This window comes from Cajanus cajan, chromosome 11 (genome assembly GCF_000230855.2).
Source record: "Cajanus cajan strain Asha chromosome 11, NIPB_CcT2T_4, whole genome shotgun sequence".
In the NCBI taxonomy this organism is placed as follows: Eukaryota; Viridiplantae; Streptophyta; class Magnoliopsida; order Fabales; family Fabaceae; genus Cajanus; species Cajanus cajan.
The window spans coordinates 24,329,247-24,401,335 of NC_138527.1; the positions used below are offsets into that span (position 1 = coordinate 24,329,247).

Here is a 72,089-nt window from a genome sequence, read left to right on the forward strand (position 1 = left end):
ATATCCTATTGTTGGTTAAGGTGAAATATCCTTTTGTTGGTTGGTATTGTGATGATGCTCATTTATCCTGACTAGTCACTATAAGTATAATTCAAATTTTATTGTATCATGAAAATTTAATATATGATCTGTATATATATATATATATATATATATATATATATATGTTTAATATTGATTATAAATAATTCTGTATATTCTTTTGAGTTATTATATTTATTGGATATTGTTCTTACTCCTTTCTTTTCTTTGTTTTTAAAATTAAATGTAGTATAAAATAGATGGATCTACTTGGAATTCCAGATCATTTTGCAATTGTTATAACTGTTGTCTTATTTGGAAGGAATTGGATGTGGAGGCTATTTGATGAATCTATTATAATTTTATTTGTTATTGTAAATTTATTCCCACTATCAATGTAAATATTGTAATAGAAGTGAAAGAAAGAAATGTTGTATAAAATAATACATTATTGTAAATATTTTAGAACGATATATCATGTATTAAATTCACAAAATATTCTTTTTCTTTATCTTTATCTTTATCTTCAAAAAAAAATATTGTTAATGATATAATTGCGAAATATTATATAAGAAAATATATAATTATTGTTATAGGGCATTACATTAATAATAATAATAATAATAGTAATAATAATAACAATAATAATAATAATAATAAAAATAACAATAATAATAATATTAATAATATTAATAATAATAATAATAATAATAATAATAATAATAATAGTAATAGTAACAATAATAATAACAATAATAATAACAATAATAATAATAATAATAATAATAATACACTAATGCCTCTAATTAAGTGTTAAATCACTTTTCAAGGCTTTAAGATTTTATGTATAAGGTATATGATGTTGGAAATTTGTATCATGGGATTTGAAATGTATTGTTCAATTAATAGACCGATATGTGCCTCACTTAAGCATGTCCCTCAACTTATAGCAACATAATTTCTTTACACAATGATGATGTGCAGTTGTTAAATTTATTTCTAATCTATATCAAGTGGTGATAGATCCAGAAAAATATTTTTGCAGAGATTCAAAATAATATATAATATTTTACAAATTATATAATCTCGTGACAAAAAAAAACAAATTACATAAACTTTTAGAATTACAAATGCCCTCGATGCATTTTCATTTTCTTTTCGAAGATAATATATGATTTTTTTTATTATCAATACAGTAATATATATATATATATATATATATATATATATATATATCATAATAATTATTCAACCCATTCATCTATCATAAAATTCATTATAGGAAAATATGTTTCAACATTGCACATTGCCACAGGCAAAATCAAATTAAACTTTTTATATAAATATATCATTGGATACACAATATACTTTATAGTTTCCACCACCGATATTTTAGAAAATTCAGTAATCCTATATCATTTTGAAAAATTGATCATAATTAAGACTGGACATTTATGATAAAAGTTTTAAGTTAACGCTCCATAAACTCTAGAAGAAGATTTTGATTAGTAAAACACAGGATAAACGAATCAACATTTCCTTGCCTTAGGAAGAACAACCACAATTTTTCATTTTTCTCTTTATTTGAGAGTTGAGATTAATTGTGTGAAGGTTTCTGTTTGTATGTTTAGTATTAAGGGGTACAAGTAGTAAAAATTTAGAAAGAATTTCTTTTTAACCTTTTATCTTTATTCAAAAAAATATTTATCTTAAGGGGAAACACCGTTTTTTATTGAGGGAAAAAGTTATTTAATATCTTTAAATAAAAGAAAATTATATTGTGAGGGCAATTATCCTACACTCTGCTAGTTGAATTTGCCCATGATAATAAGTGAGATTGACAGTTATATTTATTGTTTGGATTTGGTTGAATGAAAAGGAAAGAAAAAAAAAGAGATAGAAATATGGATAATAAATAGAGTAAAAAAATATAAATTGTTTGGAAAAATAGAAACATGAACCAAAGAAGTAGAATAGTTTTCTCCGTTTATTTGAACAGGTAAAAAAATAGAAAAATAAATAAATTATATGAAATTTTATTATACTAATTAAAAATACAATCTTTGCCATTTTCCCTTTAAACAATTTTTTTTATCATTTTAAATCTTTTCATATTAAAAATAAATTTTTAAAGATAAAAAGGAAATGAGAGAGGCAGCAACAATCATCTCTTTTATTGTTATGATAATTAACAACTTTTCTTTCTCATTTCCTTTTCAATTAAATAGGTGAAAATCACATAATTTCTATCATTTCAGTTGTCATAAATCACTCTCTTTTCGGCTGAATTCTCATAAATCACTCTATTCATATGTAACACCTGTTTTTATAAAGCATAATATAAGTATTTTATTAATAATTTTGATATTTTATTTTAAATAATAAGAGCTAATTAATATATTTTATTATTATTTATTATATTTATGATAATTAAATATTTTGAATTTAGTAATTAATAGTAATTATTTTATACAAATATATATATATATTTGTGAAAGAAATTTTATAATTAAAGATTATATTATTTAATTATTTATAATAAGGGAAGGGGACTTATTTTTTATAATCATGGTTCACATTTTTACTAAAGGGTTAAAGGGAAGTTAAATTTTAAAAAGAAAATAAGAGGAAACTGATCAATTTTACGTTTTACATTTTTTTTACGTACGCGTTTACGCTTCAAAGCTCAGAGAACCAGAAGGAGGATGAAACCATCCCAGAGTTAATCATTCGTCTTTTTCTGCTCAACAAGGTAAGGGAGGAGTGATAAACCTTGCTCTAAGTGTGGGAAAGTATGTTGAGTACTAGGATTAGCCCCTAATCCTTTGTTTATTGTATGCTCATGTGTGAGGGGTTTTCCCAATTGTGTTTGTTTCACCTGTTGTTCTTCTTGTATGTAATTAAATTGTATGAATTGCTTGAATGAATGATTAATTTCTCCTTAAAGTAATTCCTTGGACCAGAGTCGGTAGAGCACTTAAATCTCGCAAACTTACTCCACGATTCATTGGTCCCTACCAAATCCTTAAGAGGATTGGTGATGTAGCTTATCAAATTGTGTTACCTCCATCTTTTTCAAATCTTCATACTGTCTTTCATGTTTCCCAACTTAGAAAATACATTCATGACCCATCTCATATATTGAATCCAACAACATTTAGTTGAAGGATGTGAATAACTAATTTTATTTGATTGTTATTAAAAACAAAATAAGAGAAACTAAAATGCAGATATTATGGGGACTTGGTCTTCAAAAAGATAGAGCGGTTAAGGAACAACTGAAAAATAAGGCTATTGTATAAGAGATGGTTAACTAAAATGAAAGAAGTAGAAATAGTGGAGGGAGATGGCACTAGTGCAAAAGGGATATTTTACGTCTATTATTTTCAGGTTTTTATGTCAGAAAAATGTCCGACGTAAATACGGGAGACGTAAATATACGTCAGGTTTAAAAATCGACGTAATATTACGTTGATTGTTTTCGAGCCCCGACATAAAAAAAGTTGAAAAACCAAAACCAGAACGGCCCGTCCTGCTTGCACTCGTTGTGTGTTAATTGTGCATCTAGAACAGGCCGTTCTAGTTTGAGAGCGGCAGGTTCCAGATGCAAAATTAACACATGACATATGTAAGCAGAACGGGTTGTTCTAGTTGGAGAACAGGTCGTTCTAGATGCAAAATTAACACATGACATATGTATGTTTTCAATTAAAAAATATACCTACGGAATAACCATAAATCCTACAAAAAAACACACACAAACAATGTTTAAGTTCAAAAATATCCTTCAATCCAATCTATTTGCACAATCCCAACACCTTCGAGTACCCTTACGCTAACTTAAGCAAGACGCGTACCAAATTTCAATACAATCGGATAAAATGATCTGCAATGATGAATGGACGTTGTCACCACCGTCGCCGCCATTCAACGTCACCGAAAACACCCAAGATGCGTAGAAACTCATCGTCGAAGGTCGCCTGAATGTTATGCAAATAAAACCCTAGAGCGCGCACGAAGAAATGAATGAGGGCCAACGTAAATTTTAAATTTTACGTCGGACCTATTGGTGTCCGACGTAAAAAACTTGGTTTAAATTTCAAAAATGCTTCCGCATTTTTTTTACGTCAATTTTTTCATTTTTTGACGATAAAACAGTGACGTAAATAACATATTTTGTACTAGTGTGGTTACATAAAAAAAAATAAAAAAATAAAAAACTCTCATAAAATAGCATATGCGACAGATGGCCAAGGGGACGGAGAAAATGAGTGTTTTATCACAACTATTAGTTTTTGATTTTTTTTTTTTGAAGACTCCAACAAGACAAGACGTGCCTCATACTGCACCTTCATGAAGGAATTATATTCCATTGCTTCTCAAGGCACACATGCTTGTTTCAACACACTCTCGCAGACAGTTTGAGAATCTCCCTTGTCCTCTGCTAACTATCCACTTACAACCCCAGACATAGCTAGAATCTTTGTAGTTGCACAGCTTGAGACACCGAGGCTCCCTTTCGAGGCTCCCTTTCGCATTAGCTTTTATCAATTGTTGATTTGAGGTAAGATCAAGATTTCTTACTTTTGAGATTCATATTGAATTTGTAATGACCTGGCTGGTCACTACACACTACACCGTACACCTGAAACCGGACAGAAAGGAACAAGTGTATACATATAGTGTCTAGAATATACATATATACATGTCCAAGTCTGACTAGATTCAAAATGTACAAAAATACATCCAAAGCTACTACACCAAGTAGCTGAAACAACAAAACATCAACAAGGATCAGCTCCGCCTGCCAGCTGCAGACTCACCACTAGCCATCAACCTATCCCTGCTCTGCTCTCATACATAGTATGATCATCGCAGTCAAACCACATGAAAACAACAAAGGTAAGCTAGTGTAAAGAAATCGACATACATACATAAATATGAAAATAAAAGCATCTACAGCTATCAGCACACCCGTACAACTTATACTAAACCACAGCAAATTCAGCAATATCAGCACCGCTCAGCGGCTATAACAGCACCACAATAGTGGCTAACATCACCGACATAGCGGCTATAACAACACCACAATAGTGGCTAACAGCACCGACATAGCAGCTATAACAGCACCACACTAGTGGCTAACAGCACCGACATAACGGCTATAACAGCACCACAATAGTGGCTAACAGCACCGACATAACGGCTATAACAGCACCACAATAGTGGCTAACAGCACCGACATAGCGGCTATAACAGCACCACAATAGTGGCTAAACACAACATACAGCTCAACAATAAACAGCACAGCAAAACAGCTCACAGCACAGCACAACAAAATCAGCATACAACACAGCTAAGTAGTATTCAACACAGCTTACTACTCACAACTCAGCTCATCATTCTAGAGCACAGCCATATTATAAATCAGCATTTAAAATCATCAATAACAGTCCAGCTCAGCACAGCGATATACATCTATTACAACTTAACATCATTTTTCAGCATTTACATCTAGTCAGCACAACATATTTATCAATTACATCTCAGCTCAGCAATTACAGCATAATTCAACAACTATCAACATATGATTCAGCTCAACTCAAACAATAAAGTTCAGCATTAGCATCACACAGCACAACTCAGCGTTATATCATTAACAACATACAGCATAACACAACTTTTCATCACACGACATTGGCAACATTAATCAACATAAACAACATTCAGCATAGCTCAGCTTAATAGCACAGCCTATCGTCTTACAGCACATCTAAGCATCTTACAACAATATACACCTAACACAGCTCAACATCATCAAACAGCAATTTTAGCTAGACATCACATCATATTCATCAATTTCGGCTTAGTTCAGCATAAAACAATATTATCATCAAATTCAGCATATAACTTCACATCCTCATACGCGCCCGGCGCACTCATGGTTGCGCCCGGCGTGGCACAACCAGAGGGCTCCAGGGGCCAACGTGCCCGGCGTAAGCATGCCTGCGCCCGGCGAGACTTAGCCAAAGAGTTCAAAACTCTCTCGCGCCTGACGCAATACCCAATTGCACCCAGCACAGGCCAGGCAGAGACTCCAAGGAGTCTCACACGCCCAGCGTGCCCCAACCCACGCCCAGCGCAAGTAAGGCAGAGACCTCCCTTGGTCTCGCGCCCAGCGCAAACCAAATTGCGCCCAGCGCCCTCGAGGCAGAGACTCCCAAAGAGTCTCACGTCCAGCGCGACAAGGGCCGCGCTCAGCGCAGCACATCAATATCATCGCTCAACTCAACAACATTCATCATTAACAGCTTAAAACAGCATGATCAACACATAATACGACCCAACCATCTTGTTTACAACTCATCTATCTTGTCAATTTACCCACCCACACAAGACCAATCAGCCTAAGCATCTATAACAACTTTCAACTTAACCAAATCACTAAATGCGAAATGGAAACCTTCACAGAAAACAGCGCATCAGGAGTTATACTACTCCTACCATGCTCATCCTTATCTCATAAGAAAGATAAGAAGATTTCCTACAACTCTCATGAAGACACCAAGTCCAAGTTCTTTCATTTACCTTGTTAAAAATGATAAAAACCGCAACAGCTATAAACAAAGCTAGCAACTCGACCCCTCTTCACTAAAACAGCCATATCTAGAGTTCTAAAACTCCTTTTTGGGTGATTCCAGCGCCATTGGAAAACTAACATCCAAGGCTACAACTTTCATGAAGATTATAAAGTCAAATTCTGAAAATCAAATGCACGCCCGGCGCAATAAAATTGCACCCGGCTCAATTCTCAACCAGAGACCTACTGAGGTATATTGCGCCCGGCGTGGTTCTCCCCACGCCCGGCGTGATTCACCCAGGGATTGTCCATTTCAAATCACGCCCGGCGCAAATTCAAACAGGAATCCTTACCTACTTCGAAAATTTCATCAAACCTGCACAAATCAAGTCATCCAAACACATGCAATCGGTTCAAAACTCCATATTTTCATCCAACAGCTCAAAAATCCTAGCTTTGTACACATACAACATCAAACAAAGAAAATCCCCGAATTTTCATCAAAACCCCGAAACCCCGGAAAAATCCATTTTCATCAATCTCAGCCATCAATCCGCAACAATCAGCCATCATGTGAGTTTCTAGCTCACTCCCAACAATCAATCACAACCAAAACTAACTTTCCTTACCTCGATGCGAGAATCCGAGCTCCGGGAAGACTAAGAAGCTTGAACGAAGAGGAGAACGAAAGAGAAGATAAGGAGAAGGAATCCGTCTTCCGGCTAGCTTCACAAGGCTTGCTTTTGAGAAGTTCAACCTCTAGGTAACCACCTCTTCAGCTAGAGAGCATGAAATTTTGAGAGAATAAGGAAAAGAGAGAATGGAAACATAAAGAGTAGAAGTGAAAGTGAGGGAGAGAAAAAGGAAATAGGAGTCTCACAGAATTTATTATAGCAATATATTAAGAACATTTCCTTCACTGTAGAAACACCTATATAAATTTAGAATCACTATTTCTGCACTTTGATTATGCTCTTTGTATGATGTTTGTAATGTGTTTAATATGTTGCAAGCTTCTAGCAGTTGGCCGTGTATGTAACGTGTCTAACATGTCAATAATATATACTAGAAAAATTCCTGAACATAATTTAAGAAACAAACCTGCAAGTCTATTAATATAGCATTTGTGTGTGAATTTCTCTCATCAACTATTGAATTCTTACATTACAACCAGAAGTCATACACCATTCACAAGCCTTTAAAACATAAAGCTTTGATTTAATTTCTAGTTCTTTTAGAAAAAAATATCTTTCAGCAATGATAGGTAGTTCAAAGAGACTAATATTCTTTTTAATAATTAAAGTGTCAATTGTTTCTAGAGACTAATTTAATATAAGTATTATTTTTAAAGATTTTACTAATCGAATATTAAAGTTGGCATATCTAAATTTCTCTTAATTCCTAGTAAATCTCTGTGATAAAAAAAAATTAACATCAAATTATCGTGTTCTCTTAATATTTGAAGAAAATTAAACATGAAACGCTTCAAAGGATTTTTTTATCACTGGGAGCATATTTTGCATAAAATAAAATATTTTATCAATTACAATACAAATATGAGTTTTATGTAATTTTTCTTATTTTATAACTCCTCATTCCATTAAAAAAATTAATTTTAAATTATCTATAACATACTAAATATCTGAAAAATTAATTAGATAACAACATCTATGTGTCTTGAACATGAAATTACAAAAAGTTGAATGTTTACGAAATGGCTGCCGTTCTTATATTATCCATAATTCTCTTTCGCATATACGTTAATTTTAATGGTTAATTTAATTGAGTAGCACTTCTACATTTAATATAATGTAAATCATAAAAATTTATAAAATAGTTATTTGCTATCATAAACTTTTATACATAAGGTAAAATAAAAATTATCATTTTATGAAAATAAAAACATTTATTAATAACATTAATTGAATAGCAATTCTATCTTTAAATGTTATTTAAATGACAAGGTTTAATAATTAGTCATTTACTAGCTTAAACTCTTATGCACAATTTTTTTTATAAATAATTTTAAAAGTTGTCATCTTTGAATAAATTAAAATGTTAAAAAATTAAATATGTGTTGCAACCATTAACGTTAATTGCGTAACACTTCTATCTTTAACGTTATTGTGGAGATTTATTGATTAGTCATTTACTAACTTGAATCTTTATACAAAATCTATTTCTTTAGATAAAAATATAAAAACAATCCTCCTTCACATATAAGTTATTTTTAATGGTTAATGATATTAATTGAGTAGCACTTCTAACTTTAATATCATATAAATCATAAAATTTTATAAAATAGTCATTTGTTACCATAAACTTTTATGCATAAGATAAAATAAAAATTGCCATTTTATGAAAAGAAAAACATTTATTAATAACATTAATTGAATAGCAATTCTATTTTTAATGTTATTTAAATGACAGGATTAATACTATTCATTTATTAGTTTAAATTCTTGTACTAAAATATTTTTTTAAAAAAATAAAATAAAATAAATAAAAGTCGTTATCTCTTGATAAAATAAAATATTCAAAAACTAATAACGTTAATTCTATCTTTAGCGTTATTATGAGAGTTTAACGATTATTTATTTGTTAGCTTAAATCATTATGTAAGCTTTTTAAATAAAATATAGAAAAAAAAACTTTTTTTTTCATCTATAAATGTTATATATATATATATATATATATATATATATATATATAAAAGAATAACAAAATATATTTCTAGGGATAAATTAAATATTTATAAAGTTGTATTTTTGAGCAATTAATTAAAGACACTATTTTTTTTTTACAAGCGTCGTAGGATGCTAATACCTTCCCTACACATAATTGACTTCCAAATCCAATTTTAATTTTAAATATTTTTTAAGAGGGTTTTCCAATAATTTTCCCTTAAAATAAAATATTAGTAACGGCTTCATAAAAATATTTTTTTGCATCATTACCGACGTGATTCCGGTTGCCATAAAGGATAACCTCACTTATGAAATTATATCTTAGAAGATTGAGGATAAGAGGATGAAGTAACTAAGAGGTAAGGAAATTCTTTTAGTTAAGGTTGTTTGAAGAAAGTGCTATGTGGGAATTAGAAAGTCAAATGCAGGAAGCGTATTCATTTTTATTTGCTTCAGGTAATTTCGGGGACGAAATTTTTAAAAGAAGAGGAGAATTGTAACACCCTATTTTTATAAAACATAATATAGGTATTTTTATTAATAATTTTGATATTTTATTTTTATTAATAAGAGTTGTTTAATATTTATTCTATTATTATTTACTATATTTGTGATAATTAAAGATTTCAAATTTAGTAATTAATAGTAATTATTTTATATGAATATATATATATATATATATATATATATATAGATATATATTGTGAGATTTTATAATTAAAGGTTATATCATTTTATTATTTATAATAAGGGAATGAAACTTATTTTTTATAACCATGGTTCACATTTTTACTAAAGGGTCACTACAAGAAAAACTGTTATTATCTACGGAATTTTTTCCGTTGATAATGTTTAGAATTATCTACGGAATATTACCTACGGAATTTTTTCTGTAGATAATTTTTAGTTATTTATGGAAAATTACCTATGAAATTTTTTTCGTAGATAATGTTTAGTTATCTACGGAATATTACCTACGGAATTTCTCCATAAATAATATTTAGTTATCTACGAAATATTACCTATGGAATTAGTTACCTACGGAATATTACCTACGAAATTTTTTTTTCGTAGATAATGTTTAGTTATCTACGAAATATTACCTACAAAATTAATGATCTACGGAATATTACCTACGAAATTAATTATCTACGGAATATTACCTACGGAATCTTTTCTGTAGATAATGTTTAGTTACCTACAGAATTAGTTATCTATGGAATATTACCTATGAAATTTTTTCTATAGATAATATTTGGTAAAAAATAAATATTATTAAAATTTATTATTTTAAATTTTTATTTTTATAAATTAATGATGATAAAAAAAATAACATACTAATATGTGGTTTCAAATTTGATATGAAAATAATATGATATAATTAGAAAAGATTTTAAATTAGTATTTTATTAATGGTTGATAATTATAAAATAAAACAAAGAATAAATACATTTTTTTGAATTTATATCATAGATTTAAGATGAATAAATATATTAAGTCAATTAATATAATTTATTTAAAATGTTAAAATTTAATTTATAAAAATAATATTTTAAAAGAGAAGAGTGTAACTTTTACTAAGTATTTCACCGTTCAATAACTTTATATTAAATGTGAATTTTATAAATTCAACCGTTAGATTGAAAGTTTTTTACTCTTAGCTCATATATACAAAATTTTATATTAATTCAAGATGATTTGATACTTCATTCTTGTAAAACAAAATTGACGTAATATATACATTTCAAAATATACTAAAATATGAACACTTTGATTACCTTCAAGTTGTTGTTCAATTTTAACAAAATTTGATATAAGCATATAAAGTGATATGAACTTTCAATTTAACAGTTGGATTTACAACATTCACATTTAATATAAAGTTATTGAGCGGTGTAATACTTAGTAAAAGTTACACCGGTGTTATTATAACCCTTATCATTATAAAATATATAAATTATTATTTAAACTTATAAATTTATAATAAATAATTTAAATTATATCATGATATTAATTTTAAATAGAAATAAGTAGATTGTTAATTATACAAGTAAGTGTATATATATATAAATAAAGATTAATTAAATATAATATAATTATTATTATTGGTAATATAATTATTATATATTTTTTTTTATATTTTTATAGCGGTCTGGACACACCAAAATGAGAGAGATCCAAAATTAGTATAAGTATGAGATTGTATAATTGAAGATGACTTAAATGAATTAATTTGTGCTACTTATACTAACAACATGCATCTACTTTTCGGTAGCTTATCTCATCAGAACTCTACAGTTAAGCGTGATTGACTTGGAGTAATATAGGGATGGGTAACCTTCTGGGGAGTTTTCCAGAAAATGTGCAATAAGGACAAAACACATTGAAAAGTGAAGTGTCATGAAATAACATCCTTGAGAGGCCAAATATGAGGGTTGTTATATTAATAAATTTATTAAAATTAAACAAAAAATTTCTGAAGGTTATCTACATATAAAATTCGTAGATAACAACTATCGTAGGTTATCTACGAAAAAATTTCCGTAGATAAAGTTATTTATGGAAAAAAATCCGTAAATAACAACTTTCGTGGGTTATATACGGAAAATTTTCCGTAGATAACGTTACCTATGGAAAATTACCTATGGAAACATTTCCGTAGGTAACGTTACTTATGAAAAATTTTCCGTAGGTAACGTTATCTACAACCTTATTACCTATGGATTTTTTTGGTAGATAATTAACACTTACCTACGGATTTTCATGCTTATCTATTCTTTTGTAGATAATGCTGATTTTTCTTGTAGTGGGTTAAAGTGAGGTTAAGTTTTAAAAAGAAAAAAAGAGAGAAAACTGATCAGTTTTACGTTTTACATTTTTCTCACATACGCATTTACGTTTCAAAGCTCAGAGAACTAGAAGGAGGAGGAAACCACCCCAGAGTTAATCGTTAATTTTTTCTGCTCAACAAGGTAAGGGGAGTGAGAAACCTCACTCTAGGTGTGGGAATGTATGTTGGGTAGTGGAATTGACCCCCAATCCTTTATTTGTTGTATTCTCATGTATGAGAGGTTTTCCTCAATTGTGTCTATTTCACTTGTTGTTCTTCTTGTATGTAATTAATTGTATGAATTGCTTAAATAAATGATTAATTTCAGTTTTAGAATTGTAATTGTATGATTTGATATATCTATGGGTTCCTATGGAAAACCCTAAGGGAATGTATTAGTAGTTATAAGAGTGGATGATTGAAGATGTAATTGTTTGAGTAAATTGTACTATTTTAATGTTTATTGTATGATTTAGAAAACTTTTATCGATTGTGTGAAGAGATTGATGATTTGGATACATACTGCAAAAAATCATAGATCCACATAGTTCTGATCCTAGAAACCACAGTGAACACAATTTCTTGCGCTAAGCGTCAAGATGACAGAAAGTTGGTAATGTTGTTTGTGGTCTTCAGGCTAAGTGAGATTGAGGTTTAGCATGACCCACGTTGAGCGTTAGATTCCATGCTTAGCGTGGCTCAACCAGAGAGTTAAAATTACTCTCTAGAAGCCTTACATTGTTTACCCAATTTGGGGCTAAGCGCCAGTTGCTCTGTTATGCTTCTTTCCTTCTTTATTTGGTGAGTCCTATTAGTGCAATGTGAACCTTGTGTTACTTTTCTCTTATGATCTATGATATGCAATGATTTAAATTTCTTGTGTTATTCAATGTTATCCTTTAATGAATATAATTGATGAGTATATGATGTGAGAAAAATTGATATGGTAGAACCACATGATGATGTTACACTAGTGCAAAAATTGGAGTTTTAAGATCGATTACAAGGTAACCGATCTTAAAAGTGACGCGGTGACAATTTTGTAAATAATATGAACACTTTTAAGATCGATTAAAATTTAACCGATCTTAAAAGTACTTTTAAGATCGGTTATTTTATGATCGATCTTAAAAGGTATGTCTGACACAACTTTTAAGATCGGTTACAAAAGAATCGATCTTAAAAGTTGTATCAGACATAACTTTTAAGATTGGTCATAAAATAACTGATCTTAAAAGTACTTTTAAGATCGGATATTTTATGACCGATTTTAAAAGTGCTACTTTTAAAATCGATTATTTCAGAACCGATTTTGTATATACAAAATCGGTTCTTATAAATAATCGATTTTAAAAGTATCGTCAAAAACCTTTTATATTTCCCTCCATTCTCATTCTCTTTAATCTTTCCCTCCATTCCTTTTTTTACTCTCTCGCGCTCTCATTTTCTAAAGTCTCCAATAAGGTAAATTTCGTTTTCGTTTTCGTTTTCTTCTTCTCATGCTTTTCTTGTGTCTCTTTTCGTTTTCTCATGCTCTTCTCTTGTCTCTATTATCGTTGTAGGTTCATTTTGGATAAATTTCAAATCTGGAACGGCCCGTTCTGCAAGGAGAACGGACCGTTCTACAAGGAGAACAGGTCGTTCTTCAAGGAGAACGGCCCGTACTCCTTTTTAACAACCTGGAACGGCCCTTTCTAGTTTTGGAACGGCCTATTCCAGTTTAATTTTTTTTCGCAGCCAGGACTTTTAAGATCGGTTATAAAACAACTGATCTTAAAAGTTAACTTTTAAAATCGCTTATTTAACCGATTTTAAAAGTCTAACTTTTAAAATCGGCTCTTTTAAAATTGGTTACGAAACCAATTTTAAAAGTTGAAAATAACCGATTTTAAAAGCCTTTTTTTCCACTAGTGTTATATGATAATGAGACATGATAATTTGATGTGAGAATGCATAGAGTCTTCATTTACATGCATCATTTGCATAAATGTTTTTAAGGGTACGATATGGAATACACCGTCAGGAAAGATCCCCTTGTGTAAAAGCTTGGGGATTAGTCCTTAGGGATAGCTTGGTTTGTAAGTCCTAGTGTCGCCCATTATGTACATGGGATGTATCTTACATGACTTAGTTATCTCAACCAAATCCGGGTAGTATGTCCTTCTAGTGAAAGTGCGCAGAGGGTATGACCCGACATGTATTCCTAAACTATTCTATGTGTGTTGCTAGTGGCAATGCATTATATGACGTTTTACTGGTGCCACATGCATAATAATATGTAGTCTGTGTCCATTACATATGCATTTTAATATTATATGTTAATTGATTTTATGTCATGGATGAGTGGGGTATGATACTGTTGCTAATCTGTCTATGTTATGTACATATATTTGTCTTGTTTGTGTTTGGCTATCTGGTGTACATTCCTACACCATGAGCCAGAGTTAGATATTTTTTACTCCCTTTCTTTGTGTTGTTTTTCCCTTGGTTATCATGCAGGTGATCATCAAACATGAGGCTGAGGATGTTGGTGAAGAAGTTTAGGCTTTAGTGTTGGGCTTGCTTTGATAGGACATGTGATATTGAGGCATAGATAAGAATAGATTAGGATGTTGCTTTTATAAAATTATTTCAAAAACCTTAATTTTATTTCTTTTGTAATTTTTGCTAATTATGTTATTTGTTCAAGTTACGGATGTGATACTCTCTATCTGGACATGTTTGGCATTTGATTATGAAGGAATTATGTTATTCTAACTTTATTATTTATGTGTTACGGTATACGGGTAACGGGATAAAGGGTGTCATATCATACATAGTATCAAATGACTAACCTTAGTCGCTCCTTTCTTTATTCTCGTATGTGACACATGTTTTATTTTTCAAAATAATTATTTTAAAGTTAAATTTAAAATAAAATTTTAAAAGTAACATAAAAGATATTTGACTTTCTTTTGTATTTTTAGAGATAATATGAGAGTGAGCATAAAAAGTGAAAAAGAAATTGTTTCATTAATTCAAATCGAAGAATAATCATAAAAATATTTTATACGTTGATTTGAATTAATGAAATAAAATATCAAATAATTTTTAAATTTTTAAAAAAATTATAAACTTGATCTAAGTATTAAAAAATTTTAAATTAACAATTAAATAATTAAAATTTTGATGTAAAACATAAATTATATATTAAATTGAATCATGTCGAGTGCAATGACATGCTAAATTGTTAAAGTGTCAAACTTAATTAAGTCAATATGAATAAATTTTCCAACAAAAACTTCAAAAATAATAAAATAAATCAAATTTCTTACATAATTTAAAAATCAACTTACGAACTTCAAAATTTTCATAATCTCTCCCATCTAAATTCCACATAAACACATAGAATTATAAGGTCGAGTTCAAAAAATAAATTTGATAATACATAATCTTTGTAATGAAGGTTTGAAATCATATAGTACTGTTTACGGTGGAATTAACCATCAAATCCTGGGTTCTTTTTATTTAGACTAGCATACGAACGTATTTCAATTTAGGTGCTTTACTGTGTTATCGTGTTCCCGCGAATGGAGAGTAGGATGAAAAAGTCTTAGCAACTACTTGTTTCAAAATGTTCTTCGATTAAAACAAACAAGCAATGTTCCCGCATGCAAATAACAATATGAATAGAATGAACAATGTATACATTCGCAATACAAATCATGTTCAGATTACATAATGTTCAAGCATTACAAGATTGAAGTCTATGACTACGTAATTAAAAGAAGAGAAGAGAAAAGAAAGACTGCACTAATCCTACTCCTAAAAAGAGAAAAGACAAGTGGCCGAGAAGTGATCATACCCGAAGATGATTCCTCGCATGGAAGCCATATGTGCAGGCAGAGAATGCTTCAGAATTTGGTTAGAGTATGAGTTTTCCGACCTTCGTAAAGGTCCGTACTCCTTGTATTTATAGAGCAATCACGGGCGGTTAATTCTGTACATGTACGCTTTTGACTCATAACCGCTATCCACTATATTTGCTACGTGGTCTTGACTCACAACTTCCTTTAAACGCTCTTCCCATGTTCCTTGTTTCCTCGATTGATTTTTTGGTAACCGTTTTGGCTTAACCTCCATGTTCTAAGAGTCTCAACTTTTCAACTATTCTCGAGCAACACTTGTTTTTTCGAGTCCCATAATTTCGAGTGCTCTCACGCCCCACATGAGATTAGTCACAAGTATTCAGCATGTGTTGATTTTACTTCTCAGGCAGCGCTATCAATTTTTTCGAGTCACATGATTTTCGAGTACGCCTAACAAATGCCCCCCCTAGGAATTTGGTTTCGATGAGCATCTTAGGAGAAAACTAAATTCCTATCAAGGTTGTTCTTCGATACTTCCTCGATTTGTTTCTTGATGTTCACTTTTCTTGACGTTAACTTAATCTTTCTTTCGATGAAAACCTATTCTTGTAAGGTACTGACCATTTGGATGTGACATTGATAGCTCTGACGGCGCATACTTCTGTTTTTCCATAAATTTGTCTTCTGATATGAAACGTTTTGGCGGTTGTTTTGGAAATTCAATTTAATATTTCAAATAACCTTGCCTAACCTAACCCGTTTCAACCTAGGCCCATTTACCTCGTTTAAAACCCCTTTTTCACCCTAGGGTTAAATTGTTTTCACCATTCTCTTCCTTCGTGCCCAAGTTTTCTTGCTCACTGTTTCTTTTTTTGCTCTGGTTCTTGATCTTCTTCTCAGACTGTTCTCTCTGTTCTTGCTTTTGTTCGTTATGGCTTCTTCTGCTGCGTCCACTTCCGCTGCCGTAGCTTCTTCAATGTCTCCTACTGCCACCACTTCTTCCCCCATTTTGACTGCTACTACTTCTGCTGCTATGACCACCACTCCGGTAACCACTATGGCCACCGCAACTACTACCCAGGACACTCCTCTGCTAATGACTGGTGCTCAAGTTCAAAAGGTCAAAGAAGGTGATGACACTTTCATTCCAATCCCAGGCATGGAGGAGGCTAGTTTGAAAATATACCAATCTTAGGTACTTCTTCCTTTTTCTCTAGCAGATGGTTCTGTTCATGCTTTCCTTGGTCCTTTTGCTGGTCAAAATACCAAGAGATATGGTAATACCCTTTTGCCTGAGGACTCCACCACCCTACCTTTCATTTATTCCCCAGAAATAGACCTAAACCTTTTTGGGGATACTACCAAAATTTTTAGAGCGTTTCCCCCCGTTAAAGAAAGGCACCTCTCTTGGTTAGCTCGTGTAGAGGCTTCTATGTCCTCAGAATGGAAAGAAACAAGTATTTTTGAATTTATCCAACTAGCTAAGTTCGACCTCCATCTTTTCGACCCTCAAATGCTCCTTTCTGCTATCTTCTTCTGGAATAGAGAGACTCAGGCTTTCGAGTTTCCTTGTGGCTTCATTTGCCCGACGTTACTTGATGTTGCTGCTATAACAGGGTTAAAGCCTATTGGAGATAGGTTTTATCCTGACGCTTTTGAAGAGGAAATTTCGATCAAGGATACTTCAATTTCTTGGGATAAGAAGACCTATTTGGCCTTTATTAACGCGCATATGGGACAACCGGACACGCCTGTCTCACCTTCAGAGCATATTGCCTTTCTTATGTACTGGTTGTCCGCATGTGTCTTTTGCACCCCTTCGCTTCAAGTCCCAAAATATTATTACAATTTAGCTCAGGCTCTTCATTTGCAAAGGAAAATTTGCTTAAGCAAACTACTTCTGGCCTCTCTTTATACTTGTCTTGATGAAGCTTCCGAAAGTCTTGCTCGAGAATCTGGGCCTCGAAATCTCTCTGGCCCGTTATGGCTACTTCAACTTTGGCTCAACGCGCTATTGGAGAAGAAACTTCATTTGCCCTCAAAACCCATTCCCATATGTGAACTCGAAGGAGCTCGTTTAACAACCCTTACCCCTCGAAAGCGTCTGGTAGACAATTTCGAGAAATATATTAGAGCCATCCTTAGCTTCACTGACTTCACTGAAGACTTAGCCCCTTTCATTCGACCGAATTTGATAGGTCCTACATGGTTGCGTCAAAATAATCAAGTTGGAAGCATAAGTCCAGCTTCAACTGACCTGTGGTTTGGATTCTTGTCTTGGGATGTGATCATGTCGGGTATGAGGCAAAAAGATGTCAGACTTTATCCTTATCAGCCCCAACTTTTTGCTCGACAGTTTGGGCTTTGCCAAATGAAACCTCTTCCCCTTCGACGTAAAGAAGGCATTGATGCGGATATTTGTGTCGAAAAAGGGAATTATGAAGAGGTCCTTGACTTCATCCTTCGCCCTGATAAAGAACTTAGGCTTACACGGACCACCTTTTCTCCTTCATTCTTAGTCTCAAAATGCTACCTTCGATGGTGGTGTTACTATATTGTAGATAAACTCACCGATTTTGATGGCTTTCTGAAAAAGCTGATTAGTTCTCCTCTTTCTTGTTCGCAGGGGCCTAAACAACCAGGTACTTTCAAGAATCAACTTATCATTTATCAATTCGAACAATTTTTTAAGGTTTGTTATCGACCTGACAATGCGCACCGAACCATTTTTGACGCTTCGGTCTCATTATCGAAAATGGTACAACGGAACATTCGCTCAAAAAAGGTAATAAATCCTCAAGGTAAAACTGATTTCGAAAAATTTTGTCCAAAGCATATACCTCCTCTTCCAAATGCCCTTTTTGGTCTAGTTAAACATGTATCTCATCCTCCTTGGGTGAAAACACTCGACCCGTTTTACCTTGAGCGCAAAGAAGTTCCTGTAAAGAATAAAGTTACCTACGCGAGATGTTCCGTGTACGATTTTCCTCGAAACAAATGGTGGCCATTATGTTGGGTCAATAACATTAACCCTCCTCCTGGTAAATATTTTTCACCTCCTTCTTCTTCGAGTATACCTTACACTTGTCTCACTTCTTTGCTCGAACCTTGTAGCTGCCATCCCTCAGCGTGTTCCTCGACATGTTGATCCAACTCCTGATTGGGAAAGTGACGATGACGAGGATAAAGAAACATCTAAAAAAGGTCGAAAGAGAAAGACCGCTGCTGACAAGGTTTCTTTACGTTCTAAGGTATAGCTTGTTTGGATTTGCAGTTTTTCTCGAAACTAATATTTTATCTTACCTTCTCGAAATTCCACTCTACAGAGTATTGGAAACTCGAAGAAACAAAGAATAGGTTCAGACAGTACCAAAACTGTAAGTAAATTAACTCAAATATCAAGGTTATTTTCTTGCTCGTGTTTCATACCTAATCAATTATTCTACAATTCAGGTCTCGACCACAAAAAAGCAAGACAAAGGGAAAGGTAAGATGGTCTTGCCTCTTCCCAAGAAACCTCAACAATCCTCTGGCGAGAAGTTGCTCAAAGACGCCATGAAGTCCGCTCCTAAGGTATCTCAATTTTGACGTCTTTCTTCATTTATATTTCTCTTATGCCTGTTTAACCGTTCTAAAATCCTATTAATAGGATATTGAGATTATCCCACTGGATTCTTCTCAAGGGGTGTCTCAAGATGTGCAGAAAAGCGTACCTCTTGTCACTGAAGTAACTCAACAGGTTCATGTTCTCATACCTTTCGACTTCAAATTTTCTGGTGTTTTAAGTTAATCTTTTAACTTACCCTTTCATTTCATCAGTTGCCTACCTCCCCAGTGGATGTTGCAACATTGGCCTCAGTTATGGCTTCGATAGAGGTTCCTCTTCAACCTGAAGAGGATAGGGTTTCCCAGCCAGAGCCTTTGACTCATGCGGAGACGCAACCAGACTCTGCTCAAGGTGAACCCTCTTTTGAATTACGACCTCCCCTGAGTCCACACAAGGGTATATTTCTTTCGACTTTACTTTTTTGATATGCTAACTTGTTAATGAAGATCTCTTATGTATTTCTCCTTGTGTAGGTTCTACTGAGTCTCCAAGACCTTTTACCACTTCTCCTTCGACCCAAGGAGGTGCTACTTCTTCTGTCCAGGGCTTCTCTTCCATTCCTTCTCCAGATTTGGATTTGATGAGTTTCTTCAACGACGAGGATGAAGATATCAATAGTATCTTCGAGGTCTTGGACAACTGGACTAGTGGCCCTTCTGGGTCAGAAAAAGAAAAATTTCCCACTGTTAAACCAGCTTCTGAAGTACCTTGTTACCAACCCTTGCTCGAATCGTTTCGATTGAAGGCATATGTCGAGGATCTCGATCAAGCCTTCCTTATCCCTGAATTTAAAACAGAAGTTCAACAAATGCTTGATGACCTGCTGAGCTATTCTGACCTTCCTTCTGACATTTCTTTGGAGCTTCAATCTTTTATCAAGCCTTTTAGCCGTGCATGGGAACTTCGAACTCAATGGTCTACTGCATATCAAGAAGTGACCCAAATTGAGGTCGAAACTGAAGGAGACCGTGCTAAGCTCGAGAAACTCCGAGACGAGTTGGTTTCTATCAAGAAATCAACGGAAGAAATGATTTCTGCTTTACAAGCATTGCAAAAGGAGGAGGCTGATATCGAACATGCTATCGAAGCCTTAAAACACGAGCTTGACAGAACTCGCTCGAAGAAGGATGGAGTGAAAATTAAGAGTCAAGAGATCAAGCAACATCAAACAGGGCTTAAGGAAGAGGGCAAAGCCATTTCTTCTCGATTAGCAAAGACTTTGGAGCAAAAGAGACATTTAGAAGCTCAATGTACGTCTCGCAAGAAAAATTTGGACGAAGCTTACAAAGCTTTCGAGGACTTCAAAAAACAATTTTGTAATAATTAGCGTTTAGATTTTTCTTTTCTGTCACTCTTATTAATTTATGTTCGTCCTGTATTGAACAATTCTCATTCTACCCTCTTGTGAAAATTTTTTAAGTATTTCCCATTCATGACTTTGCTTGTACTTGAATCATTTATCCCTTTAATCACGTATGCATTCTTTGAATATACTTGCTTGACTACAAAGGGACCTTCCCAATTATATGACCATTTCCCCAAGTATCGAGATTTTTGATCTATAGGAAGGATGACTTTTAATACCAGATCTCCAACTTGGAAACGTTGGGTTTTGACCTTCTTATTATATGTTTTCTCGATTTTTTATTTTTGTTGCACAAGATTTTGCAACGCAATTAACCTCTCTTCCTCTAAAGAAATCAACTCGTCATACATTAAACTCCAATAATCCGCAACAGGTAATTCATTTTGTTTTTGTATATGAATTGATTGTAAATTAATATCAATAGGAAGAATAGCTTCATGGCCATATACTAATTTATATGGAGTAGTTTTCGTGGCATCTCGAGGTGAATTCCTATAAGCCCATAGTACTTGAACAAGAGTCTCATGCCAACTTCGAGGTCTGTTTGATATATGTCTTTTGATTAAATTAATCACTACTTTATTAGTAGCCTCGACTTGACCGTTTGCTTGAGCATAATACGGTGTTGAAGTTATTAATTTAATCCCCCTCGACTCCGCATATCGAGCAATGTTTCGACCCGTAAAAACTGTGCCTTGATCAGTAGTGATTGTTTGCGGAATTCCAAACCTTGTGATAATATGATCCTCGATAAAATCAATTATGTCTTTTTGCTCGACTTCTTTTAAAGGAATAGCTTCAACCCATTTTGTAAAGTAATCTATGGCGACTAGTATATACTTGTGGTTCTTCGAGGAAGGTGGGTGTATTTGGCCAATCAAATCCATTGCCCACCCTCGAAATGGCCAAGGCTTGATAATCGAGTGCAACTCACTGGCCGGCACTCTTTGTATCGGTCCATGTTTCTGACACTCTTCACAACTTCTTGCGAATTCGATACAATCCTTGATCATAGTTGGCCAATACAAACCTTTTCTTGATAATGCCCACTTCATTTTCTTTCCAGCCTGATGTGCTCCACAAATACCTTCATGCATCTCCGCCATTGCTATGTATCTCTCATCTTTCCCCAAACATTTGAATAAAACTCCGTCGAAACCCTTTTTATACAATTCATTGTTCAGTAAAAGATAACTAAGGGCTTGGAGTTTAATCTTCCTTTCTACCTTTAGGTTGGGATTTCGCAAGTATTCGATCAATTCGCTTCTCCAATCTTGCTGACTCACTGAACTAACATTTATAATTTCTCGGTGCTCCCCCAATTCATTTTCTGTGTGGATTAAATACTCAAGACATTCTTCACTTACTTTATACCCTACCCTGAGGCTGTTTGAGCCAACCTATTTGCAATGATATTTGAGCCTCGAGGAATATGTTGTAATTCGACTTCATCAAAAGTGTTAAGTAATTGCACGACTCGATCCTTTAATTCAATTAACCTCTCATTTAAGCACTTATATTCTTGTGTTAATTGTTTGACAACTAATTGTGAATCCCCTCGAATCAATACATTTTGAGCACCCAACTCCATTAATATTTCGAGTCCAGCTATCAACGCTTGATACTCAGTTTCGTTGTTTGAATACTTTTTGTTCATTTTAAGTGACACTTTTGTCGGCAATCCCTGAGGGTTTAGGATTAAAAGACCTATTCCAGCACCTGACTCATGTTTCGATCCATCAAAATATAATTGCCATGGTTTCGTGGTTAAGTATAAAATCTCTTTTGACTCATTCGAGTGATCAGCGAGAAAATCTGCGAGTACTTGACCTTTAACTGCTTTTAGTGGTTCAAAAGTAAGTGAATATTCAGTTAATGCAAGTGCCCATTTACCAACTCGAGAATGTAAAACAGGTTTACACAACATATACTTAATCACATTACTTCGACAAAATATTACAACATCACGAGTCCTAATGTAATACTTCAACTTTGTACAAGCAACATATAAACTTAAACACAATTTCTCTAAAGGGGAATATCTAATTTCTGCTCCTACTAACATTCGACTTAGATAATAGATGACTCTCTCGATGCCATTTTCATCTTCTTGCGCCAGCATGCCCGCAATAGTCGAATCACTAGTTGAAATGTACAACTTCAGTTGCTTCCCTTCAGAGATTGGTGCGAGTACTGGAGGATGAGCCAAGTACTCTTTGATGTTATCGAATGCTTTCTGGTGATCTTTATCCCATCGAAATTCTTGTTCCTTTTTTAAACGTAAAAGAGGAGAAAAGATTTTAGTTTTACCAGACAAGTTCGATATGAATCTTTGCAAAAAGTTCACTTTACCTAGGAGAGATTGAAGTTCCTTTTTGTTCGATGGAGGTTTAGTCTCCATAATAGCCTTCGTTTTGTTTCGATCCACTTCAATTCCTTTCTGGTGTATGACAAACCCCATAAACTCTCCTGCTGTAACACCAAAAGCACATTTTAGTGGATTCATTTTCAAACCATATTTTCTCATTCTCTCGAATGATAATTTTAAATGGCTTAGATGATCCTCTTTTCGTTTCGACCCAACAATTATGTCATCAATATATACTTGTACAAACTTACCAATTAGATCATGAAATATTAAATTCATTGCCCTCTGATAAGTAGCACCAGCATTTTTCAATCCAAATGGCATCATCACCCATTCATAGACGCCTAAGGCACCTGGACATCGAAAAGCAGTTTTCGACACATCGTTAGCTGCAATATAAATTTGGTTATACCCAGAATAACCATCAAGCAAACTCATAATTTCATTACCTGCAGCGGCGTCTATCATGTTTTCAGCAATAGGCATAGGATATTCATCCTTGGGCGTTGCTTTGTTGAGATCTCGAAAATCAATGCAGACTCTGAGTTTTCCATTCTTTTTGGTCACAGGCACAATATTCGAGACCCACTCAACATATCTTGAAGTTCTAATAAACTTCGCTTTTAGCAGTCTTTCAATTTCTTCTTTAATTTTCTCGACTACTTCAGGGGCAAATCTTCGAGGGTTTTGCTTAACAGGTCTCTTTCCAGGAACTGTGGGTAACCTATGTTCCACCAATTCTCGATCTAATCCTGGCATTTCCTCGTAATCCCATGCGAAGCAATCTTTATACTCATGTAAAACTCGAAGCAATTCCTCCTTTAGATTTCCTTGCAAGAACTTGCTCACGTAGGTTACTCTTCTAGCCTCACCCGTTCCTAAGTTTACCTCTTCAAGTGGATCCTGAGATTCTAACTTATATTCCTCTTTCTCCGTTCTTTCGAATCCCAACGGTGAGTCGTCGAAGATACAATCCAACTTGGGATCTAGCTCTTGCTCTTGGTTTTCTGTTGTTTTTTCGACCGCGTGGCCTTTTTTGTTGGAAACTCCCTGGTCTCCTTGATTTTCTATTTTTTGTTTTTCATCGGCCCATGTGGCCGTACTGTTTTTATCAACTTCCTTAAACAATGCTTTTTCACTTTGCACTTCTTCGGCCATATTGGTCGTTCGATCGGCTACGTAAGCCGATATTCGAGCTAAAAAGCTCGAGTAAGGATCTTTATCCTTCATTCTTCAAGTGGAGCCGAATCCTTCTCGGCTCGAATCACAAAACCTCTCCTTACATCCCAGCAAAACATCTTCTTAATGCCTTCTTCTTCATCCATCATTCTAGAATTGTAAGCATCGAAAGGTTTAGTTTTCGCAAACGCTGTCAGTTGTTGGTCCGCGAAATACATCCCAACTTCATAGGTTTTCTGATCAGCTTCAAGCATCTCTAACCCTTCATCATCATTCCAAAAAAAAATCTTTTGGTGTACAGTGGATGGAACAGCTCCTACTCCATGAATCCATTCTCGACCTAGCAGGACGTTAAAGTTTGCCTTAGATGGCGTTACTATGAACATTGTAGTCCTCCTTACACTTCCAATTTGTACGTCGAGCAGAATCATACCTTCAGGCTGAGAAGACTTTCCGGCATAATCCGAAATCATTATGTTGTGAGGTTTTAAATCCGCTAAGGACTTTCCAAACCTCTTCAGCATTGTCTTGGGTAGGATGTTCACAGCTGCCCCTCCATCAACAAGAACCTTATTTACCTCTTGCCCCTCAATCAACAATGTCAGCAATAAAGGCTTGAGGTGTCCTTTCATCTCCTCAGTAGGAGAATCGAACACAGCAGTGTTAAACTTGGGAATAACCCTTGATATTTGGTTAACCCATACGATTTTCGACTCATAATTGGGGTCCTCGAAGAAGTCCTCTCGATGGATATCTTCTTGTTCATTCACAGCTTCCATGGCTCCAGCATACTCAGTTGGTAAGATCGAAACTACCCCACAAATGTCCTCTAAAGAGTCCTCGAAGCCACTCTCGAAGCAATCAGTGATCATGTCCTCATCATCGTCAACGAACTTTTGAGATGACTCTCCTCTCTGGGGAACAGGGATCGAAAAACGATTTCCTTTTACTCCTTCAAAAGTAGCTTTCCGCATCCTTTGCTATCTTCTCCACTGAGTTTTACTCAAATTGTTGAAAGGTTGTCGAAAGCCACGACCATAACTTCCCGTTGGGAATTTCCCTAGATTTCCTTGCACTGGGTTCCGTGGATAAGCCATCACTTGTTTCCCTCGACCTATTCCTCCGACCATAGGTCTTGGCGGTGCATTCCATTTGCCAATAGGCACATTAGCATTTGGCACAAAAGTGTTGCCAAACCTCGATGAATTATACATCTCCATCTTTCCTACTGGAGCGTTATATTGAGGCATGTGAACCTGCCTCATAGTTAACCCAGCATTCAACCCGGCGTTGGGCTTAGGCTTTTGTCGAAGGTTTTCAGCCTTATAATTCATCATCATATCTGACTCCTCAAAAGCCTTAGCAGCAGCCCTATCAAATACAGCACTACATCGAGGGCATAACATCACTTCTCTATCAGCTTCTTTCTTTTTCGACAAGAAATCAACTAAGCTATCCCCCTCTTTAGGATAAATGGGCTCTTGCTCCTTAGCAAAATCTTTCATTAGTTCCTCGAGCTTCTCGTTCGAAATGGGCTCAATATTGTCATCCTCTTCAACAGTGACATCCACCATATTGATCCCTCCTATCGAGACTGGCTCGACATATCCAGTATGAGCAGCAAATGGGTCTGTGTCCACTTTCATATCTTTCTCCTCAAAAGCAAGGCGACCATCAGTAATCGCCTTTTCGATAAAATCTCTGAAACGCACACAATTGTTAGTCCAATGACCATGCATATTATGATATTTACAAAATTTCTTTCCTTTTCTTTGCTCGAATGGGGGAATTTTATGATTTTCTGGGAGTACGATTTGTTTATCTCTTAATAAAATATCAAATATTTTTTCCGCTTTCGTTACATCAAAACTATACTTCTTACTCGAATTACCTTCTACATTATCTCCTGGTTTTAACATTTGACACTGATACGTAGGGCCAGGGCGTAGTTCGGCTAAGTTGATCTCAAACTCCTCACTCGAGACTTCACAATTAGAATCTTCCCCAAGATCTGAATTTTCTAAATACGCTACCTTCTCCTTTCGAACAAATTTGTCAAATTTTCTCAACCTTTCTTTTTCTAGTTTAATTTGTTCGATCCTTCTCACTTTTTCAGCCAGTTGGGCCATATCCCTCAACTGTTCATTTACTAACTTCTTGCGTATCGAGAAATCTAACCCTGTCGCCGCAATCCTAACTAGTTCATGTTCAGGTATATTGGTGTAACATCGAGATTTTAATTGCCTGAATCTATTCAAATAGTCATCCAAAGTTTCATTATCTTGTCTTTTGATATTCATCAGATCGACTATACTAACTTTTGTTTCCTCTCTAAAGAAGTGTTCATGGAAACTACCCTCTAACTGTACCCATGTGTGTATCGAATTAGGAGGTAAGGTAGTAAACCATGTAAAAGCATGTTTAGTTAATGAACTAGGGAAATATTTCATTTTTAAATATTCGTTATTTGCTAAATCCCCACATTCGACTCCATACCTAGCTATGTGTTCAACTGTTGACTCAGTCAATTCTCCTGCAAATTTCGAGAACTTGGGTACTTTTACTCCTCGGGGTAGTTCTGCTTGGGTAATATAATCAGGAAAAGCTGACACGAAATATGGGCGTTCGTTTCAACCTACATCGAATCCATGCCTATTTAATATTCTTTCTACCATCTGGTCTAAATGATCATTGGGATTCCCATTAGGTCGAATTACATTCTGAAAATTTCCATGCCCCCCAAGGTTTTCTCTGTCATTCAAGTTCGCACTCATGGCTCTCGAAGGTGTTCCCTCACCTAGTTTATCCCCTATTTTGTTTATCAATTCATACAGGGGAGTCATAATGTTATGCATTTGAGTTGACAACAAATTGACCATGTCATGATTACTATGGTCCATTTGCTGTCTAAGAGCCATCATAGCCTGGTTACTAATTCCAGTGGGTACGTAACTGCCTTGTCGAATTAACGAACCTTCCTGACTCATTCCTATATGTTGATAGGGGTCTTGCATAACAAACCCCATGCCGTTTGGTCCAGGATTATATCCCTGTGGGGATATATGCATTTGGGGATTAGGCCCTATCAAGGGTACTGGCATATCAGCATGTATAGGTTGGGTATTTCGCCAATTAGGTGGCATACCCCAAGGATACTCCCTCGTGACATCTACCAGTTCCTGAGTTACATTATTTGGCCTTGCTGTGTTTTCGAGTAACACAGGAGGAGACCTTGCCCCCCCGGTCACATTAGTAGCACTATCAGGATTGGGGTTAGGCTGTTCTACATTTGCATTATTATGGCTTGCATTCGGATTATTAGACGTAGAGATAGTTCTCCCACTCCTTAATCCCATGCAATTCACACACCTAAACTAGTCCAATTATGTTCTGAATTAAACGGGTCCCACCGGGCGTGCCAATTTGTTTACGGTGGAATTAACCATCAAATCCTGGGTTCTTTTTATTTAGACTAGCATACGAACGTATTTCAATTTAGGTGCTTTACTGTGTTATCGTGTTCCCGCGAATGGAGAGTAGGATGAAAAAGTCTTAGCAACTACTTGTTTCAAAATGTTCTTCGATTAAAACAAACAAGCAATGTTCCCGCATGCAAATAACAATATGAATAGAATGAACAATGTATACATTCGCAATACAAATCATGTTCAGATTACATAATGTTCAAGCATTACAAGATTGAAGTCTATGACTACGTAATTAAAAGAAGAGAAGAGAAAAGAAAGACTGCACTAATCCTACTCCTAAAAAGAGAAAAGACAAGTGGCCGAGAAGTGATCATACCCGAAGATGATTCCTCGCATGGAAGCCATATGTGCAGGCAGAGAATGCTTCAGAATTTGGTTAGAGTATGAGTTTTCCGACCTTCGTAAAGGTCCGTACTCCTTGTATTTATAGAGCAATCACGGGCGGTTAATTCTGTACATGTACGCTTTTGACTCATAACCGCTATCTACTATATTTGCTATGTGGTCTTGACTCACAACTTCCTTTAACCGCTCTTCCCACGTTCCTTGTTTCCTCGATTGATTTTTTGGTAACCGTTTTGGCTTAACCTCCATGTTCTAAGAGTCTCAACTTTTCAACTATTCTCGAGCAACACTTGTTTTTTCGAGTCCCATAATTTCGAGTGCTCTCACGCCCCACATGAGATTAGTCACAAGTATTCAGCATGTGTTGATTTTACTTCTCAGGCAGCGCTATCAATTTTTTCGAGTCACATGATTTTCGAGTACGCCTAACAAGTACATAACATGATATGGCCACAACAAATCATCCTTGTATTATAGAATGCAATGAATCATATGTAACTGAAAACAAATTAAATTATTGTTTATTAAAATCATACTTTACTAGACTCGTTATAAAATTTGAAAGCTCACATTAACTACAAGCTAACACTTCAAACATTGAACATGGATTTAATACTTAGTGACTACTATTGCATATACTTGTGTTTTATTTTTCCATTTCAGGTAAGTTGCATATGCATTTTATCTTGCATATGCACTTCATCATTCATCAATATTATTTTAGATCCTCATGACATCAAGGCATTTCTTCCCTTGTGGCTTGCTTGAAAAGTATATTTTGTAGTAATCTCCTGCGACAATTTGCTTGAATAATGCAGGTCTTTCAGTAGTAACAAGACTTTGTGTTGGGTGTATTACTTGGTTCTGAAGAGGTCCATGAAAGGTGACAATGGAAATTCTCTCTTTTTCCGAGTTAACTGTTGCCCGATGTTCGACACTTCGATAAATTCCATTGGTTATAATCTGTCAAATAACCATTTATAAATGTAACAAAAATTATTTCAAAAAATCTATAATTCATTAAAAGCTTTAATATGTTTTTAGCTTCCGTAATTTGAAGAGAGAAAGAGCATGTTTTAGTCCCTCTACTTAAACATCATTTGTGAATTTGTCAAATAAAATACATATATTATTGTATTTATCAGAAAATTTTCAATTAATTGTGCATAAATAACTCAATTTGTCATTGTTAAAGATGTTACTTGTGATATTGAGAGACTAAAGTAATAATTTTTAGAATTATAGAGACTAAAAAAATTAATTATAAATTAAAGGAAAAAAATAAATCTATCCTAAATTTAATAGATTAGAAACATGTTTAAGTCTATTAAATTTTGTTATGGCCATGATCGTATGCTCATACTCTTTAGAACATTGGATGTTTGATTAATTCTTATTTAGACATTAATTTAACCTTAGCTACATATATATATTTGTTACGATTTAAACCCCATATAATGTGTAGCTGATGCAAAATTAAATTTTTAATGAATCTATTCTTTATGGTTAAGTGTTTATTAGAAAGTTTATTCTTACTCGCTCACAAAAGCACTAGAATATGTAAAATGATAAGTAAAGCTTTTGACAAATTTTAGGCCAATTACCTCTAAAGTGTCTCCAACGATAATGGCGAAAGCATTAGATATGGGTTTAATAGGTATCCATTTTCCATCCTTTTTTACTTGGAGGCCTTCTATTTCATTGGCTTGAAGAAGGATGCTAAGGCCACCAGCATCAGAATGAGGATCTAATCCAATAACATTTTTTGGTTGGGGACATGGAGGGTAATAATTCCATCTCATTGCTTGAAATAAATTTTCAAAAAACTCTAGCACTTCATTTCGTTTAATCTTTAGCGCTATTGTCATATACTCAATGATTGTGATGCAAAGTTTTTCCATTTCTAAAGAATAATTCTCCAAGCTAATCCTGCATTTGAAACAATTTGTTAGAGTTGCCTACATAATCACTCAACATACTGTTGGCAAATAAATACTAAGAGAATGGGAGCAACCTCAATGGATCGGGGAAATTATTAAAAAAGCGTGGATTCCTTATGAAAAGTGGAAGAGTGTTGATGAAGAACGGATCTATCCAATCCAACTTTTTTTCATCAAATACAGAATGACCAAAGCCCTCAAAATCTTCTAGGGTTAGCCAAAAGTTCTTCTTCTCTTCCATTGGAAGATTCAAGAACTCTTGAACACCTGTCTTCAAATTTTCCACCAAGGAAGGGTTGACTCCATGATTGATCAACTATAATTAATTTGAAGTTAGAAATCATACAACAGTTTATACAATAATATTTTTGTGTTTATTACATCATTTATTACATATCTTACTTTTCTTAATTTCTTTCAATTTTAATTGAAATTTTTGCTATAAGGTTGTTGCATGAAACTATCAACAAGGATGATAATAAACTAAGCAAACTCAAAAATAATTTGAAACTTGAATCAGTTCATTAAACTTTGTTTATGACTAAATGAGTTGTAATTGAACTAAAAATTGAGCTTGATAGGTAAAAGAATCAAACTTAAATTACATATAATTCAACTTATTTGACTCCATATTTATATATCTATATATGTGTGTGTGTCCGTGCACGGACATGTATGTGGGGAGGGATTCACATGTTCTAAGAGTAAATCTTGGTAAGGTTACTTCATTCAATAAACTATGGTTTACATTAAATTTTAATGATCCAATTGATAAATTAAAAATTCTTAATGAGTAGATCAAGTTTACAAGTTTTTACAAAATTTGATAATTATTTGATATTTCTTTATGTAGATTCAAATTAACATATATAAATAAAAATATTTTATACATCAATTTGAATCTACAAAACAAAGTATCATATGGTTTTTAATTTTATAAAAATATGCACACTTAATCTATTCATAAAGAAATTTAATCGATGATTAAATTGTTAAAATTCAATATTTATCATTAGTTATTAAATGGTTAACTCTTGGTAAACTTACTTCACTCAATAAATCATATTTTACGTCAAATTTTAATTATTTAACAAATGAATTAAAAGTTCTTAATATATAGATCAAATCTACTAATTTTTAAAAAAAAATTGAAAATCATATGATACTTTAATATATAGATTCAACTCAACATATAAAATATTTTTATGAATATCCATTAATTTAAATTAATAAAAAAAGTATCAGATAGACTTCAAGTTTTTCAAAATTTTGTAACTTAATCTATACATTAAAAAAATTTAATTTAATAATTAGATTATTTAAAATTTGATATAAGATATAAATTATTGAATAAAATAAAATATGTAGAATATATTAAAACTTACACTTGGAATTAACTAACTAAACTATGTTGTTCACAAACTTGAATACAAATTTGTTCTAAAAAAGAAAGGTTCATAATGAAACTCAAGTTAAACACAAAATATTATTAAATCAATTAGCCGAACTAAGGTTGACTCGGTTTGATTTGTTTTTAGCCTACTATTAATACTGCCTCTTGTGTAGATTAAGGTAATCTTACTAGTCAATATAGTTTCATTAAAATGTGCATTATTGGCCTTTTTCATTTTAATGATGTGAACTTTATGGATGTAATTTTGCAAGACTTTTTTAACTAATTAAAAAAATAATAAAGGAAGAGTATTAATTCAAACCTGGAAGAAACCCCATTCCTTACATGCATGGTCTAGCTTCTCTAGCTCATCTCCATCTCCAGATACCAATTTACTGAGGTCGATGATTGGGACCTTTGATAAAGAGGTTGTGTCAGTTGAAGTATCTAGATTTGGACGAAGATATTGCGGTGGAACTTTGGTGATTGGTTGCTTTGCCAGCTCTTGGACACAAGGCACCATTAAAGAGGCTTCTCCAAACTTTGACATTGTCTTCAGCTATTGAATTCTCTTGCTTGGGTCGGACCTAACACGTACGTTTGGGTTATAAAGGTTTCCCAACCATATTTTAATTTCATTTTCATTCTCAATAACTCAAATAAAAACTATAAATAATGTGTGAATATATTAATAGTACATAGTCATAATAAAATTAGATATTGTTCTTAGATATTGTATTAGAAGACTTTTAGTAAAGAAAGTGTGATTATTTTTTAATGAGTATAAATCACATGAAATTTACTAAATATATTAAGGTAAACAATAATGACAATGGACTATGCATTGACAATATAAATTAATATAAAGTAGATTTACACACTCATTCAATCACATAAATCAATATATATTGAATTTGTTGAATTTTACAATATTTATCTTAAAAGTGATATTAAAAATAACTTTTTATTATTTAATAAAATAAAAGTTTCTATATATACAATACTATTGAATCTTAAATATATAATTAGAAACATTGTTCATTTAAATTATATAAAAATAACTTGTGTCAACATAGTAATGATGGTTGGGATAGTTTTTATCCATGATGCCGTCACTATAATTTTAATGAATAAAAAAATTTATTAGAAGGTAAAAATACTCATTTGATCCCTTATAATTTTTTAGGGGTTAATTTAGTCTCATTTTATTTTTTTGGTTTAATTTAGTTTCACTTTATTTTAAAATGTTTAAATATGGGACGTCAGTCCAAATTTTACTGACAGTGTTAATTCAATGTCACATGACTAGCAGTTTCATGTCAATGTGGGACTCCATTTAAAGCATTTTAAAATAAAGTGAGACCAAATAAACTCAAAAAATAAAATGAAACTAAATTGACCCCTAAAAACATTATAAGAGACTTTTATTAGAAAGAAGAAAAAAAAACATAATTTGCTCTAAGGCTACATTTGTGAACACCTAGCACCAAGGCTAACTTTAAATCCAAAATGTGTTGATATTAATTATTATATAGATCATAAACGTCCCACAAAATTTGCTTTATATTGAGAGATCCCAGCAAATCCGTTATAGCTGCAGAAACAAAGTCCATACAAACTGATAGAAGTAAAAGAATGACAAATATTAATTCATTCACATAACAAGGAAAATGGTATATACTGAATGGAAACAAACAAACCATAGAAACTTGTAGTGAATATGCATCAGCAGAACCAAATAGAAGTTTAAAGAGGCCAAAACCAGTAAGTTTCAAAATCCATATCCAATTGAAAGTCAACAACCATCAATAGAGAAAACAGGTACAAGAGTGAGATTCTTGTTACCTTCACTAGTAAGGCTAAAGATAGTTTCAAAGTTGATTCAAGATTCCACTATGTAAGATGAATGAAAGGCTCGAATAATGGAAGTGGAATAAGGAGATTGTTGAAATGAAAGGCTTGAATGTGGCACCCGGTTATATCATTCTCTATATATGTAGAGAGAGGAGGAAGGATTCAAAAGATACTTGTATAGTAACTATTAAACTGTTTAATAATTTTACATTAAATATAAATTTTAAAAAATTAATCATTATAAATTTTTTACATGTAGATTATATATACAAAATTTTATATTAATTGAAGATGATTTGATATTTTATTCTTATATAATAAATTAATATATATATATATATATATATTAAAATATGAACAATTTAATTACCTTCAAATTACTGTTTAATTTTAACAAAATTTTAATATAAATATATTCAATGATATGAAATTATAATTCAATGGTTTAATCAATAAAATTCACATTTGATATAAAATTATTGAACAATGTAATAATTAATAAAAATTAAACAAATGTGATTTGAACCCTCTTTTCACTATATATAATTATATAATTATCTTGTGCAATAGTGGTTAAGAGTTTCCTTTTTAACGGGAGTATTTTGAGACGTTTTCACTGTTAAGAAAAATTTAAAACTTATTATTAATTTCAAATCGTATTTATCAAAGTTATTTCTAATTAAATTTAAATATGTATTTTTTAAATAAATTACCGATATTTGAAAATAATTTGTCTCACAATATATATCATTTATTATAAATCTGAAATGTATTTATTTATAAAAATTTAAATATAATATAAATTATATATTCAAATATAATTATATATAATTTATTATAAATTTAATTATGTAATAAACATTTAACTTGTGTAATGTATATATTTAATTAAATAATTTAAATATAGTTTAATAATTCATATTTATTATTTTTCCTTGTCGAAATAACCAAAAATATTTTACCTAAAGAAGTAACCGTATATTTTATTTCAAGTATAAAGTAGACGATGTATAAAAAAATTTAAAAAAAGAACAGACTGAAAACAAGAAACAGATTATACAAAAAAAGAAAAAGAAAAAGAAAAAAAGGAACAGTTTAATTCAAAGGATAATGAAGATCAAGATAGAGTTAAACAAATCAGGCCATAGTTATTGCCGGCAGCACTGTATCAAACCCAAACCTCTTGATTCCTTAGACTCTTGATTTGTCAACTTTCCCCTGTTTTCTTTGCATGTTGTGGGAAAGTCGGCATTCAAAATATTACAAATGTCAAAGATGTAGCCATTTAGTGTAGTATATTAAATTTTTTTAATGTATTATTAGTACAAAATATTCATTTGGTTTTCATGTAATTATTTTTTATTAAAAATTTAATTTCTTACTTTTCGTGAAATTTCTTTTCTCGATTATAATTTTTTAATATATAAGATTTCCACTCGAGATTACATTAATGAGACATTTAGTACAAGAATTCTTTTTTATTTTTTTTAGGAATATGAAGTTGAAAAAATCCCACATTTGATTTACTAATTAAAAATAATATTCCTAGAAAACATTGTTTTCTAAGAATAATTTTTACTTGTTTTTTCATTAAATTGTTCTTATGTTGTAGGAAAGAATATAACATTCTCAAATTAATTGAAAAGTTTTACTATAGGGAAATTTCATGTTACATTTATTTTTATATTTATTTAATATAGTAAAAAAAAATTATTCCTAAATATAATATATTAATATTTTGAAAAATATTTATGATCAAGCAAATATGTTTTAATTATTTATAAGAATCGGGATTCTCAGTTTCTCACTATAAATTTTCAATAATGACGATTATTAAACATGAAAAAGAATTTCCTTTTACTAAACACTTTTTTTAAAGAAAAATTGAATTTAATATTACTCGAAGTAACAACTTAATCACATATAAATGGATAAAAAAAGATGCTATTGACAAAAAAAAATATAAAAAAACTAATTCTCATACAAAATCTTAGTCATCGGTGAAATTGACGAAACCTATAATATTGTAAGCCAAAAGATAATGGTTTTATTTGTTTTAGACACGCATATTATTGTGTAATATTCGCATCTTGAATCCTTGTAAGATCAAAGCGTGATTTTTAGTTGTAGCACATTTTTCGCTGACAATTCTTTTGAACAATGCAGGCCTTTCTGCGGTAAAACGACTTACCTATAATTTTGTTCATTTTCGATCGACATGTGAAATGTGGTAAATGGTAATGAACACTATTTCTTTGAATTAATCGTTCTTCGATATTCAATGTTCCTATAAATCCTATTGGTCAATATCTTCCAAATGAAGGTAAATAAATCTTAAAAATAGAAAATAAAAATGTTTATATTGTGTCAGATTAAATATGTTAATTGAGCCATGTTTTATAGTTTAATGTTTATTTTTTGAAAAACAAAATAAAAATTTTATAGATGCTAAAAAAACAACTTTGAAAAATCAGACCAAACCAACCAGTAAAATAAAGGAAAAAACTTAGTGTTCTGTAAGTGAAATTGGTATTGTTATCCAATTAAAATTAAAATTTTACCACATTATATGTATTTATATTTAATACAACTCTTATTAATATACACTCACATAATATTATTGAAGTAAAACTATAACTATGTTTCAATCACATCTAAAAAATTGTAGCTAAATTTATTTTAAAATAAACTATAAAACAGATATGGAGAAAAACCAGTCAAAAATCAGAAAATAAAATTGGGTGAATAAACTTTTCAAAAAAGTTAGGATGTATTTACTTCTATTTTCATTTCCTATTTTTCACTGTTTCTTATGCATCGAGGGCATTCGTTATTTCTAAAAGCTTAGATAATTTGATTTTTTTTTTTGGTCATGAGATTATATATTTTTGTAAAAGTTTATAATTTTTTTTAAAGTATTATAGAGTAGTTTTTGCCTCTACAAAAGGATATTTCTGGAGCTATCACTACTTGACATAGCTTAAAAACAAATTTGACAACTGCATGCACACCATCATTATGTGTAAAGAAATTAGATGATGCTAAAGATTGAGGGACATGCGTTTATGAGACACATGTCAACCTACTAATTGTACTATATACATTTCAAATCATACAAATTTTCAAGCCATACACCTTTTACATCACCACCTTAAAGCCTTGAAAAGTTGGGTCAATGAGTGATAAGAAAGCCCATATATATGGCCTAAGATAGTAACTTCCATTGCATTTGTTCTAAGGTTTGTCCAAGTGGCACAAACTATCTGATAAAGCTTTGAAAAGTGATTCAACACTTTGGCGTTGTTGTATCATATTATATACATTAGTCATTAACTGCCTTTTGTGTACAAGTTTTATTTTATATATCTCAGGAAAAGTTTTACTCAGATGAATTTGTATCATTTATCAATCTCATTTTGGATCTTGACGAAATCAAGGCATGATTTTCCTTTTAGTTCGCGTGAAAAGAATTCTTTGTAGTAATCTCCAACAAGTTATAGGAAACAAGAGATGATTCCTTGTGTTTATTGGAAGAGTGTTAGTGAAAAACATATCTGTCCATTCAAGTTTTTGATTCTCAGACACAACAAACAATTGACCAAAACCCTCCAATTCTTCTTGGGTCTGTCAAAATTTCTTCTTCATTTCCACTGGAAGACTTGAGAACTCTTGAATATCTCTCTTCACATTTTCCAATAATAAAGGGACGACTCCATGAATAATCAGCTGTAAATGATTTCTACGATACTAGAGATCATAATTGTATTTTATGTGTTGATATTTTATTTGAGGAGTTTTTAACATAATCATATACTTCGTCAACACATGATTGAATAGCAATGAAAACTTTTTGCCTTAAAGAACTTACAATAAAAAGCTGTGACCATGAAAAATATTAACCAGTTTATGACATCAATTAACGACTAAGTGACAATTATAACTGTCTTGAAACATGGTCTTGGCTACGATGGTTCGTAATGGTCCACATTATAGAGAAACAAAACGTTTCTATTGTGTCCTTGAGGCAGTTATCATGAAGGAATATAAAGGCCTAACTGAAAATTTTACTTAAAATCTAATTTATCTTTAAAAAATATAATAAATTCATTAAAAGTATTAATATAGAAACAAACCAATTTAAAAGTTTAATAAATTAAAATTTTGTCATAGATCAAGGACTGAAAGAAGATGTTTCTACAAAGAGTTAACATTTTTGAATATTGACTTCTTGGATTCTCTCTTTTTGTTGTTTGTTTGAATTAATATTTGTGTAAGGAAAATAGGTATTTTCATCCTTCGACTATGATTCCAATTATATAAAAGTCAATATTTCTTGCGTGATTGCTCGCTTATAAATTAGAGTTTTTGCAACTTTCCAGGTGCATGTTGTATTAATTAATGTAGGTCAAGCAAATGCAGCTACAGTAAGCCACAAAATTATTTTCTATTTTTTGTGCTTGTGGATAATATTCAATAAATAGTATACTAAAGTGTAGTGTCACTGTGTAACTTCATGGCATTGATGAATATTTTTCCATGAACCTAGTTTATTAAAAATAAAAATTTAATTTTTGGGGTAAAATTTTAAAAATATTTTATAGTCGATGCCTTTCGTTTCTCCGGGGAAAACAAGGTTACGAGGATATGATAGAATGTATGGAAAGCCTTGCTAAGGCATGTATCCTTTTATTTTCTTAAACTAATATTGCTTACAGTGCCCATGTCAAAATGGATTATGCTTAGTCTTTGCTACAAATTAAATGTTCATAATTGCAACAACTAAAAATGAATCAAGATGAAATATTAGTTGAGTCCACTAGTGATTGATTATAAAATAAAGAAGGAAATTGCAGAGAAAATGTATTGGGTTTTATACAGTGCTTGCTTGTGTCCTTTATGATATTTGATGGAGTTAGCTTCAAAGAAGATTGTTTTCTTCTCTAGACTTCTTCTTTCTCTTGATTTTTCATCCATGAGATCTTTGAAGTAGAAAAAACTTCAAAATGATGGAGGAGATGAGGAATGGTGACGCTACTTTTAAGAGAAGATAAAACAAGAATATTGTTTCTCACCACAAGGAAAGAATTATTTATAAAAGATTCGAATAGAGTTGCACTCAAAGAGAGGAACTCAAGGACTCTTGAAAAAATGAAAGAAAATTCAATCTCAATTCTCATTCAATATCAAAAGTGACAAAGTATGTACATAGAACTCTTATGTATAAAGTTTGCACTACTAAGAAATTACTGTTTTACATCGTTACATTTGCATCGGTTCTCAAAAAAACGATGTAAAAACTATATGCGGTGGCAAACTTGTAAATTAGTAGAAACTGTAAGCTCATTTGCATCGGGTTTCCTTTTAACCGATGTAGAATATATGAACAATTTCTATTCTCCTTTTCGCGCACAGTGACTTTAGCGCCTCTGAAAAATTTCGCACACGGTCATCTCTGCTGGAAGCACATTACCTTTAGGGCTAGCACAGATTGAACTTTGAAGGTACCTAGCTTGTGCGAATCACACACTAGCAGGGTCGTTGATCTTCGAAGCTGATTTTCTGATACACTACTAGGCTCGTTGAAACTCTTCTAGGTAAACATTGAAACCCTTCTTTCTTAGGTGTTGCGTCTCTGATCTTGTACGAATGGGTGATGATGGTTTAGGGTTTGGAGACGCTCCCGGAGGATTTTTCCCGAGATGTGTTGGTCTTGTCGTGAGTCCGTTGCTGAAGGGAGAGGATCGCTCGAGGTGCTTGTCGAGGACGTCGTTGATTCGCTTGCGATCCTCCGATTTGGAGGAAACGGACACTCCTCCTCGCTCTTTGTACATGATAGTTACCGAATCATGGTGGGAAATGGAGAATTAGGGTTTTTGATTCAGGGAAGAAGAAGAAGAGGCACCACCGATACCTACATCACATGCCAGGTGCCAACTTAAGCAATACCAAAACCATTTTCTTTTTCTCTTCCCTCATACTCATACTCATACTCATACTCCTACTCCCACTCCTCACAAATAATTCATCTATTTTTTTTTCTGCGGTACAGGTTTGCTTGCAGTTTGCTTCGACAAGGCATGAAGCAGATCTGTATAACTACTCCAGTTTCGGACTCTGTAGCCACTGATGTCAAACAGTAGTGTGAGTGTATAAACTACTTTTTTTTTTCTTTAATTATGTTTTCACATTGGCATGTGAAGATAATCTGAATATGAAATTGGGTTTGGTTGGTGTAGGGTGGAGAAGTGCCTTGGTCCGAAATGTTTGGCACATTTGCTCTATCAGTGGGAGCTGCTGTGAGTAATTATGGTTCAAAATTTTCGATTAAGGTTTGGATGGTTTTGAATCCAGAATTTTGGGGTGATAAATTGAAGTGGGTATGTCTGATTTTCAGGTGGGTATGGAGTTTTGGGCTAGATGGGCTCATGAGGCTCTCTGGCATGCTTCCTTGTGGCACATACATGAAGTATGCTTTATTGCTTTCAATTCTTTTATCTTCCATCTGAATCCTGTCTCCCTCCATCACTTCTTAAGTCAATTTTCATCACATGTAAGAAAGAATTAAGCATCAAGATTCAAACTCTGTTGATGGTTAATCATGGGTTCATTTCTTTTGGGTCTAATTGTCTAACACCACAAAGTCCAAGACCCACAATAAAAAATGTTTGGCTTTGGTTAGACTTAGACGTTGGGATGCCTCAGCGACCAATAACCATAAACTATTTGATCTGTGTGTGAAACAGAAAGTAACAAAAATATTTACTTCAATTGCAGTCCCACCATCGACCAAGAGAAGGACCCTTCGAGCTTAACGATGTATTCGCAATAATCAATGTTGTCCCTGCCATCGCTCTCCTTGCCTATGGTTTCTTTCATAAGGGATTGGTCCCTGGCCTCTACTTCGGTGCGGTGCGTGTATTCTCAAATTCTAATCTAATAATTTCTTTTTTATTTAATTTATTTATATATTATTTTCCCTGTTCCAAATAATAAGTCTATCATTCGAGTATATTTTTTTACCAAAAAAAAATGGTTTCTTTAATTAAAGATTTGATTTTTTAAACAAGTTCTTAATAACGAATTTTATAAATGAAAAAATATGATTAAATACTAAAATGGTTAGCCAAATTTCTAATAGAGTGGGTGATATTTTGTATTGATAACTTATTTATCCTTGTCCTTTCCTTTGATTTTGCATGTGTTCTTTTGTGTCCTTTCATGCTAGGGTTCATTTGCTTTGAACATTTAATGTCTTTATTTTCTATTTATACTTTTAATTACAAAAAATGCTATGTTGTTGTTGTTTTAGAGTTCAACAGTTTAGGAAATAGTGAAAGCAGAAAAAATGAAAACACAAAATAATAAAAACTTGTTTTCACCATACTTTTCCTTATAAAAATTTTTGAAAACAGAAAATAAAGACATTTTAATAATTAAAAAAGTGAAAATAGAAAATGAAAACAGAAAAAAACCAAATGACTCCTAAATTTTTCTGTTTATTTTTTATTATTGATATGGTACTATGTTTTGATAACATAACATGTGTGTTTGTGGTGGGTGGCAATATTCTAAACCAGTTTTGATTTAAGCATTTGATTGTTCATTTTTTTTTCTTCTATTTTTTCTTGGTAGGATCTCTAAAAGGGAAAGATGACAGTGCAACAAAATCATCAAAGGGAAGGAAGGTTCAGTTTTCTAAAGAAGTTTAGCTTCTTTATTCTATTAGCTTCGTACTGGTTGTCAGTGGAGTATGCAAGTACTAGAGCTTCTATGTGATGCGGTTCATTTTTTGAGTGATCTGAACCTTTTGTTCTCCTGTTGTAGATCATTTGACAAGGGACTGCAGTATGCCAAAAATAATAGCAAGTATACAAATCCGCAGTCTACTAGACGTGTTCTTGAGTATCCTTAATTTTTTGGTGTGGTGTGTGTTAATGCATATGTTGTTAAGCAACTTGTTTAGTTCTTGACTTTGTTCGCATAGATTGATGACCATTGCTGTTGATTCTTATACTCTTTTCTCCTTTTCTTGATAATGTTCATCTCTTGACTCAAATATCAGACCTCTTGCAAAATGTGGTCTCACTGACAGTGAGGTAATGATCATATTATAATTTCCTTTTTTCATGTGTTATATTAAATCATTAATGAAAGGAGTTATGGTTGTTTTCTTATTATGTAATAAGGTTCTTTCACTATTTATAAGTTAGTGTTTACTAAGAAGGAGCTCTTCCTTGGATAAGTAACTGCAGTGGCAAAATTGATTTAATTTTAGGCCAACAATATTTGGATAGGGTAGGTGTCTTGTGATTTTTTGGACAAGTGTCTATAATATGAGTTGGGTAAGGAAAATGGTTTGCGAGTACAGATCAAAAGGATAAGAATCACGGACTGTTCTGAGAGTCCTGAGATTTCATTGAATTTGGGTGTGTCTACTCTCTAGATACAAAGGAATTAAATACACTTTGTCACATTCCTCATTCTCTTTTTACTGTTATCATGTTTGTACTAAACAAAGTTTCATATTGAACATTTCAGCCTTAAGTTAATTTTTCATTGAATAATTACTTAGTTCCTTAAATATTTTAACTTTTTTGAACTGTTGCAGGTTGTTCTGTCATTACTTGCTTAAAAGGTTTATGCTATAGCTATGCTTATAAAAAAGGTAAGAACTATATTTCCTTAATGATTTTGTGTAAATTGATGCCTTTTGTGTAAATTGAAGTTGTCTTATAATGAGAATGAGTTAATATAATCAAGGTTCTAAAAAACAATTTTAGCCACAATGTCAGGGTGTTTAGGGTCTCTGAAACTGCAATTTTTGTTGCATTGATCGCAATTAACCAATTTAAAACCTTGGTTATATTTAATTTTTTTTTCGCTTGTAATTTTGGTATATAGAACTCAACTACTCAAGTGTAAACTGCTAAGTGGCTTTCATTTCAAATTGTTTGCATTATCACTTTCCATGGACTCAACCAAGCATCTTGATATCACTGTCAGTGTAGAGCTGGTGTTACTATGTTGTGAGAATGTGATGCTTTTTTGTTTAGGTTATCCGGCTTTTTTGGCAAATCATCCACAATTTGGAATTGCATTAATGACTGCTGATAGGAAAGCTGGGCATCCAATCTCGTCTGTATTACCGCATTTGAGCACTCAGGTACGGTTGGTTTTAGATATGATCATGTGTATTTAAGAAGATATTTTTCTTCATTTCTAGCTATTATTATCGTGAAGACAAATAGCTTATAATGGCTGCCTGGGAACAAATACCATGTCATAGTAGGCTGTTTCATGCTTTAATATGGTTTGTTATTGTGATTTTGGTGGACAAGTTTTATAACCTTCATTTTCAGGATTTTTCTTCATTAGTTGTAGATGAAAATTAAAATTAATTACATATGCCATGTAATGTATTTTTTGTGTAAGTGAATTTGTTCTTTTTGTCTATTTTGATTTGTTTGTGGGTTTTGTTTAATCTTTTAATTTCATGCACATTTTTAAAAATCTGACAGAGAATTATATATGTGTTTATTACAGGTTAAATTAGAAAGTACCTAAAATCAAACGAATTTTTCAAAAAAAATAAATTAATAATCTACATCGATTTAGACACAAATAGATGTAAATGGGGGTCTAATTTTACATCGGTTGTGCAAAAAACAGATGTAGAATTTGTACATCATTTTACATCGGTTCTTCCCACAACCGATGTAAATTGGTGTACAAATTTACATCAGTTATACAAAGAACCGATGTAAATTTGTACATCATTTTACATCGGTTGTGGGAAGAACCGATGTAAAATGGTTTGCATTTACTACGTCGCTCCATTCTACATCGGTTTTAGAACCGATATATATAGTGTTAAAAAACCGATGTAAAATGTGTGTCTTGTAGTAGTGTTGGTAGCTTGTGGTGTCAATTAATCTAACCAAGGTTAGGTTAACTTATACTCAAGCCAACTAACTTTAATTTAAATTTGAAATTCAAATTTGAATTTTCCTCCAAAAATGATGTCAACATCTTAGATCTAGAAGAGAAAATAAGAGCTTGCCACATGGTAATTAAGGTGCAAAAGGTGTGATGGGATGTGTTAGTAGAAAAGAGAGTGTAGAATTAAATATGCAAAAAGTGTGATTAGTGCGTGAAACATGTGACTTGGTGATGTGTGAACCAATGAAAAAATGTCAGGATCAATATGAACAAATGAACATCCACATAATAGATATAACTCTTCACTCTCTCTTGACCTAAACAAGTTCAATAAACACATTTTTCAAGTACTAATTGCACCCCCATAAAATACTAAATACACCCCTAAAGAAAAATACAAGAAAGTAAATTTCTAATCTAATTGACCAAAAAATGTAAGGCCAAAAATAAATGAAATATTTATAAATATTAACAAAGAAGAAAAAAAGAACTACAAAAAGTAACACATGAACTTAGACCTTTTAATATAATCCACTCCTCTTAACTTCTTTTTGTATGTGATCCCTTGACATGATTGCATCAATATTACTTTATAAATTATATGAATTAAGTATTCACAAAATCAAGGATGAAATATGTTTTGGTGGATTTTTTTTTCTCATTTAAGAAAAGTCTACAATCTTGGTTTATTAATTGATAAAATATTAGGCAATCCAAAACTTTCTTGAATGTAAGGAATTATTTTTCTTGAATGAAATATTGAAGGCGTGTATAAAAAACACATTTACAAAATCTTTGTACTGATATCTATAAAGAAATAACCCAATCAATCATAAATGCACACTACTACAAAATTGCAAAATAGCGACCGAAATTAGTGACCGAAATTTATCAGTCGCTATTTAGCGACTAATTTAGCGACCGATTATCAAAAATCAAAATAGCGACCGATTTAGCGACCAAAATAAGTCATCGCTAGAAAATTGGTCGCTATTTCGGTCGTTAAATAAGAAATTTTAATTTTTTAGCGACAGAATTAAATTCGGTCGCTATTTTGGTCGCTAAATTATAAATTTTGAATTTTTTAGCGACGGAACTAAATTCGGTCTCTATTTCGGTCGCTAAATTATAAATTTCGAACTTTTTTAGCGATGGAATTTAATTTGGTCGCTAAATAATAGTTAAAATTAGCGACAAAATTGGATTCGGTCGCTAAATAGTAGTTAAATTTAGCGACGGAATTTAATTCGGTCGCTAAATTATAAATTTTTGATTTTTTTAGTGACAGAATTAAATTCGGTCTCTATTTCGGTCGCTAAATTATAAATTTTGAACTTTTTAGCGATGGAATTTAATTTGGTAGCTAAATATTAGTTAAAATTAGCGACAGAATTGAAATCGATCGCTAATTAATAGTTAAATTTAGCAACAAAATTGAATTCGGTCGCTAACTTATAAATTTTGATTTTTTTTAGCGAAGGAATTTAATTCGGTTGTTAAATAATAGTTAAAATTAGCGACGAAATTGAATTCGGTCGCTAAATAGTAGTTAAATTTAGCAATGGAATTGAATTCGGTCGCTATTTTAGTCGCTAAATTATAAATTTTGATTTTTTTTAGTGACGGAATATAATTCGGTCGCTAAATAGTAGTTAAATTTAGCGATGAAATTGAATTCGGTCACTAAATAGTAGTTAAATTTAGCGATGGAATTGAATTCGGTCGCTAAATAGTAGTTAAATTTAGCGACGGAATTGAATTCGGTCTCTAAGTATTAGTTAAAATTAGCTACGTAATTGAATTTGGTCGCTAAGTATTAGTTAAAATTGGCGACGGAATTGAATTCAGTCGTTATTTCAGTCGTTAAATTATAAATTTTGATTTTTTTAGCGACAAAATTTAATTCGGTCGCTAAATAATAGTTAAAATTAGCGATGGAATTGAATTCGGTCGCTATTTTGATCGCTAAATTAGAAATTGATTTTTTAGCGACGAAATTGAATTCGGTCGCTAAATATTAGTTAAAATTAGCGACAAAATTGAATTCGATCGCTAAATAGTAGTTAAATTTAGCGACAGAATTTAATTCGGTCGCTAAACCAAAAATTTTGATTTTTTTAGCAATGAAATTAAATTCGGTCGCTAAATATTAGTTAAAATTAGTGACGGAATTGAATTTGGTCTCTAAATCAGAGATTTTATTTTTTTAGTGAAAGAATCTTATATGAATTCAAGATGATTTGATACTTTATTCTAGTAAAACAAAATTGATATAATATATTCATTTCAAATAAAATATGAGCACTTTGATTACTTTTAAGTTATTGATTAATTTACAAAATTCACATTTAATATAAATTTATTGAATGGTGTAATACTTAGTATAAAAGTTATACCAATGTTATTATAACCCTTCTCATTTTAAAATATATAAATTATTACTTAAACTTTTAAATTTATAATAAATAATTTAAATTGTATCATAAAATTAATTTTAAATAAAAATAAGTAGATTGTTAATTAAGTAAGTATATATATAAATAAAAATTAATTAAATATAATATAATAATTATTATTAGTAATATAATTATTATATATATTATTATATATTTATAACGGTCCGGATATACCAAAATGATAAGGATCCAAAAATAATATAAGTATGAGATTGGATAGTTGAGGATGACTTAAATGAATTAATTTGTACTACTTATACTAACATGAATTAGCTTTTCGGTAGCTTATCTCATAAGAACTTCACAGTTAAGCGTGCTTAACTTGGAGTAATGTAGGGATGGGTGACCTTCTGAGAAGTTTCCAAAAATTGTGTAATTAAGGACATAACATGCTACAAACTTTTTTTTTTTTTTTTTGAACGGCAAATGTTAATGGTTAGTTTGTTAATTGTTAGTAGGGAGATTCGAACCCACACCCTCTTAGTCACTCAACCCTATATCCCTCTCCCCAAACCACTTGGACCACCCTTATCACTCCACAACATGCAACAAACTTAACTATTGTGAAATAAAATCCTTAAGAGGCTAAATATGAGTGGTTCATAGAGACCAAATTTGCGACGTCTATAAAATTTAATAAAATAAAAAATAAATATTTAGCGACTGATTTATTCGGTCACTAATTTGGTCCCATATACTTCAGCGACCAAAATCATCTCAACCATTTAGCGACCGAAAATTTTTCAGTCGCTAAATAACTTAGCGACTGATTAAATTCGGTCGCTAAGGTAAATAGCGACCAATTTTGATGGTCGCTAAATTGCATATTTTTTGTAGTGGCACAATGACATCACCACGACGGTTGTGGAGAAAGTGTCGGTGACAACAATGTTTTTTTCTCTCTTCATCCTCTCTTCTTAGCATCAACCTCTATTTGTTAATACAAATAGAAGATGCCAATTTTAGTGTTGACCCTTTTAATTCTAACATAGCATCCATTTTAGCATCAATTATGATCAGAAAGTCACTGCTATCAAAGTCAACACAAAATAGACATTGAAGTCTCGTGTTGATTTTCATTAGTTAGCATTGTCTTTTAATAAATACTAGTATACGTTTTACTTGTATTAATTAAAGAATTTATACTTGACAATTTGAAAGATATCTTCTGTCTTCTGTCTAGCTTTAAGTTAATATGAATACTTTTTTAACAAATACTTAAAAAAAGAATAAATAATCAATAAGCTGTATAATAATCAAAATTTTCACATAAGTTGAAAATCAACTTACAAACTTCTAATTTTTCATAACTTCCCTAATCTAACATTTGCATAAACGCATAAACTTATAAGATTGAGTTCAAAGAAATAAATGTGACAACACATGATCTTTATAATGAAATTTTGAAATCACATACTACATCACATGAATTGGACACATGTAATCGCAATCACAATTTGAATTCATACATTTTTATTCCCATTATAAATTTGTTTGCCCATAATAACTCACAGGCTATCATATCACGAACTTGAAACATTGAACATTGGTTTATTACTTAGCAACAATGTATTATATTATCACATATACTTAAGTTTTACTCTCTCTTTTTTAACAAAAGTTACATATGCATTTTATCATTCAAGAATATTTTGGATCCTCATGACATCAAGGCATTGCTTCTCTTGTGGCTTGCGCGAAAAGTATATTTTGTAGTAATCCCCCGCAACAATTTGCTTGAATGATGCAGGTCTTTCGGCAGTAACAAGGCTTGGTGTTGGGCCTATTACTTTGTTATTTTGAGAGCGATGAAAGGTGGCAATAGAAATTCTCTCTTTTTTTGAGTTAACTGCTGCTCGATGTTCTACACTTCGATAAATCCCATTGGTTATGATCTGCCAAACCATTTAAAATTGGTAGCAAAAATTATTTCAAAATTATAATTTACTAAATTTTCCTACCATGCATGGTAGGAACATTAGGTGTTTGACTAACTCTTATAATGCCATCAATTTAACCTTGACTACATGGTATATAATTGTTACAATTCAAACATCATATAATGTGTAGCTCATGCCAAATTAATTTTGTTAATTAATCCTTACTGCATGGTTAAGTGTGTATTAGAATTTTTATTCTTACACACACACAAAAACAATTGAATGTGTAAAGTGACAAAAAAAAAAAAAGATCATGAAAGATTTCTTGTCAAGTACCTCTAAAGTGTCTCCAAGAATAATGTCAAAAGCATTAGATATGGGTTTAACAGGTATCCACTTTCCATCTTTTTTCAGTTGGAGGCCTTCTGTTTCATTGGCTTGAAGAATGATGGTAAGGCCACCAACATCAGAGTGAGAATCCAATCCAATAACATTTTCTGGTTGGGGACATGGAGGATAGTAATTCCACTTCATTGCTTGACATAAATTTTCAAATAACTCTAGCACTTCATTTTGTTTAATCTTTAAAGCTATTGTCATATGTTTGATAATTGTGATGCAAAGTTTTTCCATTTCTAAAGAATAATTCTCCATGTTAATCCTGCATTTGAAATAACTTTAGTTAGGGTTACCTACATAATCACACTCAAACTTTTAGTCATTAAAGGTGTAACATATAGTTAGCAAGCAAATACTAAGAGAATGAGAACAACCTCAATGGATGGGGAAAACTATTAAACAAGCGGGGATTCCTTATGTGAAGTGGAAGAGTGTAAATAGTGAAAGGGTCTATCCAATCCATCTTTTGTTCATCAAACAAATAATGACCAAAGCCCTCGAAATCTTCTGGCGTATTCCAAAACTGCTTCTTCTCTTCCATTGGAAGATTAAGGAACTCTAGAACACTTCTCTTCAAACTTTCCACCAATGAAGGGTTGACTCCATGATTAATCAACTACAATTGATTTGAAATAAGAAATCAAATTTCTAAAGCAAACGAAATTAAATTTGTCCTTCATGAACCTTTTTAGTTATTATATATGTTGAAATGCCTCAAATGGCATATTCATGAGACTTGATTAAAACCAAAATCAATTTTTATATTACATGGCTTGTTATTGATATGAACTATGAAATACCTTAAAGAAAAAATAAAGACAAAATTTAGGTGTAATTTTTTAAGTATTGTTTATGAATCAGAATTAGAATTTTATCTCAGTAATACGTGTTTATATTTAATAAATATATATTATTAAAGATTACATTAAATGTAAATATATATTATTGAGATAAAATTTAAATTTTAGCTAAAAAAAGTAATATTAGTTATATTTAAAAAATTGTAACTAAGTTTTGTCAAAAATAAATAAATAAAGGTATTAGTGTCCAAATTTAACAACGAAAATTGCTTCACTAATTCTACATACACAAATTTTTAGTAACGATTTTTCTTTATGTTATAAATGAAATGATTTGTTGATAATTTTAATTTTTTTATGGCGGTATTATCTTTCGTTTTTCTTTTTTTAAAAGTGGAAGATAGAATGAACTATCTAAAAGCATTTAACTAATTTACCATTTATAGTTGTCGATCAAAAATATGTGATGAAAGTAACGATGGATCCAGAAATTTAAGTAATAGGAGTAATATTTACACATAAATTTGTAATATTAAATGTGTAATTTTACATTTTTTTGAAATATAAATATACATTAAACTGTTCCCTATGAGATTTCATATTTTAAAAATATTGAACAATTTTCTCCTTTTCAACATTTTCAAAAATATCTTTCTATATCCTATATAAAAAATTTGACCTTTGTTCATTTTAAAAATAGTATAATATGAATTTAGGTCAATCATGACTCCTTAATTTCTTTACCGACTTGACTTAACTATAATTAATATTCTCATTATCTCATAAGTATGATTTTAGGTTTTTTTTACACATGTTAGAAATAAGAAATCTTGTGATTAATCTTCTTTACTATAAATAATGCAATATAATATTCACTTTCTAAAAAATATTATGAAGGGTATATATGAAAAAATTAATATTATATTAAAAAGTTAACATGACACTTATTTAAAGATTTATTTTTTCTTTAAATATGACTCTTATTACGAGACAGAGTATTATATATACTATAAAGAAATACTTCAAAAACTTAATATATTAACTTTGACTTTTTTAACAAAATAAAAATATCAAAAAGAGTAGGAGTACTTAGTTTTTAACATGGCAAGTGTGAGTACATTATTATAAATTTATAATGGGTTTAAATATGTTTTTAATATATCAAATTTAAGGTAAATTTATTTTTAGTCCATCAAATTGAAAATTGATCTTTTTAATCCTTGTAATTTCAACAAAATCTTGCTTTAATTTTTATACTCAAATTTTATTAGGAAATCTATCAAATATTGACGCTTAAAATCTATCTACTGATATTTTTATCAGTAAATGTATCATATTAAATCCAATTGAAACTACATTACTATCTTAATTTATCACTTTTATATGTTATTGATGACTTAAAAGATTAAAATAAGATTTTTAAAAATTATAGAAACTAAAAATAATAATTTTAAAATTAAGAAAATAAATATATATTTAAATTTTAATTATATATATAAACTAATTAAATATAAAAAAAAAATGTTAGTGGGACAAATGTCCCACTATTCCTCAATGGATGGAAGGAGATAAAATCCTTGCGGGACTTTATAGTGATCATATGATCATTCATTTTTCATGATATTTTTTAAAAAGTTATCATTTATATAATTATACAACATTTTATACAATAATATTTTATGTGTTATCATTCTTTATGTTATAATTTATTATGGCATAATTTATTATATTTCATACTTTTCTCTCTTTTTCTTTCTTTATTGTAATCTTTATTGTAAGAGTTATTGTATAAATATTAAATAAATATATATATATTTTTTTTATCATTTATCATACTTTTAAGATTTATTTTGATATTTTATTTTTGGAAATAACATTTTAATTAGTTTTTTATTTTTTAAATTTGTGTGATCAATTTAATTTTTTTAAAATAATAATTATTTTCAATTTTACTTAATAATTTTAAATATTTTTAAATATTCAAAAATGACACTTGTTTTATTTTATTCATCTATATAGAAAACTCATTTATTGTTCAAATAAAAAAAGAATCATAAATATGATCAAGATTCCATGAAAATAAATTCAACGAATACCTAAGATATTAAAAACATGCAATGTCATATTCTTTTTTTTTCTTTTTTAGGTTCGTTCCTGGAGTATCCACCGCGGACAGCAGTGACTAATCTCCTCGCTAGGTTGGAGGCACCTCAAAGGGTGGGATAGCAGGCCCCAAGATTTAACGCGGCTGCATACACAAGGCAGGATTCGAACCCCTAACCTTGCTTAAGCGTGGATCAACCCCTACCGCTGGGGTTTGTCATATTCTTTTCTGATTGTTCATGAGATTTATCTTTTACGAAATTTTTCAAACATCAATTGTTTCAATATATAATTATCCCGATGAATTTAATTGGACAAGATTCACGTCTTAAATTAATAAAAAAAACATTTTAAATTATGTCATATAATTGAAAACTACGACTATTTCGAAATAACAAATTGACTTGATTTTAAAAACAAAAGAGCTATAGTTTTCTTTTAAAAAAAAATCCAAATAAATATATAAAAAAATAAATAAATAAATATATAATTTAAGAAACAATTGATATTATTTTTCCGTATATAGTATAATGTAATCTTTTTCAGGGGCGGATTCATTCATATGATAGTGGGTGTAGTTGTCTCCACTAAAATTTCACACACACACACACACATATATATATATATATATATATATATATATATATACACGTGTGTGTATAAATTATATTTTAATTTATTACAAAAAAATATTGTTAAGTAATGACACACATATTATAGAGATATGATACTTATTATTAAAAATCATTTTTGCATAGACTATAGATACAATATATGTTGATATGTTATTAAAAGAAGTGTAAATATAGACTATAGTAACACTTTTTATATGTGATTATATGTAACATTTTTTTGCAATGATTGTTTTTATATCTAATATGTTAAAATATATTAATCTTTCATTTATATTTTATTCTATCATGTAATTTCTTTCACTTTATGACAAAATTGTTTAAATTTATTATTATTATTATTATTATTATAATATACTTTATTTTTTGACTGAAAGATTTATTACTTCTTTATTTATTAAATATGTCATAATTTAGTTTACAAATATAGGTTATTTTTTTATTTTTATTTTTTGTTTCTAACCCTTATAATCCTATATATGTACATTATGTGTTGGTGGGAGAGGATCCAAATTAAGAGGAATGAGAATAATTGTCACACAAAGTTTTTATTTTTATTTTTACTTAAACATATTTAATAAAAAATAAATTTACTCTTATAAAAAGAATAAGTGTTGTTCTCATAAAATATTTTTGTTTTAAATGAGCATAGAAATTTACAAAAGATAAAAAAGAAAATAAATAGTAATTATATTATTTTTATCTTAATAATTTATACCATTTTATTCTTTTAAAATTAAATAAATCACTAAAAATTACAACATCACACTTAAATATAATATCTGACAGAAAAATAAATTATCATTCTATTTATGAGGAAATTTTAATTTATAAAAAAATAGGTATATTAAATTTTTATCACAAAAATAAACTTTTAAAAAAATTATTATATTTTTAATAAAAAATATTATAAAATATTTTATTGCTCCAACTTAACAATTTTTCTGAATCAGTCACTGATATTACTTGTCAACTATAGTTTCATTATAATGCATGTACATTATTCATTATTGGATTTTCATTTTATCGATGTAAACCAAAGTATGGATGTAACTTTGGCAGAAGTTTTAACTATTGAAAAGAAAGAAGAAAAAAAAGTTAAGAAGGAGTATTAATTCAAACCTGAAAGAAACCCCATTCCTTACATGCATGGTCTAGCCTCTCAAGCTCATCTAGATCTCCAGACACCAATTTACTGAGGTCGATGATTGGGACTTGTGGTAAAGAAGTTGTGTCAGTTTGAGTGTCTAGATTTGGACGAATATATTGCTCTGGAACTTTGGTGATTGGTTCCTTTGCCAACTCTTGGAGAGAAGGCACCAATAAAGAGGCTCCAAACTTTGACATTGTCTTCACCTATTCAATCCTCTTGCTTCGGTTTATTTGATTTCAGCTATTGGACCCAACACTTGCTTTGGGTTATAAAGGTTTCCCTACCAAGTTTTAATTACAATTTCATTCCAAATAAATGGGACTCTTTGACTAAAATGGAATCATTTTAAAACTAGTGTTTACTAAAGAAGGGTTGTTGTCAACATTGAAAAACGCAAGTAACACTGTTGTTTGCTTTTCTTAATAATAGAAAAGTTTAAATTAAAATAAAATATGATTATATGTAAAGTCAGAATCAAACTATTATGTAACATTGTTTTTTTCTAAATCATGTGTCATTATTTTTAAAATTAAAAATTATTGATGCCTTCTAGTATATACATATGTGAAAAATGCAATAAGTCAATTTGTTAACTAAAGACATAATAAGAGCATCTCCGATGGGAGTTGCTTATAAGCAATCCCTCTGCTACATCATGTCACATCAGTTATTTTTACTTTATGGGTTGCTTAAATTTTAGTACTGGAACTTCTCCAAACAACTTTGCTAAAATTTAAGCAACTCATAAAGTATAAAAGAGCTGATGTGACATGATGTGACACAGAAAGTTGTTTATAAATAATTCCCACTGCAGATGCTCTTACATGATCTTTCACTTGGTAGAAGGCATTAGTTGAATGCTACTTTTCCTTCTTTAATGTGTCAATATATATTTTTTTTAATTTTTACTTTGATGCAGCTGGATGCTATTTTTCCTTCTTTAATTTTTTTTTTCCTACTTGACGTAGTAATGTTGTACATTTTTTTTCTGCATCAATTATCTCACTTTAGTTGTTAAAAGCTCAACTAATTTGTTGATACTTGAGCAATGTTTCCTTTCCTTTTTTGATTGTGACATATATACATTAAAAAATACATATAAATCTCAAAATATTTTAAGTTAATCTATTCTTAAAATGATTTATAATCAAATTTGACACAATTGATAAATAACTTTATCTCTTAAATATGTAGTTAGGAATTTGATTCTTAATCTGTACAGATAAAAAAAAATTATTAATTAGAAGAGTTATTTTTTTGAATAAATTTCACTACATCAAAAAAATTTATGAATGATCAAGATTATAGGTAATCTGTAAATCTAAATCAACTCAATCACTCAAATCATATTGTTTTAGTATTTAGGTCAAATTTAACTCAATCCATTCATATGTACGAGTTTTGTTATGAGTTTTGATTTTTAAATACAACTTAATCCAATTCACACACTTGATCAACATATTATTAATTTTACTATATACATAAATTAAAAATACAAAATTGTCTTTAGCCAATTAAATTAAAACTACATATACATGTTACATTTTGGTTGGGATGGACCTTGAGCAAGTCAACCATGCATATATCTATTGCATCTTTCATAATACATTATGGAAGGCAACATCAACTTTTCATTTTAAAAAAAAAATTAAAAAAAAAAAAAAAACGCTATCGTCTAAAGAACGTAATGTTGACGTGTCAATGGTTTGTTTTTATTTTTTTTTTTCCACATATTGAATCATATAGCAAACTTAGATACAGTTGATTTTTCTCTCTGAGATTGTATTAAAAGATGTTTAGAGAAGAATTTATGATTCTTTTTTAAAGTCTCAAATCTTCTTTACGTCACGAGATCTCATTAAATCCCACTACAACAAAAATTATTTTTATCAATAATTATTTAACAATAATAAATTAATTATCTTTATTTTATTATTTAATAAAAGTATTAATGACTAATATATAATGGTCATTAAAAATATATTTATATAATACCAAAATTTACTATTAGTGACAATTATTTATTAAGAAAAATTTTAGTCTCACATCGACTAGAAATAAGATAATTAAAGAGTATACAAATGAATAATAACTCTCACTTTATAAGTTTGTTATGTAGGGTTGAGTTAAACCTATAACTTACTACTCTAAGTTGGTATGAGATTACTCACTATTATCAAAATCAATAGTCTTTAAAAATATATATAAGTAGAAGACAACCCTCATCTTACAAGTCCCACATCGATTAGAAAGTAAAAAATGTCAAAAAAAAGTTATACACTTTTTCAACCATTATAAAGGTTTTTACCAGCATTTAGAATAATTGCCGCTAAATATTTTAGCGACACTGCATAAATGATAATGTGAAAATGCCGGTAAAAAATTTTGTAACAATTTTTATTACCACTAAAAGTCATATTAAATACCATTAAAAGTCTATTTTGTTATAGTATCTGTTATAGCTGCAAAAACAGAAACCCTTACAAAGCGATAGATGTAAAAGAATTAATTAATGACAAATAGTTCACATCACAATGAATTGCATTAGTTACTTATAATTTGTTAGAAAACTAAAACAGGTTCCTTTGTGAAACAAAAGCCGTGCGTTATTATTGTATAAATCTCTATATTCTGAATGGAAATTGGAAACAACCAAAGCATGGAATCTTGTAGTGAACATGCATCAGCAGAACCAAATTGAAGTTTCAAGGACAAAAAATAGCAAGTATCAAAATGCATATCATGATAGCACCAAGCACAATTAATTCTTGAAATTGGACATCCTAATTTAAAGTCAACGGTTACCTGTATCCATCAACAGCAAAAAAAAGAAGTGCAAATGAGATTCTTCTTACCTCGTTTCCCAACTAAAGCTAAAGATAGTTTCAAAGGTGGTTTAAGATGGCTCTATGAAAGAGTGAATCAAAGACTTGAATGATTAGTGTTTATGAATTAAATGGGGAATAAATAGATTGGTGGAATGAAAGGTTTGAATATGGTACCCTTTAAATTAAGTCATATTCTATTTTAAATTATAACAGTTACTATTATTTTTGTTTAAAGTAAATTGTATTAATCAATATTATCTTTGACTTCAAATTAAATCTTATTTTATGTTAAGCTTTAATAAATCTTATTATCAAGGAGGTCTAGTTAGTTACATAGTTGAGTAAGGTGCGTGAGTATTTATAAATTTTTTAGTACTTTGATTTTTATAGTAAAAAAACTTCTTATCTTAAAAATATTATTTTAATTTATAATGTTGTTTTTAAATTTAAATCAAATTAAAAGTGTTTTATAATAATATGCATTGAAATAATATAATTAAGTGGTTCAAATTTATATAATTAAACAATTGTATATGAAAAAAAATGAGTTTAATAGTGATGCAATGACAACCAACTTTATATTATATATCATCAAAATACAATCTATCATAAATGATAAATTTGTTAATTTTTACAATAATTACCTTAAAAGTCATAAAATTTGTGATTTTTGATTAAGTGACTATGTAAAATCTTTTATATTGCTAGTGTATGATCATTAAACTTTTATATATGCAAGATATATATTAAAATTAATTTTAGTTTTTTATAATCATTATCGGTACAAAGAATCCGTTATTTTTCTAATGATTAATTTGTCGTAAGCAACTGAACCTATACAAGGCAAATATTTTTCTAATATAATTTATTCCATATAGGATTCAAACTTTAAACATAAATGGCTGCCATTTGTTAGGGTCAACCCAAGCATAAGGTCATTAAGGCCATTGTTTTGAGCCCCTTAAAAACAATGTTTTATAAATTACCATGAGACTAGTTATTAGTAAGTGCATAATGTCTAGTGATAGATACTATGTTATCATTTCTCTTTTAAAGACATTAATTATCATTAAAATTTATATTATTAGTCTATTAAATATTAAATATGATTAAAAGTTAGCTCCAACATTTTGTATTCCCTAATCATTCTCTCTTATTCTTTGAGACCTCTCATAACATCCACACGTACTTTATATCTCAAATTTTTAATCTTCAAATCACTTATCAGTCTCATCTCTTCTCTTTCACAATTGACACCTTCACAATTCAATTATTTTGTTGTTAATTGTTTGAGTTTGTACGTATTAGTTCATCATTTTTCAGAAGCTAAAAATTATTCAATCTAATGTTACATATATTTTTTTTTCTTTTCTTCTTATTATCGCGATTGTCATCTTTCACTCTTTCTTATTTTTTTTTGGCGTTTGGTTGTTTACAATACTTACTATCATTGAAATGAGATTTTATTTTTATTTTTCCTTATTTTACATTTTTTGAAAGTTGAAACACTTAACTGTGATAGTGTAATATTGTTCTTAACATCTACTTAAATTTAGTAGGATTTTCTTCTATCAATTTTTATTTTTATTTTTATTTTTTAACATTGTATTTTTTTTACAATTTTTTTATTGATTTTTTTCCATTTTGATTGTTTTTATTTAAATGATTCTATCCATTTTGATTGCTTTTATCTTCTTAGTTACTCATTACACGAAATTGAAAGTTAGTAAAATTAATAAAAGGGAATGAAGGATTATAAAATATGACAAAGTTGGTTTGTCCTTTACCATTTTTTGTAACACCTTTACTACCTCAACACATATATTGTAATAATGAAAACTTACAAATAAATTTTTCAATTTCGGTAAAAGGGTTCACATGAGAATCTTCAAAATTATTCTTCAATAAAAATAATAAAAATGAAACACAAGAGTTTACAAATTGTTTTCAAAAATAATATTTACAATTCCAAATCCATATAAAAATATATGTCTTAAAAATTCTCTGCCCCGATGTCACAATATCAGAGCATACCCACAATTCAACTGTTGGCATTCTAGATGTCACTCGTAGTCGGATCTGCCTCACCTAAAACATCTACAATCTATACGGTGAGAAAAGAAAAAATATATATGCAAAGCACATACAAACACACCACAATGTAATCTCATCATAACTCATTACTTAATAAAATATTTACAAGCATTTATATATATCATAATTTATCAATCATTCATCATCTTCACATTTTAATTCACAATTACATCAATCCACACAATCCACATAAATCTTACAATTAACACTATGTCAAGACCACGCCACAACTGACACAAGTGATATGGGTTAATTGCCTCACTCATCCCACACCATGCCAGGGGCACGCTCGTCCTTGTAGCATCACTTACCCAAGGTTCGTCTCATCCCTGGTCATTAGTGTGAGGAACCACAATCACATTACATGATCCACACAAGTCTTGCAATTAACCCTATGTCAGGGCTTCCATATTTGACATAAGTGATGTGTGTTAATTGCCTCACTCATCCCACACCATGCCAGGGGCACGCTCGTCCTTGAAGCATCACTACTCAAGGTTCGTCTCATCCCTGGTCATATGTGTGAGGAACCACAATCACAATCATAATCACATCCATACAACATCTCATCTCATAACTCAATTCCATATCACATACACAACAGATAAGTCCAAAATAATGGGTTTCATACACCTCAAGCAATTCACATCTAAATCATCAATTTTTATCAAGTAATATAGCAATAACATTCATAAATTAATATAATAATTAATGGAATTATCAATTTAATATAATTTTAACATAAACAGTAAAACCCCCAATTATTCCAAAACCTAACTCACAAGCACTTTTCTACAATTTCGTTCTCCCTCTCAGATCATCATTCTTACAAATTAAATATATATTTCTAATCCTCAATACATACAGAATCTAATGGGATCATCAATTTCTCAAACAGAAACGATCCAATTTTTTTCAAAACCTAATTAACAGGCACTTTTCTATAATTTCGTTCACTCTCCCAAAGCATCATTTTTACAAATTAATCATATATTCGTAGTCCTAAATATATACAGAATCACATAAGAACAATAGTTCTCCAAACAGAAATAATTATAAAATTACTCATAATCCTAAGGGACTCTTCCTCTACCCAATTCCCTCATGTAACTCTACATATAAATAACTCCTTTTTCCCCCGTACCTGGATATATATGTAGAAGCTGAACCTACACAAGATCTGGTTGATCTCCCTCGCTAGGTTCCCCTCGGTCTGAAGCAGAAAGTAGAGGGAAAGAAGAGAGAGCAGAAAAAAAGAAATCAGAAAATGAGAGGTGTGCTTTTTGGGAGTGACAGAGAGCTCAATTTATAGGCATCAGGCTTCGCCGGAACGGCCTGTTCCAAATTCGGAACGGCCCGTTCTGGACCCTTAAATCATGGGTAAAAATCACATCCAGAACGGCCCGTTCTGGTGTGCATTTATTACTTATAACGGTCATATTTTGGAAACGGCCTGTTCCAAGCCCGTTCCCATTTAGGATTATAGGCAATTTTTAATAGTCCGAAACGGCCCGTTCCAACTTGAGAACGGCTCGTTCTGGGCTACTAACTCACATACATTTTGGTAGTTTGGAACGGCCCGTTCCAATTTCGGAACAGCCCGTTCCAAGCTACTAAATCACCCCTATACATTAATAAAAAAATTATCAAAATACCCTCAATTAAAATAAAGATAAAAATGAAATAAAAACTGAGGTGTTACATTTTTGTTATAAACTTATAAATTTATTACAAATTTTAAAAAATAAATAAATAAAACTTCTAATCATTTTGTATTATTGTTTGAAACTTATTATCACCAATTATTTCTTATTGATAAATTATTTTTAGTTTCTTTCTTATTTTTGTGACTTATTAAAATTGATTATAAAATTGTTGATGTTATTTTATTTTTTATATTCAATAATATAAAATATTGTGATTACTTTTAATCAATTATTTTATGTTATGCAGATGAACTATTATATATATATATATATATATATATATATATATATATATATATTCAAAGAATTTGAATTTATGTTATGTATATGAGATATTTATATTTCAAAATTATTAGATTTAAAATTGATCAATGATTTCTTATCGGTGGAAAGAGTCATTTGACAAAATATCTTAAAGAATTTTTTGTGTGAAACAATCATTTGACAATCAGGTTTTATTATTCTAATTTTTTTTAAATTCTTGATTTATACTTATATATATATATATATATATATATATATATATATATATAATATGATATAATGTCAAACATTAATTAATTGCATTATTTTATAATGTCACCTAGAAAATATGAATATGGTTATTCAAAACTAAAAAAAAGAGTGTCAATGCATTAATTGAGTCACAAAAGGAGGCTATAGATAGATTTATCAAAACAAATAAGAAAAGTAGAGTTGAAAACATATTTAGAATAAATAAAACATATTTAGAATATTTATTTTTAAAGAAAGTTAAGTTCAAACCTACTAAATTATAATATCATATAGTTCAACCTACTTTATTTTCATCCTTAATTGTAATTATAGATATAAAAATTTGTAAAAAATAATTTTGATATATATATTTATACTTTTAAAAATTATATGTAAAATTTTTAATACTACAAATATATGAATAAATATTGTTCCTACTATCTAAAGTTCTTGGATCCGTCACTACACGAATCATAGAGTAAAAGCAGGAAAAATGAAGTTTGTTATAAAAGGAAGAAAAATAGAGAGAACAAATAAGACAATATGAGATGGAGAAAAAAATTTGACTGGGGTGTATTATCTTTGGGAGAGGACTAACCTGTTTATAAGTAGATGTGGTAATTGAACAATTACACAATAAAGGGAATAATACATAACGAAAATATAAATGGTAATGATTGATAATGAATATTGGCATCCACTAATTAAACCATTAATTATTATTCATAACACTCCCCCTTGGATGTTCAATATTTAGAATGTGTCTCATTAAAACCTTACTAGGAAAAACCCTTTGGGATAAAAACCTAGTGAAGGAAAAAGAGTACATCATTCATAAATATTTATTTCTCTTTCTCATGCATACAATCTTTAAGACGACGAAGTCCAATCTTGTGTATCAATTGTTCAAAAACTTTTATTGGAAGTGACTTTGTAAAGAGATCTGTTAGGTTGTCACTTGAGCAGACTTGTTGAACATTTATAACACCATTCCTTTGAAGATCATGAGTAAAAAAGAATTTCAGTAGAATATGTTTTGTTCTATCTCCCTTTATGTATCCATCTTTCAATTGTGCAATAAATGTAGCATTATCTTCATATATAACTGTCGATTTCATTTTTCTAGAAGATAAGCCACAAGTTTCCCATATGTGTTGAATCACAGATCTTAGCCAAACATATTCACGACTTGCCTTATGTAATGCTAAAATTTCAGCATGATTAGATGAAGTGGCTGATATGGTTTGTTTTATAGATCGCCATGAAATGGTTGTACCACCACTTGTAAACAAATATTCTGTTTGTGATTTACCATTATGAGGATTTGACAAATAACTTGCATCTGCATAACCATTTAGTTCTGGTTTGGGAACATTTTAATATAATAACTCCATATCCATTATACCTCTAAGATAACGAAAGATTTGTTTAACTCCATTCCAATGTCTTCGTGTAGGTGAAGAACTATATCTTGCTAATAAATTAACAACAAATGCTATATCAGGTCGTGTATAATTAGCAAGGTACATTAGTGCTCCTATATCACTAAGATATGGTACTTCAGGACCAAGTATTTCTTCACCCTTTTCTTGGGGTCTAAATGGATCTTTGTTAACGTCTAAAGATCTTACAACCATGGAAGTGCACAATGGATGTGATTTATCCATATAAAACCTTTTAAGAACCTTTGTTATATAAGCTTCTTGATGCACAAGAATTCCATTTTCTAAGTATTCAACTTGCAGTCCTAGACAAAACTTTATCCTTCCTAGATTCTTCATTTCAAATTCTTTCTTTAAGCAATCTATTGCCTTTGAAAGCTCTTCAGGAGTTCCAATGATGTTTATGTCATCTACATAAACTACAATTATGGTAAATCAATTTCCAGATCTTTTTATAAATATACATAGACAAATTAAATCATTTTTATACCCTTATTGTAACAAATATTCACTAAGTCGATTATACCACATACGACCTGATTGTTTTAGCCCATATAAGGACTTATTCAACTTGATCGAATAATCTTCTCTAAAAATTGCATCGTTAGGCAAATTAAATCCTTCTGGGAGTTTCATATAAATGTTAGCATCAAGAGAGCCATATAAATATGTTGTAACTACATCCATTAGGTGTAAATTAAGTTTTTCATGTACAACCAAATTAATTAAATATCGAAAAGTACTTGCATCCACTATAGGTGAATATTCTCTTCAAAATCAATACCGGGTCTTTGTGAAAAACCTTGAGCAACTAGTCTTGCTTTGTATCTCACAATTTCACCATTTTTATTTCGTTTTTGCACAAAAACCCATTTGTATCCAATTGGTTTTACACCTTTTGGTGTGCGTAGTACTGGTCCAAAAACTTTTTTTAGCAAGCAAGTGTAATTCTGCCTCAATTGCATCTTTTTATTTTGGCCAATCATTTCTTTGTCGACAATCGTTGATGGACTTTGGTACTTGATCCTCAATATCATTTATTACATTTAGCGCTATATTATATGCAAACACGTCATCAATATTGACATTGTTTCGATTCCATCGTATTCCATTCATGACATAATTTATTGAGATCTCTTCATTTTCAATAATTTCAGGTACCTGAGTTTCTTGTGGAACTGAAAAATTAGTTATGTTAGAGGAATCTTTTTGAGTTTTTACATCCTCAATTTGATCATTTTTCTCTTTAGCTCCCTTTTTTATTTGAGGATTCTTATCCTTGGAACCAATTGGTATACCACGCTTCAGGCGTATTTGCGACTCGTTTGCAATATTAGATTGTCCAACAGGGACTGCGACTCTTATTGGAGCATTAGTCGCTAATACATATGACTTAGTCACCATTTTTTGATCTATGAATACATTTGGTAATTGATTGGCTAGATTTTGCAAATGAAATATCTTTTGAACTTCTAGTTCACATTGTTTTGTACGAGGATCAAAATCAGATAGTGATAATTCATTCCAACTAATATCTTTTTCTATCTATTTGTGTTCTCCCCCTAATGTTGGGAAAATCAACTCACTAAAAGAATGAGATGTGAATTCACCAGCATTATCCAAACGAATTTTCTTAATTGGATAGTCAGGAAAATGAGCTCTTAATCTAATTAGTTGAGCTAATAATCTCGCAAACGCTTGGTTGCAAATTGATAATAAACAAACATGTGACCATCTTGTTGATGTATCAATTAAAATGATAAATATACAAGGGGGTGTATTGGTACACAAATATCACCTTGTATTCGTTCTAAAAATAAGATAGATTCATCTCCGATTTTTGCTGGTGATGATCTGATTATTAACTTCCCTGGGGAATAAACAGTACATGAGAAAATATTTGATTGAAGAATCTCCTGGCTCTTCAATAAATGTCCACATAAATTTTTAATTATTTTTCGCATCATGATAGTCTTAGGGTGACCCAACCGGTCATGCCAAACCTCAAATTTATTTTAATTTGTAAACTTCTGGTTTACAATAGTATATGTTTCAAATGTATTAATATACATGCAATACAGTCCATAGGAAAAAGCAAATAATTTTTCCAATACTTCTTTTTTATTCAAGTGGAGTTTCGTGATATAAAGATATTCTACATTTCTTTCATTGTTTGTTTTAATATAAAATTCATTTAAACGAATATCCTTGAAGCTCAATAAGTTTCTTTAAGACATAGAAAAATATAATGCATTTTTAATATGCAACTTCGTTTCTTTCAGTAATAATATATTAGCTCTTCTAGAGCCTTCAATTATATTTGTAGTATCATATAACATTAATTTTGCGCATTATTGAATATGAGAAGACAAAAATTAATACATTAGAACATTCACTTCAGGGAATGAAATAATGCTAGTTAAAATGGTCTCTTGCATAAAAATTCTCAATATTTTGTTTTAGTCTTCAAGAGACAATACACCAACTAAGGATATTTCTTAATCCTTTTTTTTTATAAAAAAAATTACTACTTCTAGAGCAAAATAGATGTATGAAAAATATAATATATTTTTCAAATCGAGAAATCATTATAAAAATGACATTCTTGTTATGTATCTTTAGACATCAATTATATCAATAGGATTTAAAACCAAACCCTTTAAGATTCAATAACGTAACACATGAGTTCAATTACATGACAAGTTACTTATTTCAATCAATTTAATCATGAAGAATATCAAATTACAGATGTAGGAAAACTCATAATCTTTTCAAGAAATCACACAAAACCTAAATAGGCTTGAGGATACGCTTTGCTAGTCATAATTTTTATAAGTGCCTCAAATATCATTCAACATTATAATTATGACATTTACAAAATTATTTCACTTCCGTTGATGACCTCATTTATATCAAAGGATCAAATACAATATAATATATTTGTATCAAATTTTTCACTTCTGGTGAAGTTTATTTTATTTTTCACTTTTCATATTATTTTCTTACTTCCGGTGAGGAAAATATTATTTTATTTTTATTGTTGTACAATTATCTCACTTATAGTAAGAAAATATCCTTTTATTTTCATTGTTGCATAATTATCTCACTTCCGATGAGAAAATATTTTGTTATTTTCATTGTCGTACAATTATCTCACTTCTGGTGAGAAAATATCCTTTTATTTTTCATTTTTGCACAATTATCTCACTTCCGATGAGAAAAAAAAATGTTTAAAATTTCTTAATTTGACAATATCTTCTGGATCATTGCAAAATCGTTATATGTGTATATATAACATTCATGGAGAATTATATAATTTTACAACACATATCATTCACGGAGAATCATTCAATTTCAAAAAAATAAAAAAAATAATAAAAAATACATAATATGAAAAACATGATTTCAAAATATATTACATTAGTGAAACATTGATATTTCTCACTTTTGTTGAGGAAAAAAAAGTAATAAAGTAAAAGAGGTTGAACATTCTTCTTTGATAGTGTCTTCTAGACAGATTTAAAAAAATGTATAAAGAATTTCTTTATTTAATAGTGTCTTCAGACTACTATAATGTCTTCAAGAGTACTTTGACTCATAACAATGTAAACAATACAAATATTTGATAAAATTCTTATTATGAAAAATGAATAATTAACCTTGAAATATTTGTCTTGAAAAATATGACATTCTTCAAGAAAATTCTTTGCAACTTTGTCTTATAGTTGCAACACCAATAGCGGAAAGACTATCGTGCTGTGTTATAAAAGGAAGAAAAATAGAGAGAACAAATAAGACAATATGAGATGGAGAAAAAAATCTGACTGGTGTATTATCTTTGGGAGAGGACTAACCTATTTATAAGTAGACGTGGTAACTGAACAATTACACAATAAAGAGAATAATACATAACGAAAATATAAATGGTAATGATTGATAATGAATATTAGCATCCACTAATTAAGCCACTAATTATTATTCATAACAATTCTTTTAATTATAGATCCTTAAAAATTTAAAATATATAATAAATTATAATGACGTGTAAAGTATTTTAATCATGTCGTGTGATAGTTGGCATTATAAAAGATTATAACATGTCGAAGATGTAGTGTACACGTTTATGATTGTACTATTATAATTTAGGTACCATGCATATGCCACATAATAGTTTTAGTATATGGGCTTCATTTTACTGATTACATTAATTTGAGTAAAATTAAGTTCATATTTTTTTTTAAGTAAATCCTTAAATTTATTTATTATAATTATAAATGAAAAATATGATTTAGAAAAGAGTGATAATTACATTTATAGATAAAAATTACTAATTAATAAAATTAATGAAACTGTAAGCCAAAATTAATGGTTTTATTTTTCCATGAGATGCATATTATAATTTAATATTATCATATTCTCATCGAGAATCTAATCGACGTCGGCGAATGATTTTTCTTTGTAGCACACGCAAAAAGTATTCTTTTTTATCAAACACGAGCAAAGAAAATTTTATTTATTTTAAGCATGTGAAACGTGGTAATGGAAATCTCTATTTCTCTGAATTAATCGATATTCAATTTTCCGGCAAATTTTATTATTCAATATCTGCCAAATGAAGGTTAAAGATTTCATAAAAGTAGAAGAAAAAAAATTGCACCTTTTGTCAAATAAAATATGTTAATTGGGCCAAGTTTTGTGGTTGAAATTAAATATATCAAATTAAAAAAAAAAAAGGTGAATAAACTTTTTAAAAATATAGGGTCTATTTTTTTTATACATGTTTTTTTTTTGGTACATGAATTTAGGGTGTATTTACTTTTTATTTTCATTATTTCTTTTACAAACTCTTCTTTTTTTCCTTTTTCCCTCGTCAACAAGGACAAGCCTAAGGTGCATTGTGGGAGAAACTGTGTGACAATTAACGGTAAAGGAGCTTGAGCCGTGAGATAACGGAATATTCCCGCATCATTCAAAACCAAAAATTTTAGTAACAAATACTTTTAATTTTATAAATTATCATTAAATTAAAATTCATTATCATTAATTTATCATATTTATAAAGTTTTATATATTTAATTAAAGTTAAAATTAAAATTAATTATAATGATATATTTATAAATAATTTAGTAAAATGATATTTTTAATTAAAAACTTTTAATTTTTAAACTTATAAATTTTTAAAAAAAATATTTTTTCTATAAATTAAAACTGATAGAAAAATCTGTAAGAAAAATTACCTGCAAAATTTTCCTACAATTTATTATAATATTAACAAATATTATCTGCAAATTTATTTTTACAAAAAAATTCACAATGAAGAAAATTATTATGTCATTTTTTGTGAATTTTTCCCACAAAATAAAAAATTCCTATAATCATTAAAATTATAGTAAAATTTGTAAAAATTTATTGTAGATTATTTTTTATAAAAAAAATTGTAAGAAATTTCTGCAAATTATTTTTTAAAATAAATTTGCAAAGAGTTTCTATGTAATTATTATTGTAAGAAAATCCACAAAAAAAAAAAAAAAAAATTCTGCCAATATTTTTTTTTTGAAAAATTTGCAAAAATATAACCTTTTTTTTTAGTAATAAACATAAAGGAGTGTGAAATGTGGTAAATGCCAACGGAAACTCTATTTCTTTGAATTAATCGTTGTTCGATATTCAATGTTCCTATAAATCCTATTGGTCAATATCTGCCAAATGAAGGTAAAAAAATCTTAAAAATAGAAAATAAAAATGTTTATGTCGTGTCAGATTAAATATGTTAATTGAGCCATGTTTTATAGTTTAATGTTTATTTTTTTTTTGAAAAAATACACATGCTGAAAAAAAAAACAACTTCAGACCAAATCAACTGGTAAAATAAAGGAAAAATCTTAAGTATAATTTTTTTAATTGTAATTGATGTTGTTATCTAATTAAAGTTAAAGTTTTATTATGGAGATAAAATTTTAACTTTGATTTAAAAATAAAATTAACCACAACTAAAAATTAGTCAAAAATCAGAAAAGATTTGATGAATAAACTTTTAAAGAAAGTTAGGATCTATTTACTTCTATTTTAATTTCCGAAGTTTCACTATTTCTTATGCATAGAGGGCATCCGTAATTTCTAAAAGCTTAAGTAATTTGATTTTTTTTTCATGAGATCATATATTTTATAAAAATTTATAATATTTTTCTTTTCTGGAAGTATTATAAACTATTTTTTTCTTCTACAAAAGGATTTCTCTGGATCTATCACTAGTTGACACAACATCATTATGTGTAAAGAAATTATATGTGGTCAAAAGTTGAGAGATGTGCGATTATGAGGCACATATTATAACGAAATAATACAACAAAATATGTAACTATAAGGTAGCCTACCACTCCAGCACCTCTTGTTGCCTCTAGCAGTTATCTCCTAGCCTACCCCTACCCTACTCTCATACATCGTGTAACGACCCGCCATGGTCTCTACACTTAGTGGAATCGCACTACTACCAGTGAACTAAGATAAATATTAAAATTGGACAACTCATACATACACAGTATATAAAATATAATAATAACTAAGTTTTCTAAAAACAAATTATAACATTATATATATACAGTCATCCCAAAATAACATCACCCTAGTGCCACTCAAGCACACACAAAACAATTACCCAACACGGTAACTCTAACACGAGGAAAAAATTCCCCGTCTCGCAGCGGTGACCTCAACTCCAAGCTAGCCCTGACCTGCTCCCATACAAGTATGATCATCGTAGTCCATCTACATGGAAACAGAAGTGTAAGTTAGAGTTAAAAAATCAATCATACAAGTATAGAACAAAATCTATACTACACATTCATTCAAACAAGTCCCAAAGGAACTCCCATCTCAATCAATCATCAATTCATCAAAACATGAAGTCACACCACACACTTCATCATAACATCAATCATGCAATAACATGTAGCTCATGACAGATATCAATGCATATCAATCATCTAATGCGTCGTCACGCATACACCTAAGAGATCTCCCTAACAGTAGAGCAGTGTAAGTGACATCCCAATCCTACCGGAACCACCCCAACCGTTTTCACGCCTAATGCGTCCGCTCGATCACAGCTAAACAGGATAAAAATCCTCACTCGGGTTTATTTGAATGATATCACTTACACAATTGGAAGTCCGGATCCACCGTTAGGTATAACACAGCTGGGTACAGGCTTACCACGAACTTGGCATGCATTACCAAGTCACTTGTGAAGTTCGTCCACCGACTATCCGTAAGGATCCATGCACCTTCCCCAGAACTTGGTTAAGGGAATAACCCTGGACCTCATACTCCGCTCCAACACTAGCTAAGGACTTAGAGGAGACTCACCCAACCTAGGGGCCTACTTGAGCACCACTCTCACCCAAATCCAATGTCCTACCTGAGCACCACTCTCAAGAGACTCTATGTGAGCTCTTCTAGTTCAAAAATATTTTCCTTCTCCTCAAGTCCTAGGCTAGACTCATCACATAAGGCATCACATGCAATTATGCATCATACATCATACATGGTCTACCCATCATTATGATCAACAATCATACACATGCCATAAGGCATCACATGTAATAATGCATCATACATCATACATGGTCTGCCCACCATCATGATCAACAACCATACACATGCCATAAGGCATCACATGCAATAATGCATCATACATCATACATGGTCTACCCACCATCATGATCAATATCATTCTCATATGAACATATACACATGTCATATGATATTTAAACATTCATATATATCATTACCAAGCATACATATGAATCACACTTCACCATACATCATATATCATACATACATGATCTAAAACTTCAACTTTAAACATGCATGAGCATCCATTTCAATCCAAAAAACATCAACCCACTCACGCCTGCCGCAACCAAATCACCCCCGACCTAACATCTAACCCGAGAGCCCTAAGCTCTTCCACGTCCAGCGCGCTCAACCTGGGCTCGGCCTAATCCCAGTCAGAGAGTTCAAAAACTCATCTAAACCAGCAAATCCAGCCACATGCAAACACAAAAACACAATGCACAGGCTCTATACAACTCAAAAAAAAGTTCAAAATCAATATGCACCCATCCGATGCATCAAAATCACCAAAAACCCCATTTTTCCCAAAACCCCAAAAAAAATGAGCGAATTCTCCGATCCAACCATGGATCCTCGACTTTCATGCATCAATTGAGTCACTAAACTCACATGCAACTAAACTACAAACATTCTAGCTTCCTTCACCTGAAAATTGGCTCAAAATGGCCAAGAACTGAGAAGAAGTAGAATTCCCTTTCGAAGCTCAACCCGGAAACTTCAATCCACCCAAAGCAAGCTTCCTAGTCTGAATTTCAAGAAAAGACAGAAGACATTAGTGATCTAGAGGAGAAGAAGAATCATACAGAGAAATTTGGGAAAGAAAGGAGCTCACAGACCTAGAGTCCTTCTCTCTAAAACTTCTCTCTAAGATCCCCTTCTTTCTCCTCATGTGGCCTATTTATAGAAGTCTAGAATGGCCAAAACGGCCTATTTCAAATCCGGAACGGCCCATTCTGGACTCAAACGTCATATGTAAAATTCACATGCAGAACGACCCTTTCTCAAACTAGAAGGCCCGTTCTGGGGTTGCCTTTTACTCACAATGACCCTGTTTGGAACGGCCTGTTTCCAACAAGAATTTTATAGGCCTATTTAGTAGGTCGGAATGGCCTGTTCCAGTTTGGGAATGGCCCGTTCTAGGCTACTAAATTACCCTTGTTTTAGTAGTTTGGAATGGCCCGTTCTGGGCTACTAACTATGTTACACATCGTATGATCATCGCAGTCCAAACCACATGGAAACATGCAAAGGTAAGCTAGAGAAACTAAACAACTCATAATAGTTAAATATGTAACACAACAACTATATAATAATCTAATTTGCATCCAACATAAGTAACAAACAACACATATACCCAAGGTTGTCAATATCGAGAGTTTACGTAATCTCGTGGAGGCTCCGTAAACTCGTATCGTAGACTCGTATCATAAACTCGTAAGAGTTTACTTAATATAAAAAATATGTTAAAAATACCTAAAAATAACATAATAATTATCATTTAACTTCATATTAAAGCAAAATAGTAAATTGCAGTAAATGAAAAATGAAATGATAGCAAATAAAAAATTAAGAAAAAACTAATATACTAAATAGAGAATAAAAATATATTAGATAGAGAATAAAAAAGGAGAAAGAACACGGTAATGCAACTCGTGGAAGAGCACGACGCTACTCGACTTAACGTCCGCACGGAGAATGATGAGTGCGGCTGCGAGCGTTGACAGCGAGTGACGGCAACTCTCGAAGAACGATGCGTAGAGGAGGAATGATGTGCAAAGGAGAAGCGGCACGAGCGGCACAAATCGAAAAAATGCACAAAGGAGGCGCGGCGTGGCACGGATCGGAATGATGCATGGAGAAGCAGCAGCACAACATGGATCCACACAGATCAGAATGATGCACAAAGGAGCAGCAGCACAACACGGATCCAAACGACACTCGAAGGAGCAGTAATGTGAAGGAGAAAGACGTGTGGAGGAGAACCAGACAACGTGCGAAGGTGAGAAAAAAAGAATGAACGACGAGGGTTTCTACCCTTAGGGTTTCGGGGTTTGGTAAACTCGTGGATCTCGTTGTAAACTCTGGATTTCATGCGAGATTACTCGAGTTTACCCGAGTTTACTCAAAAATGAGTTTACCTCCGAGTTGTCTCATTTTGCTTCAATAAACTCGTAATCTCGGACGATATTACGAGTTGTAACTCGAGATTGACAACCATGCATATACCACACATCTCAACATCATTTCAACTTAATTCCAACACATTAAACGTTGATCAACACATTATTAACACATCAACACATATGTTTAAAACATGTAACACAAACCACTATACAACTCATCATAATAGTCACCACATTCATCATAACAACAAATAACACATGTATTACATACCTCTCAACAACACATATTTAAAAGCAACTTACAACATAGGTAATCTAGCAATGCAATCATCATCATCATCATACTGGTTCAACATACAACACATAATACTAAAACAACATATAAATATAAAAATAACCTACAACATAATGTCACTACCAACAATAACAACTTATTCATCATGAAACACACAATAGATAGACAACATACATATCAACAGCACCTTTACAACACATCAACACATACAACTCATATCATCACAATATCAACTCATCAACACATATGCGTCGTCACACATTTCAACTCGGAGATCTCCTACAACATAGGGTGAGAAGTTTAAGTGGCTAGGTCCTACCGAACCGACAACATAGAACCTTTTTGGGCTTGCTAGGTAAACAAAAAATTTGGATAAAAATCCACAACACGATAACGGTTTCTCAGACTTTGTCACTTAAACAAGGAAATATAATACTATGTCAGGATAGGACAACTGGGTTTAGGCTTACCACGACATTAGCTAGCTTAACAAAGCCACATATGGGATTAGCCTACTAACTATCCTCCAAATACTACAATCCTCTGATACTCGATTAGGAACTAAGTTCCCGACTTCGTACTTTACTTGAATTGGCCGCTTAT

At 30.9% G+C, this 72,089-nt stretch overlaps 4 protein-coding genes across 11 annotated transcripts; 2 read left to right on the plus strand and 2 right to left on the minus strand.

Annotated features, from left to right (window-relative positions):
* Positions 1-16,897: 16,897 nt before the first annotated feature.
* On the plus strand, positions 16,898-19,604 carry LOC145953461 (uncharacterized). Its single transcript, XM_083067420.1, has 3 exons — positions 16,898-17,096; positions 17,187-18,608; positions 19,081-19,604. The coding sequence occupies exons 1-3, from the start codon at positions 16,898-16,900 to the stop codon at positions 19,221-19,223; spliced, it is 1,764 nt and encodes a 587-aa protein (XP_082923546.1). The 3' UTR covers positions 19,224-19,604.
* A 7,061-nt stretch (positions 19,605-26,665) lies between these two features.
* Positions 26,666-33,733, minus strand: LOC109803176 (protein SRG1). The gene is made up of 5 exons (XM_020364629.3): positions 33,498-33,733; positions 31,975-32,239; positions 30,334-30,575; positions 29,924-30,248; positions 26,666-29,282 (listed from the first exon to the last, which is right to left on the minus strand). Exons 2-5 carry the CDS (start codon positions 32,200-32,202, stop codon positions 29,040-29,042), a joined length of 1,038 nt encoding a protein of 345 aa, XP_020220218.1. The 5' UTR covers positions 32,203-32,239; positions 33,498-33,733; the 3' UTR covers positions 26,666-29,039.
* Positions 33,734-38,892: 5,159 nt separating this feature from the next.
* On the plus strand, positions 38,893-48,427 carry LOC109803178 (beta-carotene 3-hydroxylase, chloroplastic). 7 transcript variants are annotated; one of them, XM_083066142.1, is made up of 12 exons: positions 38,893-39,100; positions 39,172-39,433; positions 39,556-39,647; positions 39,743-39,802; positions 39,901-39,972; positions 40,281-40,415; positions 41,139-41,408; positions 41,569-41,602; positions 42,115-42,171; positions 42,560-42,669; positions 47,652-47,716; positions 48,196-48,427. In XM_083066142.1, exons 3-7 carry the CDS (start codon positions 39,633-39,635, stop codon positions 41,145-41,147), a joined length of 291 nt encoding a protein of 96 aa, XP_082922268.1. In that variant the 5' UTR covers positions 38,893-39,100; positions 39,172-39,433; positions 39,556-39,632; the 3' UTR covers positions 41,148-41,408; positions 41,569-41,602; positions 42,115-42,171; positions 42,560-42,669; positions 47,652-47,716; positions 48,196-48,427. The 7 variants fall into 7 exon arrangements, with proteins under 7 accessions (XP_082922268.1, XP_082922272.1, XP_082922267.1 ...); XM_083066146.1 differs by lacking the exon at positions 48,196-48,427 and having other exon boundaries at positions 41,139-41,191; positions 41,331-41,408; positions 41,491-41,602; positions 47,652-48,010; XM_083066141.1 differs by lacking the exon at positions 48,196-48,427 and having other exon boundaries at positions 41,139-41,191; positions 41,331-41,408; positions 47,652-48,010.
* On the minus strand, positions 47,303-55,878 carry LOC109803177 (protein SRG1). Of its 2 annotated transcripts, none has more exons than XM_029272573.2 (5): positions 55,724-55,878; positions 52,838-53,148; positions 48,555-48,796; positions 48,118-48,442; positions 47,303-47,796 (listed from the first exon to the last, which is right to left on the minus strand). In XM_029272573.2, exons 2-5 carry the CDS (start codon positions 53,060-53,062, stop codon positions 47,539-47,541), a joined length of 1,050 nt encoding a protein of 349 aa, XP_029128406.1. In that variant the 5' UTR covers positions 53,063-53,148; positions 55,724-55,878; the 3' UTR covers positions 47,303-47,538. The 2 variants fall into 2 exon arrangements, with proteins under 2 accessions (XP_029128406.1, XP_029128407.1); XM_029272574.2 differs by having other exon boundaries at positions 52,838-53,127; positions 55,724-55,864.
* Between the last annotated feature and the right edge of the window lie 16,211 nt (positions 55,879-72,089).

Excerpts from the sequence above, each read along its gene's own strand:
- LOC109803178 (XM_083066142.1), top strand. Across the intron at positions 39,803-39,900 it reads CTCTATCAGTGGGAGCTGCT|GTGGGTATGGAGTTTTGGGC; the intron begins GTGAGTAATTAT and ends TCTGATTTTCAG. Across the intron at positions 39,973-40,280 it reads CCTTGTGGCACATACATGAA|TCCCACCATCGACCAAGAGA; the intron begins GTATGCTTTATT and ends CTTCAATTGCAG.
- LOC109803176 (XM_020364629.3), bottom strand. The coding sequence starts at position 32,202 with ATGTCAAAGTTTGGAGAAGCCTCTTTAATGGTGCCTTGTGTCCAAGAG. Across the intron at positions 30,576-31,974 it reads AGGAATGGGGTTTCTTCCAG|TTGATCAATCATGGAGTCAA; the intron begins GTTTGAATTAAT and ends AATTAATTATAG. Across the intron at positions 30,249-30,333 it reads AATTTCCCCGATCCATTGAG|GATTAGCTTGGAGAATTATT; the intron begins GTTGCTCCCATT and ends TTTCAAATGCAG.
- LOC109803177 (XM_029272573.2), bottom strand. The coding sequence starts at position 53,062 with ATGTCAAAGTTTGGAGCCTCTTTATTGGTGCCTTCTCTCCAAGAGTTG. Across the intron at positions 48,797-52,837 it reads AGGAATGGGGTTTCTTTCAG|TTGATTAATCATGGAGTCAA; the intron begins GTTTGAATTAAT and ends AATCAATTGTAG. Across the intron at positions 48,443-48,554 it reads AGTTTTCCCCATCCATTGAG|GATTAACATGGAGAATTATT; the intron begins GTTGTTCTCATT and ends TTTCAAATGCAG.
- LOC145953461 (XM_083067420.1), top strand. The coding sequence starts at position 16,898 with ATGGCTTCTTCTGCTGCGTCCACTTCCGCTGCCGTAGCTTCTTCAATG. Across the intron at positions 17,097-17,186 it reads AGTTCAAAAGGTCAAAGAAG|ATGGTTCTGTTCATGCTTTC; the intron begins GTGATGACACTT and ends TTTCTCTAGCAG. Across the intron at positions 18,609-19,080 it reads GCAGGGGCCTAAACAACCAG|CTGCCATCCCTCAGCGTGTT; the intron begins GTACTTTCAAGA and ends CGAACCTTGTAG.